This window comes from Urocampus carinirostris, chromosome 2 (assembly GCF_059441175.1).
Source record: "Urocampus carinirostris isolate Australia breed hairy pipefish chromosome 2, RoL_Ucar_1.0, whole genome shotgun sequence".
In the NCBI taxonomy this organism is placed as follows: domain Eukaryota; kingdom Metazoa; phylum Chordata; class Actinopteri; order Syngnathiformes; family Syngnathidae; genus Urocampus; species Urocampus carinirostris.
The window spans coordinates 67,584,327-67,656,415 of NC_142350.1; the positions used below are offsets into that span (position 1 = coordinate 67,584,327).

At 42.1% G+C, this 72,089-nt stretch overlaps 1 protein-coding gene and 1 long non-coding RNA gene across 2 annotated transcripts; one reads left to right on the top strand and one right to left on the bottom strand.

Annotated features, from left to right (window-relative positions):
- Window positions 1–9,109: 9,109 nt before the first annotated feature.
- LOC148373080 (PR domain zinc finger protein 1-like) lies at window positions 9,110–31,921 on the bottom strand. The gene is made up of 7 exons (XM_088328151.1): window positions 31,809–31,921; window positions 26,197–26,517; window positions 21,962–22,081; window positions 19,231–19,483; window positions 13,586–14,511; window positions 12,665–12,793; window positions 9,110–12,544 (listed from the first exon to the last, which is right to left on the bottom strand). The coding sequence occupies exons 1-7, from the start codon at window positions 31,833–31,835 to the stop codon at window positions 12,095–12,097; spliced, it is 2,226 nt and encodes a 741-aa protein (XP_088184277.1). The 5' UTR covers window positions 31,836–31,921; the 3' UTR covers window positions 9,110–12,094.
- Window positions 31,922–62,547: 30,626 nt separating this feature from the next.
- Window positions 62,548–65,570, top strand: LOC148373081 (uncharacterized). Its single transcript, XR_015849670.1, has 4 exons — window positions 62,548–62,670; window positions 62,870–62,984; window positions 64,599–64,724; window positions 65,294–65,570. It is a non-coding gene; the product is annotated as an uncharacterized LOC148373081 (long non-coding RNA).
- The last annotated feature ends 6,519 nt before the right edge of the window (window positions 65,571–72,089 follow it).

The window sequence follows — 72,089 nt, forward strand, 5'->3', positions numbered from 1 at the left end:
AGTCTTGACTTGAAAAGCGCTATAGAAATGCAGATAATTTCATTTGATTACTTGTGACTCCGAGAGCCAAGAAGTCTGCAGGCTCGAGAGCGTTCTCCATCCGGGCCCCGGTGCTATGGAATACCCTGCCTCCGGAGATAACATCTGCAACCTCAATGGAAGTTTTTAAATCGAGGCTTAGGACACATTTCTATTCCAAAGCTTATGATTGATGCCCACCTCATATTCTGTATCGTCCTGTCTTTTTCCGACTGCCTGCCTGGTGGTGATACGAAGGACGATTTGAGATGAGTCAGTGGACCAGCGTTTGACCTGAAGCATGTGAACGCCTGCATGGACCAGCTGGCAGAGATGGGAAACTGCGTCGTGGCCATCATAGACTTTCTGGACTAGTTTACAGGCTGCTGTCATGCACTTTCCGGACAAATTTTCAACATGTTACCTAGTGTTTACTATGTTTGTGTACTGTAATGCTAAATGGTCATCCTGAAAGGGGGATACCACTTGTGAGGTCCCTTCTCAAGGTTTCTCTTTTTCTTCACGCTAAGGTTTTGAGTTGTTCCTTGCCTGCATGTTGGTTTAATATCAGGTAATTGCGTCTTTGTAATCCTGTGCAGTCCTTTGAGACATTTTTGTGATTAAGGGCGTCATAAATAAATTTGACTTGACTTGACAGACGGGGTCAGAATCAAAAACGGGTCGAAGTCGGGGGTGAACGGGAACAAAAAACAGGGTCGAAAAAGGCTTGCCTAGAGTTAACTGAGGTTTGCAGACGGACTGACAAAAGGGGACGGATAGGAGTGGGTTTATAATAAGGACAGGGAGCCAATCAGAGTCCTAGACCGTTGGCGCCAAAGGAGCGGGCACAGGTGATTCATATCTTCATTCACATTCACAACGGCTGACTCCCTATTGCTGTGTGAATGTGTGTGAATGGGTGAGTGTGAAGCACGTCGTAAAGCGCTTTGGGAGGTCTTGAAATTGACTTGAAAAGCGCTATAGAAATGCAGACCATTTACCATTACGAAACCTGTGTAACAAATAACAAAATCATTGACGTGGTCAGGATCAAAAAACGGGTTGAAGCTGGGAAACATGGCCAAACGCAGAAACAGCGGAGAAATGATAAGATACGAAACACATTGGATTTTGTCGAAAACTGCAGTAAATTTAGCATTAGAGGAAATGCGGTATTACGATTTGAAGCCATTTTGTTTTTGTTCTTGAATGTGAATATATTATTTTTAGTTGAAACTGCACAATCAATTCATTTAAGAATTGGAGAGAACCACTGATTTAAAGGATTGTATTTACATTTCACCTTTTTCCTTTCTTTATTTTAGCTCCTACCTTTTTTTAATTTGACATTTTCCTCAATTTGTCAATTTTACTGTACACATACTTTTTTAGATTTTCTTTTTGGATCCTAAAACAGTTTTGGTGCCACTTTTAACATTTTTTTTTAATTTTGGTTATTTTTTTTTCTTTCCTTCGTGTTGACATATATTAAAATTTCTAAATATTTTTCATTCATTCACATTCATTTTAATTCTAATTTTGAAAAAAAAAAATTCATGTTTATACTTGAAATACCTTGAAAAACATTTTTAAAATATATTGTCATTTCTAAAAATAGTCCCCCAATAAAATTGTTGCAATGTGTTATAAAATATGAAGCACTTTTTTTTTTTTTTCTCCACACTTTGTTCAGCTAATCAGCACAGAACGTCTCGTGTTCCTCCCCACGATTATGCGGTGATGTCCATAATATTCCACGCGCCATGGATCTTAAGGAATTATTTCTCAAAGTTGACAGTTTGACCTTGTATCTGTGAATCTGTGATATTGCTGGATGACAACACGGACTCAAAACAATGGCGGATCCCGATGAAATACACGGCGATTGTTGTAATCAAAGCGCTTATTTCTGCTTAGATAAAGTGGAACTTTTCTTACGGTGTTGCTGGGGGACTTCTGACTGTTTTGTTGATCATCAAAAGGGTTAGTTTGACTGCCTTTGTGTCCAGCGTGCGTTTCTTTTTTGCCTTCGCCTCCTTTTAGGTATGTGATTGTGACTTTTCCTTTTGTGTTTTTTGCCGCTTGTCTTCCAATTGACATAGTATTGGCTAGATCAGTGTTTTTTACCCTTTTTTGAGCCGGGGCACGTTATTTTACTTTTGAAAAATTTGGCGGAACACCATTAGATAGATGGATATACAGATAGATAGATACTTTATTCATCCGTGTAGGGAAATTCACACTTCCAACAGTATCCTTGTGTTGAAAATAAAACAATAATAAAATGTTGGAAAATGACACTGAACAGTCTGTTTAATTACAATAAAATTTATAATACCCCCTGTTTTAACAGCACAAACACTTGACAATGACATAATATTTGCAGAAAATGATTCATAAATGTTTTAGAGAATCGGAAATTTTAAAAAAGGACATTGGATAATTTCTCACGGCACACCGGACAATCTCTCACAGCACACTAGTGCGCCGCGGCAGTGGTTGAAAATCACTGGTTTTCGATAGTGTGCGGGCGCCCGAGGGGCTCCAGTTTTTTTTGGTCTAGGTTAGTCTCATTAGCAGCCGGCTAGCTGATTCGTCTGCTGTGCTCATTGTTATTTCTCCCAGCTGGGTTGGTGTTTGTTGCTAGTAGTTATTGCAGTTGGCTCACGGTTATCCTGGCTGCTTACTGCATGCTTTCATTCAGCCAGCCTCCCCTTTTTCATATGTATAGCCATTTTTAGCAGCAAGCAAGCCTGCTATGTCCCAGCTGGTTTAGCCCCTGTTAGCCCTCTATGTGTTTTTTTTACCAGTTTGGCCCATTTTGGCTGCTCGCCATTTGTTGCGCAATTGCTGGACCCACCTGCGACTTAACGCCGAGGCATTCTCCAGAAAAACTACCAAAACTTTGCTCAAAACCTTTTCGACTAGTTAACAGGTAAACCAATAGGATGACTGGCTTGCTTAGGGGTGCTTCACATGACGTCACAGCTCAAGACGAGATAGACTGTCTTCAAAATGCATTATCACAGAAAGCTAGATATAATGCAAAAAAACTAATATTTTCTCACATTTTGTATGATTTTAGAATTATACCTTTAAGTGTCTCACACAGAAATCAGAATTTAAACTACTTGGAACCGGGGTTTCAAACTCAGTTTGTTCACGGGCTGCTGGAACTAGGGTCTTTGGTGAGATTGAGCCGCATCGGGTTTTCAAAGGCAGAAACTCGCCAAAAGATACATGTAAAATGCATCTAATGTTGTTTGAGCTTCAGTTCAACCGAATTGACTATCTCCGGCAACTTTTCTATTTGAATAAAATATATTGCGCTCAGTTTGCAAAAAAAACAGGTAATGGTTAAGATCATTTGTTTAAACTTTGAGTCTGTGATGTGTACGCACTGCGTGGGTCCAACCAGGAAGTAGCTAGCCAATTATATTGCAGAGTGAACCTACATCGATCTCAATCATTAATGCGGTGTTTTCAGCTATTAATAGAATAGAATAGAATAAACCTTTATTGTCATTGTTACAAATGGGTTGACATATTGTGTCAACGAAATTGGGCATGACACTCCAGGTTCACACATTCACAGTGAGGTAAAAAAGCCAAGAAGATAAAGGAACAGAGAAGATAAGGTTATTAAACAAGGAGGATAAGGTTATAGTTATAATTTACACAAAATTTACACAAGAAATGTCGGCATGTAGGATGTTACATACAGTTTGGTATCGTAAGGGTTTGTGCAATATGCATTTGGTGCAAAAATAGTCATCATAGTGCAAGAAAAAAGTTAACATTGTGCAAGAAACATAGACATGAGTACGAGTTTTTCAGTTTTTTGTGCGGTGTCTGTTTAGGGTGGTAATGGCTCTGGGGAAGAAACTGTCTGAGTCTGTTTGTTTTTGTTTTGTGTGACCTGTAGCGTCTGCCGGAAGGCAGCAGGCCCAAAGAGATGGTGAGAAAAGTCCTTGATGATGTTTTCTGCTCTGCTGAGGTAGAGAGAGCAGGCAATGTCCTCCAGACTGGGCAGAGAGCAACCGCCGATTTTCTGGGCTGTTTTGATGACCCTCTGGAGCGTTTTCCTGTCTGTTGCTGTGCACCCAGCATACCACACCATAATGCAGTACGTTAGAACGCTTTCCACTGTGGCTTTGTAAAAGGACACCTGCAGCTGCTGTTTTAAATGATTTTTCCTGAGCACTCTCAGGAAATGCAGTCGCTGTCTTACTATGTGCCTGTGCTGTCTAGCGTAAGCTATCATTCATTTGTATTTACTTTTACCGGAGATGCAACGGCACCGACTGGTGGTGATCCTTGGGATTTTTTTTAGTGAGTCAATTTTGAGTGCTGCCAATCCTGCGCGTAGATGAAGCAATTATTATGTGAGCGAAGATTCCTTTTCGCAATGCTAGCGAACGTCCGCGAAACGAGAAGCATTTGGAGTTGCGCATGTCGTTGAGAGAATGATGAAAGCGCTCGGTCGCAGCCAGCTTCGGGGGGTCCACGTTCCATTTCCTGTCGCTCTCTTGAAGCCGGACGCCGGGACGACATAAACCTTTGACGACTTTCTTCTTCCTGCCTTGTCATAAAAAGGAAATTGTGAAGACGAGCAGTCGGCGTGGTACAACGCAGACAGCTGTAGCTTATTATTGGAGCTCGGACTAGAATCTTGTCAGTAGTGGGGCCTTCTCTGCTGGCCTAAGATATATCTGAATCTTGTGTTCATTATATTTCGTTCATCAATTGATATCGAAGTATCTTGCATTGTGATCTGAACAGACAGGACACAGGAAATGCTTTCACCAGGGCAGTAGCTCAGGAGGTAGAGCGCTCGTCTTGGGATCAAGAGATCGCAGTTCGAATCCCGGCTCCTCCGTGTTACGTGTGGAAGTGTCCATGGGTAAGACACTGAACCCCTAATGCCCCCAATAAGCAGGTTAGCGCCTTACATGGCTGCACGGCCGCTATTGGGAAATGTGAAGCACATTGTAAAGCGCTTTGGGAAGTCATTGACTTGAAAATCACTATATAAATGCAGATCATTTCATTTCATTTAATTAATAATTCCAAATTCTCAGCCTCCTTTCATTGCTTTTCTCCTAGTTGTGCTGCTTCTAAATGTATTTTTTTTTCATATTTAAGCTTTCTAACCAATCACATTTCAGCCATTACTTGTTGCCATGGTCAGAAATCTACCCGAAAGCCTTCATAATCAGTTTCCGATAAAAATATTGGTTTAGCCAATCAGGTTGTGAGTTGGCAGAGGCAGAGCCTTCTAGATGGGCTAGAGAAATGTTTCACAATCTATGATTAGCTAGGGGGCGGAAAAGGAAGTATCACAACTAAATAGTTAAGAAAAATATCCCTGTGTCCACTGCTTCTGTTGAACATTTTTAACCTAAATCTGTCATGATTACCGATTGGAATCACCTGTGCCCGTTCATTTGGCGCCAGGCCCTGTGGGCTTTCTGATTGGCTCTCTGTCCCTATTTAAACCCTGTCCTGTCACTCTCCTGTTGTCAGTCCATCTGCAAACTGTTGATACAAGGCAAACCTTTTGACCCTGACTCCCGCCTGTCCTGTTTTTGCTCCCGTTTTTCCACCTGTCCGTTCCTGATCCCCCCGTCTGTCTCCGGCTACGACCTGTTTTTTTATATTAACCACGTCTGCTCTCCCGTCCCGGCTTACGACCCCTTTTTGATCCCGACTACGTCTGCTCTCCCGTCCCGCCTTACGACCCAATTCTGACCCTGACCACGTTTGCTCTCCTGTCCCGGGTACCGACCTGTTTTTCCGTCCCTGACACCGCCATCGCCTCTTACGGAAGATCCACTTCCGTATTCGAACACCGGATCGTGGGCGCAGCCCTTCCTCTCTCTTTCAATAAAACTAGTGGTAAACGTTACGCGATTGGGTCTACCATTTGTGCTGGTCGTGACAAAATCGGATAAAAAGGAATGGCAGAAATACGACAGGACAGGCTGAACTTTCAGCCATGATGGATTTTATGCACAGATAAAAAAAATATTGCAGAGTTTAATGTGGCTGTGGAGTTAATCCCTTGCTACTTGACGCTGGGATTATAGCTGGTTCTCTGCTTCGTGGATTTTGGATTGTACTGTTTTTATTGTCATTGATATCGAAGTATCGTGCATTGTGTTCTGAACAGACAGGACACAGCAAATGCTTTCACCAGGGGCAGGTTGTATGTGTGTGTCTTGGGTAAGTGTGACTGTTTGCATGTGCGACTTTGATAGGTTAGTGATTGGGAAGCATGGCGACAACTAGCATTTAGCGGTTCGTTATAATAGATTTAAAAATTAAATCGTACTCTGAGGTAAGTCAGAAGAGAGCAAAGAAATTGTGATCACCAGCAGGTGCTCCGTGGATTGCTACCGGGTCTGAGAAGGGAGTAAAACTTTATAGAGAAAGAAGACAATAGTGAGTGTTCTACGGCTCACAACCTCCTTTGCGAAGCCTGTATCCTACAAAAGCCGGATCCATTACCCATGAAACAAGCAGGGTTGGGTAGGGTTACTTTAACTTGATTACTTTCAATGACTTTTGGATGACTCCAATACCAAATATGCTAATAAAAGACAAAAGAAAATAAATATGATTCAAATAATGACTCACAACACGTGGTAAGCTTTCTCTCCTGGCTTTGATCTCTTTGATCTCCGGCAAAACGAACATAAAATGCGACAGAAACAAAATGAAAATAAATGCAAACATAATTTTTGCCGTTCCATGTATTCCGTTACTCCTCAAGCCTGCACAAAATTTAGTCATTTTATTAGCATATTTGGTATTGGAGTAATCCAAAAGTAATTGAAAGTAATCCAGTTAAAGTAACCCTACCCAACCCTGGAAACAAGTGACCTGGACCTACAACTCGTGGGAACCCGCTACATTAGGATGGTTGTATTCATCGCGGAGCCCTGGCTCAATCCAAGGAACCCCAATGCTAGTATGGAGCTAGCCAGCCGCTCTCTAAATCGCTTTCTTAAACTGAAAGGAAAAGCCCTCCAATTTCGTTATACTTTTGTATAATTATGAAACCGGCGACTGCAATAACAACACACCAGAGTTTGGATTAGAAGCAGTGAAGATTTATAGTCATTTCCATTATAATTTACACATTTGGACTTTCTTGCACATAAATAAAACAATTTGTAAACCAACCAGCATGTAAACACACACACGCACTCACTGAGTTTTTGGAGTTTAAAGCTCACGAAAGACAAGTGACGTTTTTTTTTGGTCATCGATGAAAAAAAGTGGGCGGGGCCAGTGCATCAAAAGGCGTGGTCAGAGGAGGGGCTAGGAACACAACTCCGTTAAAGTCACTTGATTTTCGTCTTCACATTCTTGCTGCTTCGGGCATCAGCAGTTCGGAAAAGCAGTCCACTTTGGTTCGGAGCGTCGCACAGAAAATAGTGGGATATTTTTTCTCATGACATAAGCGACATAAAAAAAAATTGATAAAAACGTTTTTAGAGGAAAAAAAAATGCAAAAAGTTTTAAAGGGACATTATGTATTGCTTAGTGCCCTCTAGTGGTAAAAAAACTGAAAATGAAGGACCGCATTGAAGCAGAAAATACATAAACTATCACATAAACATGCATTTTTTTTAAAGTCGAGATTTTTTTTATTTATTCTACATAACATTAGGTTTAGGATTGGAAACCCAAAATGTTCAAAGAGCCATATCGGAAAACTATGTTTAGAGCCTCAAAAATCAAAATCTTTTTATAAGCCTCATAAGGAGGGCAACGCATACTGTGAATATCTCTATCTCATCTCATTAGCCGTACCGCTTATCCTCATTAGGGTCGCGGGGGGGGGCTGGAGCCCATCCCAGCCATCTCCGGGCAGTGGGCAGGGGACACCCTGAACTGGTTGCCAGCCAATCACAGGGCACACAGGGACAGACAACTCATTCGCTCATTCACACCTAGGGACAATTTGGACCGGCCAATTCACCTGAAATGCATGTTTTTGGAACGTGGGAGGAAACCGGAGTGCCCGGAGGAAACCCACGCAAGCACGGGGAGAACATACAAACTCCGCACAGGAAGTCTGGAGCTGGATTTGAACCCACGACAGGTTCCCATGACATGAACTGTGCCGCACAAGCGCTAACCACTGCGCCGCCGTGCTGCCCCATATCTCTATTCATTCGGAAATTTGATCCTACAGAAACCTTATAATTTTCCATTATCAAACATTTTTTAAAAAGCACCTGGAATCCCCTAGGGAGCGCCAAAGAGCTGCATGTGGCTCCAAAGCTGCTTGTTGCTGACCCCCGGCCATTTTACTGCTACCCACCAAAAATCCAAAACTTATAAAAGGCTCGGCTTTAAAATATGAATCACTTTGAGTCTCCATAGTTTGTATTTTTCCTTGTGCTTTGCCGCACTTTTCAGTGATGTTTAGTGGTCAAATATTACACAGTGTCCCTTTAAATAAAAAAAAATCCAACTGATAATTTAATTAACGTAAGGAGAATAAAAGAAAAACTAACAAAACAGTTCAAATGAATTTTGAAAAAATTACAATTAAAGTGATATACAAACTATTAAACAGGGTTGGGTAGAGGTACTTTAACTGTAATACTTTCAATTACTTTTAGATTACTCCAATACCAAATATGCTAATAAAAGACAAAAGAAACTGAAAAATGATGTTGGCAAGCTGTTTGGATTGATTTTCATTTTGTTTCTGTCGCATTTTATGTTCGTTTTGCCGGAGATCATAGAGATCAAAGCCAGGAGAGAAAGCTTACCACGTGTTGTGAGTCATCATTGTATTCCTATTTAGTTTCTTTTGTCTTTTATTAGCATATTTGGTATTGGAGTCATCCAAAAGTCATTGAAAGTAATCCAGTTAAAGTAACCCTACCCAACCCTGAAATTAAATTACGATTTCTCAAAAAAATACCTGAAAAGAAACCACTTTTGAAGTTCCTTCGGCTTTGGACGGTTTAGGTCAACTTTGGTTTGGAGTGTCACACACAGTTTCATTGTTAAAAATACAATTTTAACCAAAAACAAATTGAAATTTTTTAAATAAATGGTTCCAACAATCAATGAAAATGACATAAGAGTATATAAAAGAAATGTATGCTTTCCATTCCAAAATCTGCTCAACTTTGGTTTGAAGTGTCCAGTTCACAAACGAAATGTTGGAAATAACACCCAAGAAAATACCCCAAGATTCATACGAAGAATCCAAATAAATAGAAAGCCAAGTCCCTTCTTTTACATTCTTCCTGTTTTTTTTTTTTTTTGCATGACGGAAGTTTATGCAGTCCACTTTGGTTTGCCGGGGTTTGGTTTCGCTGACAGTGTCATCGTTCTCAAAACAAAACAAAAAATGACAAAACAGGTGCTACATGTTGCCCAGATGAGCTCCACTTCTGTTTCTCCTTCTTCAAGTAGCCAAAGAGCAAATAAATAGGAAAAAAAGGTTCCTTCTTTAGCCTTTTTCTTTGACTCTCACACTCACTCACTCACGCACACACTCTGAGGTAACTGTTGTGACACACACTCGCCCTTTGTTGCTATCGTTTCAATTCGGTATTTTCCGGACTATAACACTCATTTAAATACCCCAAAATGGCCAATAATTTGAAAGTATGCCTTATAACCAGATGGACCTTATACACCATCTATACGCAGTGATTGAACAATTTAATCGCTGACCAAAATGGCAAAACATTGTATGCAATGGGAATCGAACCCAGATCGTGGCAGTGAGAGCGGCGTCACTTAACCACTAGACCAGTATTTTTCAACCACTCTGCCGCGGCACACTGGTGTGATATCGGCAGGTGTGCTGTGGCCAATAATCCAATTTGTGTGCCTGTGTGGTCTAGCGCCTGGCAGAGTGATCATGTAATACTCTTCCATAGGTGGCAGCAGCAGGTAGCCAATTGTGCTTGGAGACAAGGGAATTAGAGACCTGTGGATAGCAGGACGACGGTGAAAGTGATGGATACGTTTTGGAGAGGAGTAAATGCTGACTCTGAACTGGGCGCTGGACAAAATCCGGACCAAGATGATGGCCCTTGAAGTCAAAAGGAAGCAAAGTTTCTAGCACGCGGCAATACAACGAAAGCTATCTTTCATTTGGGTTTACTTTTACTGGAGATGCTTGGTATGTGTTAAAAAGCTCTCCAACAGTGTTATGGTCCTGAGTAAGCTTAAACGTTATCGCCGAACAAAACACTTTTCGCTTGAAAATAATAATGTGGAGTATTTCGTTCGTTGAACGCATAGAGAAAGAAGCAACTTTCAGGAGAAACACTGCGAAGGTAAACGGGAGAGTCCTTCAAGCTAGCTAGAACTGTGGCAGGAGGAACAAAGTGGATTTAGACAAGATCTTTGTCTCAAGCTAAGCTTTGCTGATCTACCTTTGGACAGTTTTTGGTTGCCAGCTGCCAAGGAGTTCTCCATACTGGCCAAAAATCTATTTTCCACAACATTCCTGTGTGAGGTGAATTTTTTAAGCTTGACTGCTGTAAAAACTAAAAAACGGAAAAAGACCGGGAGCTGTGAAGGAAGAGCTTCATGTGTGTCTTTCATCTATTGCTGCCAGGGTAGCAGCTCTGTGGTGATCCAAACAGCCCCAGGTTTCACACTGAATGAGTTTGAATTTGATTCCTGATCAAGATGTTATAATATAACGCCATTTTTCAATGTTGAAAAACGTTTCTATTGGTAATATACGCTTTGTTTTTTTTGTTTTTTAGATATTCAGCCAAAAGTTTGAAAAACGCTGCACTAGATTAGTAATACGGATACTATATGAATGTTGGAGAAAGGAAAAAAAAAGAAAGAAAGTTGTCCTGAAAGATGAAAATCACAAAAAAAGCACAAGGAGGGGAACAACTCTTTGGTCTATCTGATGAAGAATAAGACTTATGAAGCCTTTTCGTATGTTATCTGTATCACCGCTGGTCTAGTGGTTAGGAGTCGGTGCTCTCACCACTGCAACATGGCTTCAACTCTCATCGCATACAATGTTTTTCGATGTAGCAAAATCCCGAAACATTGTAGGTGACAGGAATCAAACCCAGATTGTGGTGATGAGAGCGTCGACACTTAACCACAGGACTAGTGATACAGATGACATATGGATGTTAGAGAATGAAGAAAACAGAAAGGCTTCCTGAAACATATGGGGGGGAAAAAAACACGGTGAGGGAAACGTCTTTGGTGTATCAGACTTTGAATGCCTTTTCATATGTTATCTGTGACACTGGTGGTCGAGAGGTTAAGAGTCTGTACGCTCACTGCCGCAACCCGGGTTCGATTCTCATTGCATGCAACGTTTTGTAATTATGATCAGCGATGCCTTTCTATTGACAAATTGACATTGTATGTAACGGGAATCAGACCCAGTTCGTGGCTGTGAGAGTGTCGTCGCCTAACCACTTGTGATACGGATGATATATGAATTTTAGAGAATAGAGTAAACAGGAAGTCTTCCTGAAAGCAAAGTCTGAATCATTATCATTAAGACCGTGTTTTTTTGCGTTTATTTATAGCCTTCAGAACGACTTTTCTTTTTCTCTGTTCTCGACCATTCATTTCTGGCACCATGAGGAAAAATAGTGTGATAGCGAGATACAATTGAATGCCTTTTTACATGTCATTTGTACGACTAGTGGTTTAGTGGTTAGGTTTTAATGCTCTCTCCGCCGCATTCCTGGTTTGATACTCAATGTTCTGCGATATGTACAGAGCGTAAGTGTATTGAATGGGTTAGGGTTTATACACCCTTACCATTGTTTTTGTCCAATGCGCCTTATAGTCCAGTGCGCCCTTTATATAAAAAAATATATGACCAACAGCTATTCTTGTGGGGTGCGCCTTATAATCCGGAAAATGCGGTAAGTGGTAAAGGGACACAGTCAAAATGTGGAATCATTCTTGTAAACCCTGAAGAATGTTCTCGGAAACATCAAAGTCAGACAATAAATTAAAAATAGTGTGGAAATGAAGACCTTAAGAGGATGATTGTCAAATTTGAGCCCTGAGTAAGCGAGTCCCTGAAGTGGTCCCCTCACGGGTCCGCCTCCTGCTTGACGGTCAGTCCACGCCGCACCTTGATAACAGAGGTCTGGCGCCAGGCGCTCCCCAGAACCTGTTTCTCCAGGACGGCGTCCAACTCGGGTCCGCCTCGGAGCCTCTCCAGTTGCTCGGCGTGCTCGCTCAGATCGAAGCGTTCGATCTCCTCGTTAGCCCTTTGGACCTGGTCCGTTGCGGAGAGGGGGGCGGAGGCCGGGCAGTAGCCCTTGAGGTGGAGGCGCAGGCTGCACAGGTGGATGTAGTGGCGGTGGCACTGCGGGCACTTGTGGGGGCGCTCGCGCGAGTGCAGGCGTTTGTGGAGCTTGAGGTGCACGAACTGCGTGAACTTGGCCGGGCACAGCTTGCAGTGGTAGGGTTTTTCGCCCGAGTGGAGGCGCAGGTGGGTCTTGAGGTTGCTGGTGCTGCTGAAGCGCTTGTGACACACCTGACACACAAAAGATGAAGTCAGAGAGGGTGTCATTACCAAGAATGAATGATTTTGCCACCAGGGTGCAATGTAGTACAGACATATATCATACAGAAGAGTTTCAGTACATGGTCTCACCTGGCATTCGTGTGGCTTCTCTCCTGTGTGGACCAGGTAGTGTTTCTGCAGGTGGGCCAACTGCGTGAAGCCTTTGTTGCATGTCTGACACTTGAAAGGTCGCTCGCCGCTGTGGACGCGGAGGTGGACCTGCACACCAAGAACACGTTGAGTGGGTTTGGTTATGTCAAGTCAGTTACGTTGAATGTTTTCTGGATAGCAGTCTCATGAGTTTAAACTGAAGACTGCACCAAGGTGAGGCAGGGCAATTCCGAAGATTGGAGAGTCAAATCTCAGTGGTACTAAGTGGTACTCACTCAGTTAAGTTAGTTTTAGCTAAGCTGGAGCCCGACTTCGGTAACTCGACTGTGACTCCAGACAACTGAAGTCTGCTGAATACCAAGTCAAAGTCTGATTCACAAGTTTTTGCCATGCAAATTTCTTATATTGATGCCTCAAATCGTCTGTCATGAATATCACTTCAAATCAGCATTTGCTCAGGTTTTAAGTAAAGCAGTTTTCAAACTGACCATTTAATTCGACTTGAGTCCATCATTATTTCACCTTGAGGTTGGAAAGCTGTCCCGATGATAAGTGTTACGTTTACAGGATTTTAGTGTTACAGATTTAAAGTCAAGACTCTCCCAAGATTTAGGCTTATTGGTCTTAAGATTGGTGATTTGCTCTATCTTTCGCTAAATCTCAGACACTAACTCACAGTTTAATTACTGAGTTCGCAAAACCAAGGCCAAGTTCAGCCCCTGGTCTCTGACTCCAAATGAATAACAACTCCCGAATAGCAAGTCAAAGTCAGATAAAGACTTTCTAAGATTTTAGCCTTAGGTTTTCTCATATTGAATACCACATCAGACTCAAATCAACACAGGTTTTAGTTAAGGCATTCTTAAAATTGATGACTTACAATTTCAATTCCTATCTTACCTTGAGATTGGAAAGCTGTCCAAAGGTCTTGGTGCAGACATTGCACTCATACTTGATCTTCCCATTGTGCTTTTTCAGAGGGTAAGGCAGAGCTTTGTAACCGGCAGAGCCGACACCTCGCTTCACCTTCACCAGGTTGACTGCTTCCTCATCTGAGTCACACAGCTTGGTAGAAGCCCGGTCGCTGGGTACCCCTGCGCCAGAAGATCCGGTAGAAGGCGAGTGTTGCCCAGCGTAAGGGCGGTGCGTAACCGCCTTGTCCTTGAGGGATGCAGCGGCCGAGAAGGCGCTGGTAGGCGCTGGTAGAAGAAAGTCCCTGGAAGGGTGGGAAGCCTCTGACCTTAGGAAGCACCGCCCAGGTGTATCCGAGGGCATGAGCGGGACATGGGGCGGAAGATAAAGCGGGTACATCCGGGGGTAGGCGCCACCCACGTTTGGTATTCCGCCCCCAGGGAGTGGGTAGTGATGCGGCAGGAGGTAGCGAGAGTAGGGTGCACCCGGGGTATAGAAAGGCGTCAGAGGGGCAACGGACGGTGGAGAGTAGCTGGGGTATGGCCCTAGACTACCCGGGTAAAAGGGAGCTGACGGGCTTCCCTGCGGGCTGCTCTCCGGACTGCTTCTGGCATTAGGGCTGGGTGTAGCTGACGACTGGTCCCCAGGGGAACGGGGGTACCTCAGGCCGCCTGCTTTGAGGAAGTCCTCAGGGTGTCCCCTGAGAGAAGGATAGAGGGCACGTGGGTACAAGGGACGCTCTGGGCTGTAGGTGCACCGCTGGCGAGTGGGCAGTGGCCGGCTGGGTTCACTCTTGGGGACGTCCCGCAGGATGGATAGGACGCTGTGCTCCCTTTTAGGGGGCCGGGAGTTGACGGTGGGGGTAGGTGAGGGTTCTGACGCCTGATGCTGCTTCACCTCCAGCAGCGACCGCTCTGCAAGGACAGGAAAAGTCAAATCAATAGAGGTCTTGACGGATGTTTACTTTTGGGAAGATAAACGTGCATTAGCGTTCTCAAAGTGACACACGCTTGACGGACGAGGTGCGGATCCGGACAGGAAGTCAGGTGTGTGCGCATCTGCGTGAGCATTACACATTTTCTTACAAGTGCATGAGGTCAACATACTGAGGTGTGTTCCAGACAAAAATCCTTTTTAATTCTGCTTGACTTCTGTTTACCCTGTGTTAAAGTCAAGGCCCGGGGGCCACATGCCGCCTGCGAGAAGGTTTTCTACGGCTCCTGAAATTATTTTGATACATTATTGTGTCATACACCAGGAACTGTAGAGTACGATACCGCTCCATGAAGATAGTGTTGTTTTAGGTTCAATACATTTTTGTACTTTATTGTATTCCGATCCAATTCTATTCCAAAGAATTTCAGTTAAGAGAACGATTAAAAAATTGCTATTCCTTTTTTTCTTTAAGTCAATTTAGCCCAGTTCTGGGCTACTGATGGTGGCTAAATAATAGCGGAGAGCTAGCTGGAAATAAATACACCGCAAATATAATTCCTACCTTTCCTATTTTCAGTATTGAGCACATATTAACCTTAAGCGTTTAGCTCTTAGCTATCGTATTTGTATCAATTAGCATTGCTTTAGGGGTCAACAAGCACAACGTTAGCAGCTAGCATTGCTTTAGCAGCTGACGTTTCACACACTCTCGCTAGCTTTCGGGGTCGTTAGCTGTGACTAGCACGGGGGCCGGCAAATATTAAATTACATTAAATTACTTTTATAAATAAATCACTTTTTGGTTTTAATATAAAAAATTTTTTATAGACGACTTAATTTTTTGGCGGCTCCAGACGTATTTTGGGTGCCCGACCCCAGGACTAGCACACTGTTAGAAACTAGTATTAGCATATTGTTTTATTCAATGTTTATATTATGGGGATCTTCAAATCAAATTAAGAACATTTGTCTTTTTGTTCCTGTTGAAAATATAGGATTACTTACAGATGCATAAGAAAATATTGCCTTATTTATCCAATTACGTTCAATATTTTGTTTAATTAGCTTCACTAAGCTATATTTGAAAAAAATGTTCATATCTATCGGCCCTTGGCTTGTATTCAAAACATTTATTTGACCCTCCACCCCAGAACAACTCATATTAGTTGCAATGAAGTTTATTTAAATATGCTAATACAGGATTGCATTAGCTTAGCCGACTGCCAAATTAGCAAATACTGTGCTAAACTGGCTAATGTTGCACTCTATTTGAAAACTTCAAATGAACTCCAACTCATTTTTAGCAGCTACCTGTGCTTTAATGTTTTTTATATTAATTATTTCTAGGGTTGGGTAGGGTTACTTTAACTACTTACTTTCAATGACTTTTGGATTACTCCAATACCAATAATGCTAATAAAAGACAAAAGAAACTCAATATGAATAAAATGACAAAATTTTGTGCAGGCTTGGGGAGTAACGGAACACACGGAAGGGCAAAAATGATGTTGGCAAGTTTGGATTTATTTACGTTTTGTTTCTGTCGCATTTTATGTTCGTTTTGCCGGAGATCAAAGCCAGGAGAGAAAGCTTACCACGTCTTGTGAGTCATCATTTTATTCATATTTAGTTTCTTTTGTCTTTTATTAGCATATTTGCTATCGGAGTAATCCAAAAGTAATTGGAAGTAATCCAGTTAAAGTAACCCTACCCAACCCATGGGGAAGACGATTTAAGTTGGGGGGAGATTTTCAGACCAAGGGAATCACTTTGTATCCTGAAACACCTTTGTAACGTGAGGCAAAAGTTTCCCGTTCAGGTACTTTGTCACCTGAAACCTTTGTATGGTGAGCACGGTTGGGTAGGGTTACTTTAACTTGATTATTTTCAATTACTTTTGGATTACTCTAATACCAAATTTGCTAATAAAAGACAAAATAAACTAAATATGAATAAAATTACTAAGGCTTGGGGAGTAACGGAATACATGGAACGGCAAAAAGGATGTCGACAAGCTGTTTGCATTTATTTTCATTTTGTTTCTGTCGCATTTTGTGTTCCTTTTGCCGGAGATCCAAGAGATCAAAGCCGGGAGACAAAGCTTACCACGTGTTGTGAGTCATCGTTTTATTCATATTTAGTTTCTTTTGTCTTTTATTAGCATATTTAGTATTGGAGTCATCCAAAAGTAATTGAAAGTAATCCAGTTAAAGTAACCCTACCCAACCCTGATTATTTCAACTTTGATGACCTTTCCAATATCCAAGACTGCTGTAGCGCTACTTTACTTTTGGCTAACGTCCCTTTAACGCTGTCGTATATAAGCTAGCCCTACTTTAAGTTCGTAAACTCTGTTTTTACAAACGTTTCGTTTTAGCTAACACTCGCTCGTCTCACACAACACAAGATGAAAGCGAGGATTAGCGGACCAAACTCTTAAAAGCTAAGACGCGGCGCGGCTCTGCTAAATGGCCGCCATCTATTATGCGGGATACAATGTGTGTGTTACCCCCCGCAACACTCGCACACAAGCCAGTGAATGAGTAGTAATGCGTTGGTGAGTAAACATGGAGGTTATCAGTTAGCCTTCCTCCTCATCCCCCTCTCAAACCTAAACAAACATGGCCGCCATCTCGGAGATTTCAATCTGTCAGCGGCTCAGACAGGAAGTTCAAGAGGAGGGGAATTAGGGAAGGGGCCAGAATGGGGGCAAAGGGACTCCCCTTCTGTTCTTTTTTTAAGTGATAAATCACAAACACACACTGGAGCCTGGATGCCGTGTTTAAGTGCTAACACTACAAAGACACGAAGAGGAGAAAGTGTTATCTAACAAACACACACTTGTTCATATATATGTTTAGTGGCTGTTTTGACACTTCCTTAGGGACATGTTTGGGTTCCCAACCTGCTCCTTAAACTGCTATTCTAACCTTTTAACATTGCTCTTTGATCCTTGGTTCTGCTGTATGGTAGCTAATGCTAACGGCTTAATACAGAGGCGGTAAAGTCATTTTTAACTGGAGGGGTAGAGAATACATTGTCACGGGGGCCGACCAGTGAATTCATGGCATTAATTTATTGCACCCGGGTCATCCTAGAAGGGGGTTTACCACATGTGAGGCCCCTTCTCAAGGTTTCCTATTTTCCTAATGCTAAGGTTTTGAGTTTTTCCTTGCCTGCATGTTGGTTTCAGATCAGAGGGACGGTGTCATTGTAACCTGAGCAGTCCTTTGAGCAAATTGTTGTTTTACACCAAATTATGCATGGACTTGTTCCCTCATATATTTTAGATATAATTTCTTCTCTCTGAAAACGCTGGCCTACTCGTGATCCCAAGAGCCAAGAAGAGATTCGCAGGTTCGAGAGCGTTCTCCATCCAGGCCCCGGTGCTGTGGAATGCTCTTCCCCCTGAGATTTGATCAGCAGTGGAAATGTCTAAATCTAAGCTTAAAACACACTACTATTCTATAGTATATGAATAACCTATATTTTATGTTGATAATATGTGTATTATTTGCCCTCATGTAGGTTTTAGATCAGGGGATGCTGTCATAATAACTCCTTTGCACATCTGTTCTCCTCTGCACTATCGTACTCCAGTGTTATTGTTATTGTATAGTGACTTGTTTACCTGACTGCCCATTTTGCACATCTGGTTAGCTGCTCCTCTTGCACTCTTTGCACTACTGTATAATACTATACATAGCTAAAATTATTTAGTATATTATTAGTATTTTAATACTCTAACTCAATACAACATTTTATTTATATCTGTACATTCAAGGAAACTGTGCGGGTCAGATGTATCGACATTTCGTTCTGTATACACGTGTACAAGAATGACAATAAAGTATATCTGAATCTGAATCTGAATAATAGCCTATGTTTTGCAATAGTCTTTGATCTGTGCAGCCCTTTGAGACTCTTTGTGATTAAGGGCGTCACAAATAAACATGACTTGACTACACCAACAAAAACAGCCATATGATGAAGGTGCTGTATCTGAGTCAGATCAAGAGGCTTCTTCAGAAACTGGTAAAAATAGAAACCAGTACTAGCTGTTTCATGTGGGGGACTAAACCCCTACCCAAGACGCCGACAGTTTGTACTTGTCCAAGACACACCACAGAAAGCGGTGCCCTGACGACCCAATGTCATGATTACCTGTTCCCGCTCCTTTGGCGGCAACTGCCTCGTACTCTAATTGGCTCCCTGTCCCTATTTAAACCCACTCCTGTCTGGCACCTGTGGTCAGTCCGTCTGCGAACATCAGTGAATACTAGGCAAGCCTTTTCGACCCTGACTCCCACCTGTCCCATCTTTGCTCCCGTCTGTCTCCGGCTACAACCTGTGTTGATCTTGACCAGTTCTGCTCTCCCGTCCCGATTTACGACCCGTTTTTGACCCGACCACGTTTTTGCTCTCCAGTCCCGGCTATCGACCTGTTTTTCCGTCCCCGACACCGCCATCGCTCGCCGCGGAACATCTACTTCCGCGTTCAGAGCGACCTGCTTCCCTGCGTCCAGCAATAGCCGGATCGTGGGCGCAACCCATTCTCTTCCTTCAATAAAACTCCTGTTTCCGTTCTGGTCTTGACACCCAAGTGATTAAGGTCTCCGTAAACGTGATAATAACCGGCACGAAATCCTACTGAAACTCGAAACGACGGCCGACCAATCCCGCGTGACTTCACTTACTGAGTTTCTGCATCATGAGTTCCCCAGAAGGCGGGTAGTGTAGCCTGCGTGCGTAGTCGTGGCAGTACCACACCAGAAGCTCCGCGCCCGCCGGCACCGGCCGAACAGTGTAGAAGTAAACGTTCAGGCCGTTCTGGCACGCCGCCACGTTCTGCTCGGCCGCCGAATGGGCGGGGTTGACGTAGCGCATCCAATTGGAGCGCGACTCGTCCAGACCGTCCACAAAATGGTGGAATTCGCCGTCCGCGTATATCTGGAGGTAGAAAAGAGGCAAAACTACCGTTAACTACCGGACTCCAGAGCACACCTGACTAAAAGCCGCATGCGCACATTTAAAGAAGAAACTCAATATGGTTTTTGTACAAGCTGCAGGTTTACACAGCCATAAAAATGAAATGTCAGTTTCTTACATTTTTGAAAAATATCAGCGTTGAGATGTCCATAAAAGAAAAGTAACACATCCCGCGATAAGACACTAGTTACAGAATTTGTCCGCAGCAGTCAATATTAATTAAATTGGCATTAACATGTACTCAGGACAAAAACTCTCAAAATTCGATGTACTGTCCATCCATCCATCATCTGCACCGCTTATCCTCAGTAGGGTCGCGGGGGTCCTGGAGCCTATGTCAGCTACCTTCGGGCAGTGGGCAGGGGACACCTTGAACTGGTTGCCAGCCAGTCGCAGGACACCCAGGGACAGACAATTCGCTCGCTCAATCACACCTAGGGACAATTTGAATCGGCCAATAGACTTGACATGCATGTTTTTTGGAATGTGGGAGGAAACCCACGCAGGCACAGGGAGAACATACAAACTCCACACAGGAAGGTTTGATCTCATGACCTCAGAATTGTGCCGCACACGCGCTAACCACTGCGCTGCCGTGCTGCCCCTCGATGTACTGTACTGACTAAAATTCAAAAGCTGCAAAATCACAAAAGCCTGTAGCCATGCGACTGATCTTAAGCTCTCCCATCCCTTGCGCTCATGACAAAGTGATAAAGAGGTGCTATTACTCCATAAAAAAATATCACTATGCATAAATGCTTGGAATCTTTCTAACAAGTAGTGACGGTTTATTACAATTTTTAGTGTGGCAGCAGATGACTACTTATCGGGTATACTTTTTCCACGGGACTGAAAACTGTGACGTCATATTAGCAGTGTCTGGAACTCATGACAAAAAGTTAGCGGACACCAACTCTGAAAAGTTGCCTGCCCGGCCACAAAAAAAACCCATCGTTGCAAAGTATTAAGGATTGATCATCAGAATATATAACAGAACAACACTTTAAAGTTAAGTTTATTACAAATCTACATCCGCCATAAGTATGTACCTTTATTTACTCATCTTCATTCATGCAATGTTTGCTACAAGCCACGTGAACTCCTCTTTCCACGATGCTTTTAATGTACGTTTACGTTTTGTACCGTCATCAATTTTGTCAGCTTCTTTTGAATATTTCTTCTGGGGCTGAGGTTTTGGCTCAAATCCTAATCACATCTCAATTTTTTACGTGTTCTCCGTGCGTCTACTTTGGAAAATAATATGCAAATGCGCAACCTTATAACGCTCGGGAGAGTCCGGAAGCACGAAGTTATTCAGTCTTCTGATCGGCTGCCGAGTATGCAAATTGCCAAACGAACCGAAATTCCGAAATTTCCAAACCAAACCAAGATTTCGAAATAGAAATAAAGCAAACGTTTGATTTGAAAAATAACAACAACAAAAAAACTAAGATTTTTTCTTATGTTTATTATTTTCTTGAAAAAGTTGTCGGCCACCTGGGGGCAGAAGTTTTGAAAGTTGTACGACCGACGTAAAAGGTGCACGCCACGGGCATTTGGGCAGATATTATTTCAGACACTGATACTTGGCAGGCAATCGGGGCAGCACGGTGGGGCGGTGGTTAGCGTGTGTGCGGCACAGTTCTGAGGTCATGGGTTCAAATCCAGCTACCAACCTTCCTGTGTGGAATTTGCATGTTCTCCCCGTGCTTGCGTGGGTTTCCTCCGAGCACTCCGGTTTCCTCCCACATTCCAAAAACATGCATGTCAGGTTAATTGACCGGTCCAAATTGTCCCTAGGTGTGAATGAGCAAGCGAATTGTCTGTCCCTGTGTGCCCTGCGACTGGCTGTTAACCAGTTCAGGGTGTCCCCTGCCCACTGCCCAAGGAATGCTGGGATTGGGATCCAGCACCCCCGCGACCCTACTGAGGATAAGCGGTGCAGATAATGGATGGATGGATATTAGGCAGCCTTATAATTATCTTGTACCTTGTACATGTATAACTCTGTAGAATAAGCTGCATCATATCGTACAAAAAACTAGCAGCTTGTAGTGCGAAATTTACGGTACTTGGCTTGTACTTAGATAAGGCTAATATACGCGCTAGAATATACTCTTCCCATCTATTAGCGATCACTTTTATTGCTGTTTCATGCTGTGTCTCATCCAAACAGTCCACAATATGCCGGAAATAACAACATGCTTAGCCTCATGACGCGCACGATTTAGAGAAGGGGGGGTACTTCCTGGAAGTGACAATATGGGTCAGCCCATCACTGTTGTAGACACACACAGAGCTTCCTGTGACATCACATCCTTCCCCTCTCGCTTTCTCACACGACCAAAGTTACACTTCCTGTGACAAAGGTGATGTCACAGGAAGTGGAACCCCCCACTCTTTCCCCAAAATTCTTTCATATTATACACGTGAACTCACCCTCCAGAAGTACTTGCGGTTGGCATCCTTGGGCACGCTGTCGGCCGTGTAGACCTGGCCCACCAGGGGTCCGAAACGGGTTCCCTTAGGGATGTATTCCCGGCTGCACACGCCTACAACCTGCAAACAATGTTAGTATTCAGTCTGGTTATCCTATGGAACAGGGTCGGAAACCTATGGCTTGCGAGCCATGTATGGCTCTTTTCGGGAGTACATATGTCTCAGTGATAAAATGCTACCTGCAGCGTTCCGATTCGGGTAAACTCGGTGTCAGGTTTGGTGGACGCTTAGTCGAAACTACACTAATCATGTATGCCAGGGGTGGGCAATGTTCCCTGTCATTTTCCTTACGGGTCTGAGCGTTCACACAAAGTCGGTGAGCAACGCTTGAAACAACAGTGAGCAACGGCAATCCCAAGTGTGGCAACTAAGTCATTATTAAACATGTCCAAAACTTCATCGTTACATTATGCTGAGTTTCCGGCAAGCAAAATTATTTTTCTCTTTTGAATCAATTGACTCATGTACTATTGCAAAGGTTGTACGCCTACAAACGTCGTTTGTTTTTACAATTCTTTCACAAGATATCCATTTCTTTTTATTTCCTGATATATTTTGTCGCATAATATTTTGGGGGGCTTATTGAGTCGGTTGCAAGATACAGAACTGTACTTAGTCACATTTTTTAGTGGAAGTACAATGTTGGCAACAAGATTGACTTGATATCATTGGAAATTATTTGAATGCAACACAAACTTTTTTTTCTTTTTTCCCTGTTTTTTTCTACTTTTTTGTTACTTTTTTCTTTTTGTTCTCTAATTACTTTTTTTCTACATTTCTTTCTTTTCTTTTTTTTCTGGCTTTTTTTTCTAAATGTTTCTTCTTTTTTTCGCTTCCTTTTGTTCCTTTTTTCCCAGCTTTTCACTACTTTTTCATTTTGGTTCTATTACCTCCTTCCTTTAAGTCATGTTGTGCATAATTTTACATAATATTTGATCGTGTTGGGATGAAAGAAGCAAAAACAACCTGAAGAGCCGTTTAGGACCCGAAAGAGCCGGTTCCTTTTAGTGAGCCGAGCCGAGGAAGCCAGTTCTCTGCCAACTTTAGTCAACTTCGTTCCACTTCGACTCGACTTCAAAATACCGCATTTAGGACACAACGTCAGGGGAACCCGTGTATTATTACCTTCATGCACTGTAACTTTGACTTAAGTCGCTTCTTAATTAGTAATTTCGAGCCCTCATTTTTGTGCGCTGACTAGATTTTTTTTTGTGCGCTGAGAATGTGCAGGCAGTGCGCGAAGCTTAGAGGGAACACTGGGGGTGGGGAACTTTTTTGACTCAAAGAGCCATAAAAGCAAAATATATTCATTTTATTTTGGGAAAGAGCCACACCATATATTATGAGACAAATGGACTAAATTGCTAAACCCGCGCCCCAGACAAAAGCTTAGTCTTCAGCACATTTATTTTGATGATTTGATCAAAATTCTGAAAAGAGAATAATGCCAGCGCCCGCCAAAATCAACAAACATACCACTTTGAACTTGTCTCTTTCTTGCAATGACTCAAGATCGGTTAAACTCATTTTGACCTTTTTTTCATACATATTGGTTTCAAAACCAGATGCAAGCAGTTATTTTGTAAAAATGTCACAACGTTCTGCAAACAGGGAGCCTGATGTGCTTACCCTTGGCGCAGACGGAGTAGGGCGTTTTTGCATAGCTCCACCCATCCCTCCCACTCACCCAATCACATAACTTTAAGTTCTCTTCCGGTGTTTTGGCGTATTTACAGTTTGTTCTGTGGATTCATCATAAGGTATCTGAACACTTAACACGGATTATATAGTGAGCTTTGATATAAAGGATTCTTTAGCGTTGTACAGCCAAAACTAGTTTTTTTTTTTGTTGTTTTTTGGTGTGACACCTTGACTGTAAATTGTAGTGAAAAACAAGCCAAGTACTACTTTAAAATTCAGCTTTAGTTTGGCTTTGCGTGCATCTGAACAGGATTAATGTCTCAAGTTTTGAACGAGGTGGAGAAAATGTGCATGGAATCAAATTTGTCTCTGAGCCACAGGTACTCATAGAAAGAGCCATATATGGCCCGCGAGCCATAGGTTCCCGACCCCTGATGTATACCGTTCTGTCCAAAATATGAAAAGCACATTATAACCTACATGTCCAACCAAGAGAACCCAGTTTGCGTGTACATCGCTAAAGAATCTTTGATATGGAAGAATAGAAGATCACAAGCCGAGTACAAGAGCTAACACCTTCAAAAAAACTTGTGGTAAACGTTACATGAGTGGGTCCTGTTTCCGTTCTGGTCCTGACAATTACTGTATTTTAAAGACCCATTTTTAATATAATTCGTTTTCAGTGATCGGGAGGTTGTGTTTATGGCTATTTAGGGTTACGCATTTGGGTCCTGATCCTGTCCCGTTTTCATGACACTTTTTGATATTTCATCTCGGGAAAATTCGCTCATCACACGAGCAATTCGAGATATGAGTACGATTCCGAAACAGATTAAGCTCGTATGCAGAGGCGCCTGTGTCCTGTATTCCAGGTTATTTAACGCAATCATTCCGATCCAGCGGACTTTCACTTCTTGTTTGCTATCGGTGTTCAGCTTCCTTTGGATAGCAAACAACCTGATGAAATAATCTATAGCATCACACTTTTGACCGGAAGAGGGCTGTCAAAGGGGGTAGGGGGCTGTTCATTACACAATTGAGATCCTGTTTTCGCCTCTTTGAGTCTTTCAAATTTCACAAACGTGTCAAATTTGAACTGGGTTCGTTTACTCTTATGGATAAGCAATTTGAAATGAAATGTTCTGCATTTCTATAGCGCTTTTCAAGTCAATGACTTCCCAAAGCGCTTTACAATGTGCTCCACATTTCCCAATAGCGGCCTTGCAGCCATGTAAGGCGCTAACCTGCTTATTGGGGGTATCAGGGGTTCAGTGTCTTACCCAAGGACACTTTGATATGTAACACGGACGAGCCGGGATTCAAACTGGGATCCCTTGATCCCAAGACGAGCGCTCTACCTCCTGAGCTACTGCCCCCAATTCAATAAAACAATAGTCATCCTTCACTCGATTTCGACACTATATTAATGTTCCCTCTAAGCTGCGTGTGTTCGCAATTGCGCACTACCCAAAACTTTTCCGGCCACAGGAAAATCTAGCCAGCTCACAAAATTCAGGGCTCGAAATTACTAATTAAGAAGCGAATTAAGTCAAAGTTACAGTGCATGAAGGTCAAAATACACGGGCTCCCTTGACGCTGTTTTTTAAATGCGGTATTTTGAAGTCAATGTCGAACGAAGTTGAAAAGTAAAGTCAGTAGAGTTTTTCGAGAACCGGCTTCTTCGGCTCGGCTCACTAAAGAGAACCGGTTCTTTCGGGTCCCAAACGGCTCTTCAGGTTTTTTTTGCTTCTTTAATCCCAACATCACCAAATATTATGTAAAATTATGCAAAACATGACTTAAAGGAAGGGGGGAAAATAGAACAAAAAAGAAAAAAATACCAAAATGAAAAAGTAGTGAAAAGCTGAGAAAAAAGAAACAAAAAGAAGAGAAAAAAGAAGGAAAAATTCAGAAAAAAGCCAGAAAAAAAGAAGAGAAAGAAATAAAGGAAAAAAGTAAATAGAGAACAAAAAGAAAAAAGTAACAGCTCGGGAAAAATAAAGACAATGAGATTTTTTTAAAGGAATTTAAAAAAATAGAAAAAAAATGGAAAAAGAAGAAAAAGTTTGTGTCGCATTCTAATTATTTCCAATTATACCAAGTCAATCTTGTTGCCAACATTGTACTTCCACTAAAAAAATTTGATTAAATACAGTTCTGTATCGTGCAACCGACTCAATAAGCCCCCAAAAATGTTAGTATTATGCAACAAAAGATACCAGGAAAAAAAAATGAAAATCTTGTGAAAGAATTGTTGTAAAAACAAATGACATTTGAAGGCCGTACAACCTTTGCAATAATACATGAGTCAATTCCTTCAAAAGTGAAACATTTTTTGCATTGCCGGAAACACAGCAAAATGTAACTTGATGTCAAGTTTTGGACATGTTTGATAATGATTTGGTTGCCACACTGGGGATTGCCGTTGCTCCCTGTTGTTTCAAGCGTTGCTCACCGACTTTGTGTGAACGCTCAGACCCGTAAGGAAAACGACAGGGAACATTGCACTATATTTGAGTTTTTTCGGGACTAACCTCTTTTCCATCAGCTGAGTGTTTGAACAATAGGTTCCTGGGCAGAGAAACCTGCGCCCTGACGCTAGCAGAGTTAGCATCGTCCTCAAGCCCCGCCTCCCACGTTGTATCTTTGACGATATAGGTGCATTTCTCCTCAAACTCTGCCTCGGTCCAGCGAGACATATCGGGCTCCTCTGCCGTTTCCGCCGCATCCTTGTCCGATTCCGGCCGGACGCCCTCCGAAGAGGTGGCGGCCATCTTGGCCACGTGGTGGTCTTCCTCCTGCTCCATGGTATGCGCCCCCTCACTGGTCAACATGGCCGAGCTTTGAGAGGTCGCCTGGAAAATACAGAAGGATGACGTGGTTTTATGACAAGGGTGTTGCTTTCCTGAGGTTTATGGACCAGGAGTTTAAGAAGCACCTGGGATTTCTGATTTCGTGAAACACGGTGGACGGATTCACCGAATCAAACTTAGAAGTAGTGTCGTCACTGACTTTTGGGAAAAATAATTGTGTTACAAAGACATCTCTTTTACTGGAACCTTTGAGTAGGAACTAGTTCCGAGATACATTTTGTGGTCGTCAAAGTTCAAGAAACTTCTAGAAACCATTAAAGACAGAGCCAACCATGAAACAATAGTCTAAAATCTTCTCTGTCGTCCATTATTGGGGTCCCAAGAATTTAGGAAACTTTTAACGGGAACTTATTTCTGAATTATTTCATGATGGTCTTTTCCAATGGGATTCATTTGGATCTAGAGTTGATGTACCATTTCAAAAATACCTAAAAACAAAATCGTGTCTAAACTGATGTCTGGGGTCAATTGTTGGTGCAAAAATAAGAGACAACTTAGAAACCTAGTTGAATTTGTATCATTGTCAGAATTACTTACAGTTCCTCATGTTGAGGTTTTTGAGTTTTTCTTCGCCCTCATGTTGGTTCCAGATCAGGGGATGGTGTAATAATAGTCTAAAAATAGTCTGTGCAATAACCTGTGCAGCCCTTTGAGACTCTTTGTGATTAAGGGCTATACAAATAAAAATGACTTGAAAAAATGACTTGACTATTGATGGCTTTGGATACTTTGTAGAAAGTCCAGGTTAAGTGTAGCCTAGACCAACCTTCCACATTAAACTAGAGTATAGAAGAAGAGGTTTAAAAAGAGTGAAAAAGAAGATTCTGGATGTACGGTGGATGTTGCTTTTCCAAGATACAGGAACTGAACAAATAGCACAGGGTGTCATGGTTACCAATGTGAATCACCTGTGCCCGCTCCTTTGGCGGCAATGGTCTCGGACTCTGATTGGCTCCCTCTCCCTATTCAAACCCACTTCTATCTTCCCCCTTTTGTCAGTCCGTCTACGAACCTCAGTTAACACTAGGCAAGCCTGTTTCGACCTGGACTCCCACCTGTTTTTGCTCCCCCAGCCTCGACCCATTTTGATTCTGACCACGTCTGCTCTCTCGTCCCGACTTACGACCCATTTTTGATCCCGACCACGTCTGCTCCCCCGTAGCGGCTTAAGACCCGTTTCTGACCCCGACCGGTCCCAGCTATCGACCTGTTTTCCCGTCCTTGACACCGTTATCGCTCGCCACGCAAGATCCACTTCCGTGCTCGGATTACAATTTGAGTATGAGAGCAACTTGGTTCCCGCGTCCAGCGAACACCGGATCGTGGGCGCAGCCCTTCCTCTTTCCTTTCACAAAACTTGTGAGAAACGTAAAGCAATTGGGTCCCGTTTCTGTTCTGTTCCTGACACAGGGTCAACGTTAGGTTCTTGAGGGATTGATCCAGACTACCAGAAGACTATGGACTCCCAAGATGTTGAAAGACCAGCCTTTAAATTATAACTAGAGTATATAAGTAGGACTTCAAAAAGGTTTAAGAAAGACTTAATTTGTGGATGTTAATTTTCTGAGACACAGTAATTTTTTGGAACTGGAAATTTTAGCTCAGAGTCAACATTAGGTTCTTCAGGCATTGATCCGGACAACCCTGGCAACCCAAAAAGTTGAATGACCCCCAGAGTGGCAGCTCATGTTCATTTAGTTCTGAGGGTTCATTTAAGAAGGCCCTAAGCTTGGGTGGGGTTTCTCTAGACTTTTCCTGAATAATCTTGGATTAACTTATCTGATTCAAACCTTCGATAAAACCAAGAACCAAAACTGTTGGAACTGAGCTTTAAGCCTTGGGGAAAAACCAACAGACTTAACTAATTTGTGACTAGTTTGTACATCTTAATGACAAAGCTGATCTTCTAGTGAGATTGCTGTGAGTCACACACAGGAGGAAGTCAAAGGAAGTATGGGAGCAAGGACCAAAGGAGGTTTCCTGTGACGGAAGCCGACTAAATATGGAAGTTCCAGCGTTTTGGCGGCAGAGGGATGAAATCGCCTGAGGAGGTAAGAAGGAATAACACTTTTCCAGTTGAGGTTGTGGAACAGATGCCACAAAGAACGACAAATTCACGTCCAACTATCCTGTTCCCATCTTCGTCCTTTCTTTTCCCCAGGACATTCACAAAGCTCTATTTGCATGTCAAAATAGATAACGGAAAATCAGGCAAGGTGGGACGCAAACAACCTTTTGTGACACCAAAATAGTCAATATTTCTTGGAGAGTCATTCCAAGAGTTCTTTTTTTTCTGGTGTCCGAATGGAACCTGGGTGACATCATGATGTAAAAATAAACCGCTCTATTGAAAGTCCCTTCAGCACAATGCACACTTTTGTTTTCGCGCGAAAAGGTAGGGAAATTGTGCAATGTTTTCACGAAACAACACGACTCACCGTTAGAGTTCGCTTTTTTTTTTTAGATTTTCTAATGCCTACACAAACAAAAATGTCTTTTAAGTCAAGTCCTGTTTATTTATTTGGCCCTTAATCACAAAGAGTCTCAAAGGGCTGCACAGATCAAAGATTGTTGTAAATCACAGACTAGTATGACGCCATCCCCTGATCTAAAACCTACAAGAGGGCAAGGAAAAACTCAAAAACCTTAAGTCAAGTCATGTTTATTTGTTTGGCCCTTAATCACAAAGAGTCTCAAAGGGCTCCACAGACCACATATTATTGTAAATCACAGACTATTATTACACCATCACCTGATCTAAAACCTACATGAGGGCAAATACTACACAGATATTGTCAACAAAAAGTATAGGTTATACATATGCTATAGAACAGAACAGTGTTTTAAGCCAAGATTTAAACATTTTCACTGAGGTTGCTGATCGAATCTCAGGGGGGAGAGCATTCCACAGCACCGGGGCCCGAATGGAATGGAGAACGGAAGCAATGCGCACAAAAGTCAACACCAAATATTATTATTTTTTCTTTTATGTTACTTATTTAATTTTGTTAACAAGCAAAAAGATCAATGATGAGGTAGAACATGGGAGTAGGTGTTTTTAAACTTACATTTTCTGAAATAAGGTTCTTAAAAGTCATATATTTAACCCTCACATTGTCCTCTGGTCAAATTGACCCAACCCGTCCATTATCTGCACCGCTTATCCTCAGTAGGGTCACGGGGGTGCTGGAGCCCATCCCAGCTATCTTCAGGTATTAGGCAGGGGAAACCTTCAACTGGTTGCCAGCCACTCGAAGGACACAAATAATTAACCTGACATGCAGGTTTTTGTAATGTGGGAGGAAACCCACGCAAGCACAGAGAGAACATGCAAACTCTACACAGGAGGTTCGATCTCATGACCTCAGAACTGTGCCGCACACCCGCGAACCACTGCGGCGCCGTGCTGCTGTCTTTAACCTCACAATTTCTGAAATAAGGTTCTTAAAAGTCATATATTTATCCCTCACATTGTCCTCAGGAAAAAAAATCCCCTACATTATATTTTATTTAACCTAAATTTGTTATCACTTTATGTAAAATTGGTTCTAACGGTAAAATAAATGAAATGTTGCTTTTATTCACATTTCCATGTGAGCTGTATAAACAGTTACAAAGGTACTCCTTAAAATGAGAATCAAATCTGAAGAAATAATAAGTATTTACTTTCCAGTATAGTGCATTCTACTTATATATAAAATCGCAGTTAAAAATCATAAAAAGAAACAAAACTTGTTTTTTAAACATTTTAATCTCATCTAATTGTTGACATTTTTCACATTTTCTTGTCCGCAAATTTCATTTTGAAGCAAGGAATGTGTCCAATTGAAGTATTTCGCGTTAATATTTAAACATTAAGCTGTTAATTCTTTGATTTAATCATTGAAAACTACGTGAAAAGGACCCCACTATCCTTGTATATGTTTCTCGTTTGATATTTGTTAATAAAATGGAATTTAAACAAATAAAATACAGATCTAGGTCATTTTACTGAAACAAAAAATGAGAAACACACAAGGACTACTTGTTTTACTTCCTTAATTTGTTAAAATATTGAACGACGATGAAAACGTGTAATACTGCAGTATTTCATGCGTTTTTCTTTGTAAGTGAATACATCAAAAACAACATGTAACTTCAAAGCAGGAAAGGATTCCATAAATTCGCCTTCAAACACTAAATATAGTTTTCTACTTTTTCCCAAAGTATTTAACTTAAAAGAAAAAGCGCAAATAGGAAATTCTGGGTATTTTTTATGTTTGAAAAAACAGCTTCCCGATTTTTTTTACATGATTAAAATGCGCTAAAAACGAATTATACTGCAATCTTAAATGCTCTTTTTCGTTGTAAATCATAGATCGAGTGTAACTTTAAAACAAGAAAAATAACATTAATTCGCTTCCAAAAACTGAATATACATGTTCTTCTTTTTCAGGTGAATATTTACACAGATAGTACTATTTTGTCTAAGGAATAGAACTTTCTGCATTTGTCACGTTAAAATGCAATATCGAATGTTTCTTTTTCCTTGTGAGTAAATAGATCGAATGTAAAACGGAAAAAATAACATAAACTCCCCTCCAAACACGAATTATACATGTACTTTTTCAAAAAGCACAAATAGTACAGCCAAATTATTGTTTTAATGGAAAAAAATCCAATTTAATGGACTTTTTATTTCCACATCGGCGCGCACTATCTCACGTTAAGGGTTGGGTAGGGTTATAACTTGATGACTTTCAATTACTTTTGGATTACAATACCAAATATGCTAATAAAAGACAAAAGAAACTAAATAGGAATAAAATGATGACTCACAACACGTGCTAATCTTTCTCTCCTGGCTTTGATCTCTTTGATATCCGTCAAAACGAACATAAAATGCGACAGAAACAAAATGAAAATCAATCCAAACAACATTTTTGCCGTTCCATGTATTCCGTTACTCCCCAAGCCTGCACAAAAAGGTTATTCATATTTAGTTCCTTTTATCTTTTATTAGCATATTTAGTATTGGAGTCATCCAAAAGTCATTGAAAGTAATCCAGTTAAAGTAACCCTACACAACCCTGCTCACGATCGGGTGCTTTTCTCTTCCAAATACAAACAAAAAAGATAGAAAACGAACTTTTTAAATCAGGTGAAAAGGTCTTATTCAAACACTTTAAACAGTTCGACTAATAAAAACTCATTCTAAGATAAAAGGCGCACAAACTCTCCGCAAGAAGGTGTTAAAAAAGTGCAAAAAAAAAACGGAATTAAAAGGGATTTACCGTGTAGCTTTGGTCCCATCCACACATAAGGACGTCTGGTGAGGGTCTCTGTGCGCGTGCGTGTGTGCGTGGGACAGGTGCACGCCGTCCACTCTGTGATAACTCCACGCAAGTGAGTGAGGAAGCACGTGCACGCGTGAGTGTCCTTCCGCCGGCGCGCCGCGCTGGAGTGTGCGAGGACGAGCGCGAGGTTTGCGCTATGTCCCTCGGAGGGCCGGCGGGGACACGCCCACACCGAGGAAGGACACGCCCTCTTTTTTTCTTACCAACCTGGGACACGCCCCCGGGTGACTATGCGAGCGCGCACGTCGGCACGAGCGCGCGCACGCGAAAGGGGAAGCTTTCTCTACGGGGAACAAAAACAATAGTTTGAAATGAAAAGCCGTTGGAAAAGTTGTTGTTTTTTAAAAGGGTACTTTCGAAATTCAATCGTTATTGTTTTTTTTAATTATCACTCCCTTTTTCCCCCGAGAAGCTCAGTGATTATTATTCTCAAATTGAATGCTTATTTTGGGATTATATTTATTTTCATTGTTTTAATTTGAGTTCATATTGATTCATATTCATCCAAATATAAGATTACAATGAATTCAAAACCCCAAACTTTATTCTACAATTGAGAAAAAACAGAAAAAAAAGAAAAAGGCCCGTCCGAACACTTTTCACAAAAAAATATTTATGCCTTTTTTCTTTTTAAATAATATTTCCATTTATTTGATTTGAGTGTAGCATATTTCATTAACCTTATTTATTCTTGCTTTTTTATTTGTATTTTCAGCATTTTTATTGTATTTTTTGTCGTTTTTCTAATTATTATTGACATCATTTTGGAATAAATCTATAGATAAACAGAAAGTTAGTAAAAAAGGTCAATATATATGTGAGGTTTTTGTTTTATTTGAGCTGTTTTTGCAATTTCTTTGGTAAGATTGTTATATTTATACCTGCCTACCTATCTACGTACCTATCTTTTTAAAGTAATTGTAATTATCATTGATGTGTTTTTTGTAATGAATAATCCTAATGTTTTATTTTAGCATCTTATGTTTTATTTTGACATTATTATTATGAAAAAAAGGTATTTTTTATTTGAAACACGACAGGGCTTTCATTTTAACTGGACCGTTTTGTAATACACTGTTATCATTTCATTTGTTTTTATTGTATATTTTTAGATTTAAAGTTAATTAATCATTTACAGTATGTTCTATGTCTACAATTAACTCTTGTTTTACTGCGTTGTTTGCTCTATTTTGCCATTTGTGTTCTTTTCCCCGGATATTTTTCACTGAGTTTTAACGATTGTGTTTCATTGCATTAGTCTGTGTTTTTGTTTTGAATGAATGAATGAATGAATGAATGAATGAATGTACGATCTTTATTGTTAATAGATAGATGGATAAATATAATGGATGGATAGATGGATATATAGATAGATAGATAGATGGACAGATAGATAGACAGATAGATAGATAATTTATTCATCCCCGTAGGGAAATTCCCACTTCCAGCAGTGTCCTTGTGTTGAAAAATAAAATAACAAAATAAAGGATATAGAATACAAAAATACCCAGTATCACGTGTTGATATAGACTCAGAGTATTTAAATAGTATACAAATAATATACAATATACAAATTTAACGAAATTTCACCTTTCAAAACGAATCAAAAAGGTAAAAATGCAAAAGGAACGTTTTGATGGATTTCTAATTGCATTTTAAAACTTCATTTAATTTTACATTCGGTGAACGTTAACAGTCGTCTTAAAAGCGGAAAACTAATGCGACTAATGCGCATGCGTACGCGTGTGCGTGCGCGTGCGGGGGAGAAGCGTCCCTCGCGCTTTCTGTCACAGGATGTCCCGTCGTCTCCGCCAGGAAAGGAGATAGTTCTAGCGTTCGCCTGTAGGAGGCAGCACTGGTCCTCACGGCTTTTCTCTGGCATCCGCATGAACTTTTCTTCATTTATCACGTTTTTTTATCTTTGCGTGCACGTCTTATTGTTCGTTTGCTATCTTTAACTTTTCCTTTTGCTGATAACTCTGAAACAATCTCAAACGTGTTATATTTTCTTCTTAAGTAATACTAAACTTGTGTTTATTGTTGTTGTTCCAGGGCAGTTCCGGGGTGGGGTCGGTGCCCACCCAGGGACACGCTCTAATAAAATAAAAATAAATAAATAAATAAATTTAAAAATAATATTACGAAGGGAAAAATAAGTAAAAAGCTGCGTGGGGGGGATAAAAGAAAGAAGGACTACATAAAAAAGGAGATAAAAAGCAAGAATAAGAAGAAAACAAACAAGAAAAAAAATCAAGAGGGGAAAAGAAAATGAGAAAAAACAACGTAAAAGGGATAAGTAAAGAACACAAGTAAAAGCTAGGAAAATGATATAAAAGAAATAAAAATGGAAGGGATCAAAAAAGAAGAAAAAAAGCAGGAAACAATGAGAAAAAGCAAAAAAGGCAATAGTAGTACTATAAGCCTCTGGGAGTGTGTTTAGCTAAGTTTAGTGTCAAAGCCCACCGACCGAGCCACCTAACTACCTATATGTCTCCCTACCTACTCACATACATCTTTACCTACCTACCTACCTACCTACTTACCTACCTACCTACCTACCCACCTACCTACCTACCTACCTACCTACCTACCTACCTACCTACCTACCTACCTACCTACCTACCTGCCTGCCTGACAACTACCCACCTACCCACCTACCTACTCACTTAACCATCCAAACAACCACCTACCCACCCAGCAACCTAACCACCTCTCTACCAACGTACCCATATCCCTATCTACCTACCCGTATCTTTACCCACCCACCCATATCTCTACCCACCTACCTACCCAGCTACCCATGTCTCTACCCACATACCCACCTACCTACTCACCTAACCACCCAACCAACCACCTACCCACCTACCCACCTACCCAGCTACCCATATCTGTACCCACCTACCTACTCAGCTAATCACCGAACCAACCACCTACCCACTCACCTACTTGCCCGTATCTCTACCAACCTAGACATATCTTCACCCACCTAGCTGTATTTCTACCAACCTACCCTCATCTCTAACAACCTAACCATATATCTACCTACCTACGTGTATCTTTACCTACCCACCCATATCTCTACCCTCCTACCTACCCAGCTACCCATATCTCTACCCACGTACCCACCTACCTACTCACCTAACTACCCAACCAACCACCTACCCAGCTACTCATATCTCTACCCACCTACCTACTCAGCTAACCACCCAACCAACCACCTAACCACCCACCTACCTGCCTGTATCTCTACCAACCTACCCATATCTTCACCCACCTAACCGTATCTTTACCAACCTACCCTCATCTCTACCAACCTAACCATATCTCTACTGACATCTCCAGCCACCTACCCATATCTCTACCCACCTATCCATATCTCTACCCACCTACGTACCCACCTACCCACCTACCTACCTATCTATCCACTTAACCAATCAACCCACCTACATAATGTAGCTAAACCTACCCACCAACCTACCTACCCACCCACCTACCGACCGACCGACCGACCGACCGACTGACCTACCTACCTACCTACCTACCTACCTACCTACCTACCTACCTACCTACCTACCTACCTACCTACCTACCTACCTACCTACCTACCTATCTATCAATCGCTATTATTATTATTTCAAAAATGTGCCATCTTTTGAGACGAAGGTGGTGGGAGGATCAACGTGATGTGCAATTGTTGTCTAACTTTTAAAACCAAAGAACATTTGGATTATATAACTCACTTATTTTAACACACTTATGAATATGAAGAGTTTTGAAATATCACTTAAAATACAAGATGGATAAACAGATACTTTATTCATTCCCATAGGCAAATTCACACTTCCAGCACTATCCTTGTGTTGAAAAATAAAATAATAAAATAAAGATACAGAATACAAAAATACCCAATATAACGTTTTGCTATAGAGTATTTAAATAGTGCTACACTGTAATAAAAATAGAGTAATATGCAAATGTGGTTGTGGGCTTTAATGTGGGCTTTTACTCCCCCAGGTGGAGTTAAAGAGCCTCATGGCATGAGGAAGAAGAAAAACGTGTTAGCGACGTGTCTTTCATTCCCTATTGAACTTTAACATGATTATTAAATTCGCTCATTTTTAAAAATTATTTTTCTGCATGGACTTCATAAATACACACACACATGTACATGTCCGTGTTCCTCCTTGGGACAGATGACACATGAACACGCCATCCACACGCATGGAAATACACCAATGGAAACTAGAACTTGCACCAAAAAATAGAAAGGACAGACTCGGGCAAAAGTAAAAATAAAATTGACGTAGCAGAGGAAAAAAACAACTCTAATTATAAATACTTTATAGCTGTCACGAGTGAATACGCTATGTTTCTTTAAAAATAAATGTATAAAATCTAATCAAAAATGAAATTATAACTTAATGTTTCAAATTAAAAAAGGAGTGACTGAATTTATAGGTAAAAAAACAACAACATCATGTGTCATGATTACTGACTCAGCTGTGCCCGCTTATTTGGGGCCAACTGCCGCGGGTTCTGATTGGCTCCCTGTCAGTATTTGAACCCAGTCCTGTCAATCCCATGTTGTCAGTCCGTCTGCGAACCTCAGTGTATACTAGGCAAGCCTTTTTCGACCCTGACTCCCACCTGCCCCGTTTTTTGCTCCCGTCTGTCTCTGGCTTTGACCCGTTTTATCCTGCCCATGTCTGCTCTCCCGTTCTGGCCTACGACTCGTTTCTGACCCCGACTACATCTTGCTCTCCCAGTCCTGGCTACCGACCCTTTTTTTCCATCCCTGACACCGCCATCGCTCGCTACGGAAGATCCACTTCCACGTTCGGAGTACCATTTGAGTACAAGAGCGACTTGCCTCCCGCGTCCAGCGAACACCGGATCTTGGGCCTAGCCCTTTCTCTTTCCTCTAATAAAACTTATGAGAAACATAACGCAATTGGGTCCTGTTTCCGTTCTGGTCCACCATAAAAATATATTTAAACTAACCAGTGCTATAGTTACTAAAATGGAAAACAATACAGTGTCAAAAACTATGCAAAAACAAGAACTGGATCTCAAATGCAGGACTATATAGTGATTAAGAATCTTCAAAAAACACGAAGATTAATAACCAAGTAACAACAGACCGTCAAAAACAATAGACCTTAAATAAACTGAAATAACTGGAATGTTCTCAACTTGTGTCATTAAAAACAAACAAACGGAGACGTCAGAACTTAAAGGGACGGTGTGTATTATTTAGCGCTTCAAGGTGGTATAAAACCTTATTCATTAAATAAAACAATATCGGTTCGAATAATTGGCAAAAATACATTAACTATTATATAAACATGCATTTTTTTTTAAATACTAAAATGTGTATTTATTTTACATATCATGAGGCTCACCCAATGGAACCTGATACAGCGACATCTAGAGTCAAATATTACACTGTGTCCCTGTAAAATAATCAACTAGAGTCGACATAATTGTCCGTCATCTTGCTGTTACGGGTACCTGAAAAAAAGAGTAAAGGCTGGGCAAAACAAAATGAGATGTAAAATGGTGTGTTTTGGTCACTTTGAGTCGCCGTAGTTAGTTATTGTCATCGTTGCCATGGCGCCCAATTGGCCCCGCCCATGTGGCGCCAGCTGCGGCTCGTTGAGAGATTGGCTTTCCGTCTATTTAAGCTCAGTGCTCGCACTCTTGTTTTGGCAGTCCGTCAACGAACCTCTGCCCCGCAAGACGGGGGTTCTGACTCAGTCCTGTTTCCTGTTGGTCTTTCCTGTCCGGTATTGTTCCCGTCTATTTTGTCATGTTTAATATCAATTCCCAGTTTTGTTCCCGTCTATTTCAGTCCTGTTTATTATTCTCTCCAGTTTTCGTTCCTGTCTAGTTTGTCCTGTTTAATTTTGATATCCTGTTTCAATATCCATCCTATCAAGTCAAGTCAAGTCATGTTTTTTTGTATAGCCCTCCTGTTCTGTGCGGTATCGACCCCATCAGTCCGATATCTGGTCGGACAGTTGGTATTGTTCTCGTCGGTCTCTGGCTTCCTGTCTTTCACCAGACCGCTACCTATTATGCATGACTCCCAATTTCCCGTAAAATAAAAGGCTTGTGTGAGAAACGTCACGCATTTGGGTTCTCCTCCTGTTCCAGTTCTTGACAGTTAGTATTCCACCCTGAAATATTACAAACCATCCCCTTTAAACTTTAAGATTCTATCTAGTGGGGACAAATTTATATATACATCTTGATTTGTACATGTCTGTGTGTTTGTATGTGATTTACAGGCTCCAAAGTAACTCATGAGAATTTACGCAGTAGTACTTTAGGCCTCTTTGAGTGTCTTTAACTAGGTTTCCTGTCAAGTCACCTCCACTCAAAACTATCAAATTCAATAAACATCTGCTTTTGTGTACAAGCGACTCCCCAGTGGCTCCCGCTTTTTAAACCACGGCCCCAACAACCTCGCTCAAGTACAATGCCCAGCAATGCCAAACCCAGCAATGCCTGTCCTTAATTCAAGTTAAGTCATTTTTATTTGCAATGCTCTTAATCACAAAGAGTCTCAAAGGGCTGCAGAGGTTATTGCACGGACTATTGTTTCGGACTATTATTACACCATACCCTGATCTGGAACTAACATGAGGGCAAGGAAAAACTTAAAAACCTCAACATGAGGAAAATGAAGAAACCTTGATAAAATATGATAATAATAATAATAATAATAATAAAATAATCTCATCTCATCTCATCTCATTAGCTACACTGCTTATCCTCAGTAGGGTCGCGGGGGTGCTGGAGCCCATCCCAGCAATCATCGGGCAGTGGGCAGGGGACACCCTGAACTGGTTGCCAGCCAATCGCAGGGCACACGGGGACAGACAACTCGCTCGCTCATTTCACACCTAGGGACAATTTGGACCGGCCAATTAATAAAATAATAAATTAAAAAATAATAATAATAATAAAACATTTTGACAAAAAATATATGAATACAACTTATTTCTTATCGTATTAACATAATAAAAATAATAATAACAGAAACCAGAACTTGACTCAGGCAGCACGGCGGGGCAGTGGTTAGCGCTTGTGCGGCACAGTTCATGTCATGGGAACCTGTCGTGGGTTCAAATCCAGCTCCAGACTTCCTGTGTGGAGTTTGTATGTTCTCCCCGTGCTTGCGTGAGTTTCCTCCGGGCACTCCGGTTTCCTCCCACGTTCCAAAAACATGCATTTCAGGTGAATTGGCCGGTCCAAATTGTCCCTAGGTGTCAATGAGCGAATGAGTTGTCTGTCCCTGTGTGCCCTGCGACTGGCTGGCAACCAGTTCAGGGTGTCCCCTGCCCACTGCCCGCAGATGGCTGGGATGGGCTCCAGCCCCCCCGCGACCCTAATGAGGATAAGCGGTACGGCTAATGAGATGGGATGAGAACTTGACTCCAAATCTGAACATCATCAAAAAATCCAGCAAACAACATGAATCTCATTAATTCAATAACGCAACTTCAGGACCAAAATAACTTGGTACAAACGGTTCCTGAACGGACGAAAAAGCCCGCGGACAGAAATAGAGATGACTTCCAGAGAGAGAAAATTGGGATGAAGCACATATTCTCCCCGTCATTTACAAGCATGTGTGTGTGACAAACAACCGCTACGAGAAGAAGAAAACAATTCTTAAGAAAAAGAAGAAGACTCAATCCACCTCCTCCTCTTCTTCTCTTCTACCCTGGTGACAGACCGTCTCGCCACATCAATGGCTGCCTACTACTTCCTGCACACACACATGCAAACACACACACGCTCGCAGATGTGTCCACAGCTGTCGGCCAGCCGAGAGATTCGCTAGCACGTTAGCCAACGATAGCATTGAGGAAGATGTCTTCCCCCGCTATATCGCTCTCTTATTTCTCTTATTTCGCTCCTTTGGCTCTCTGTCCCTATTTAAACCCACTCCTATCTGTCCCCTGTTGACAGTCCGTCTGCGAACCTCAGTTTAGACTAGGCAAGCCTTTTCCGACCCTGACTCCCACCTGTCCCATTTTTGCTCCCGTCTGTCTCCGGTTACGACTACGGTAAAAACAGGGGTTGGAGACTACGCGCTACAGCCGAACCATTGACACACACTGCTCACTCGATATGGAGTTTCTAGCAGTATCGTGCAGACCCTTTCTATGTACCGGGAGAGTTAACTGTGGTCTTTGTGTTTGCTGTTTACTTTCCACCGCTAACCGTTTCACCGGATGCTAACGTTAGCATAGCGCTAAATCTCCTGCCCGCTGCTATCAACAAACAGCAGCTTGCACACCCCAACGGAGCTTTATCATCGACGGCGACTTTAATCGGGCATGTTTATGGACTGTACTCCCAAATCCATTCAATTGTGGACTGAGCAATTCGGAAAAAACACTGGACTATGTGTAATGTAAGATCAAACATCAAACATTCCGGTTGTATCCAGCAACTCTGTTTGACCCTCACCCCCCTCAGCACCAGGACCCCCCCCCCTCGCTCCCGGAGGAAAACAAAGCCTACTTACAACAAAGTCAGTTAGTTCTTTGTTCCTTTATCTCTTTGTTTCCTTATCCTCACTGTAAATGTGGAACTGGAGTCGTCCAATTTCGTTGTCACAGCATATCCATGTTGAAACAATGACAATAAAGGCATATTCTATTCTATTCTATTCTATTATTGATCCTGACCACGTCCCGGCTTTCGACCTCTCTTGTCCCCGACCACGTCTACCCTCCTCTCCTGGTTTACGACTCGTTTCCCACCTACCTACCTACCTGCCTGCCTGACAACTACCCACCTCCCCACCTACCTACTCACTTAACCAACCACCTACCCACCCAGCAACCTAACCACCTCTCTACCAACTTACCCATATCTCTACCTACCTACCCGTATCTTTACCCACCCATCCATATCTCTACCCACCTACCTACCCAGCTACCCATATCTCTACCCACATACCCACCTACCTACCCACCTACCCAGCTAAGTTTTAATGAAAGAAAGAGGAAGGGCTGCGCCCACGATCCGGCGTTTGCTAGGCGCGGGAAGCAAGTCGCTCTCATACTCAAATTGTGATCCGAACACGGAGGTGGATCTTCCGTAGCGAGCGATGGCGGTGTCAGGGACGGAAAAACAGGTCGATAGCCGGGACAGGGGAGCAAAAACGTGGTCTGGGTCGGAAGCGGGTCGTAAGCCGGGACGAGAGAGCAGACGTGGTCGGGATCAAAAAGGGGTCGTAAACGGAGACGGACGGGAGCAAAAACGGTACAGGTGGGTGTCAGGGTCGGAAAAGGCTTGCCCTGTAAACACTGAGGTTCGCAGACGGACTGACGAAGGGGGACAGATCGGAGTGGGTATAAATAGGGACAGGAAGCCAATCAGAGTCTGAGGTAGTTGGCACCAGAGGAGCGGGCACAGGTGTCATGATTGCCCTATTTGGAACACCTGTGGCAGCTTAATTGGCGCAAACAGACCAAACAAGTTGATTGGTGGCCACACCCTTCTTAAGCCCCTGTCTTCTGTTCAAACTTTGTCAGATCGTTTGCGAGCTGTTGTGTTTTCACTCAGTGAGCGTTTTCGTCCGACTCCATTCCTGTTAAACCTGTTTTCTGCCTGATCCCCGTTTTCGACCCATTTCTGAACCTGACTACGCCTGTTCCGCCTGCCGCCTGCCTACGACCACTATCACGAACTCGACATCGCCTCTGATCTCCAGCCCTGGTGAAACGATGTGCCATTCCCGCCTGCCTTCTTCCGACACGGATTGCTCGATTCCGCTCTCCGCCAGTCCTCGGATCAAGCAATCAAGCAAGCCTAAAATCTCACTCTCTTTCAATAAAATCTGAGAAACGCATGCAATTGAGTCCTGTGGCCGTTCCGGTCTGAATCAAACACTTCCACTGAGATTGCAGATCAAATCTCAGAGGGCAGAGCATTCCACAGCACAGGGACCTGAACGGAGAACGCTCTTGAACCTTTGGATTTCTTCTTGGCTCTTGGGATCACCAGTAGACCAGCGTTTTCAGAGCGAAGGCTCCGAGCAGGAACTATGGGGAAAATTATCTGAAAAATATGCATAATTCTGTATACTCCCAACAGAACCTTAAAATCACATCTTAAGCTAACTGGGAGCCAATGCAGCTTAGCTAAAATCAGGGTCATGTGATCAAACTTTTTTGTCTTCGTTAAGAGCCTCGCTGCAGCATTTTGTACCAGCTGAAGGCTCTTGATCTTGGACTTCGGGAGACCAGAGAGTGGGCAGCACGGCGGCGCAGTGGTTAGCGAGTGTGCCGCACAGTTCTAAGGTCTTGGGAACCTCCTGTGTGGGTTCAAATCCAGCTACCGGACTTACTGTGCGGAGTTTGTATGTTCTCCCCGTGCTTGCGTGGGTTTCCTCCGGGCACTCCGGTTTCCTCCCACATTCCAAAGACATGCATTCCCGGTAGATTGGCCGGTCCAAATTGTCCCTAGGTGTTGAATGAGCGAGTGAGTTGTCTGTCCCGGTCTGCCCTGCCCCTGATTGGCTGGCAACCAGTTCAGGGTGTCCCCTGCCCACTGCCCAAAGAAGGCTGGGATGGGCTCCAGCACTCCTGCGACCCTACTGAGGATAAGAGGTGCTGCTAATTAGAGAGAGATGAGAGACCGGAGAGTAGCGCATTACAGTCATCGAGACAGGGGGTAACAAACGCATGAATTATAATAACAGCACCGAACTGGGACATCATGGGCTGGATTTTAGCAATGTTGCCAAGATAGAAAAAAACTGTTCTAATAATATTCTTAACGTGTATTTGAAAGGACAGATTAGGGTCAAATGTGACACCTAAATTTTTCACTTAAGATGCAAAGGCCTACCCCCTTATCCCTCCTTCAATCCCAGAATCCCCCCCACTTTCCCCCTCAGGTGAACCGATGAGTCCCAAACATGTTAATTGCAGCCCACAGGCCATTTGATGCCCGGACCCAATCGCTTGCAAAGGGTAGGCCATTGTCTGCCTTTTGTGCAGGAGTGAGGGGCGACTTCACGTGGAGCTCGGCGGACCCTCTGACTGTGTGGACACGAGGAGTTAATCCCCAAACGGGGAGGGGGGCCGGCCATTAGAGAGAATTAAGCAGGTTAGAGCGACCATGATCCCTCCCCGACTCTCCCCCTTCTCTGTCGGCCTCGTGGCAAGCGCTCCAGTTAGGGCTTCCCGAAAACTAGGGGTGGGCCATACTGGGAATTTTGGTGTCCATCCGGTCCCAGTGAATACAGAGTAGTATCGACAGTGTTCATTTGAGCTGTGAAAAGGGATGGGTCCCTGGGACGGGCATGCTCAAAAATCTATGGGTCCCAACGGTGAAAATTTTGAGTTATCGAGGTTGAAATTGTAAATCGGCGACAAATATATAATATATCTATCTATATATTCATTCAGTTTTAATCATCACAGTTTATTGGTAATACAAAGCAGTTATCACTTCAGATTTTTCAGTTCATATATTCTTCGTGGTTTGCTGTCCCGCCACAGTTGTAATACTTTCTCAAGGTCCAATCCATTATTATCCTCCTACGTGTGTTTACGTCAATTTGTAGTGTTGCCAACGTAGTAGACTGTCACAGTTGCCATGGCACCCAATTGGCCCCGCCCGTGTGGTGCCAGCTGCAGCGTGTTGACAGATTGGCTCCCTGTCAGTATTTAAAGTCTGTCCTGTCAGTCCCCTTTTGTCGGTCCGTCTGCGAAATCTCTGTTTTTACACGGCAAGCCCTTTTTCGCCACTCCCGTTTTTTGCTCCTGTTTGTCTCCCGCTACGATCTGTTTTGATCTCGACCCCGTCTGCTCTCCCGCCCCGAAATACGATCAGTTTTTGATTCAGACCCCGTCTACTCTCCTGATTGTCTCCCTGTCACTATTTAAACCCACGTCTATCTGTCACGTGTTGTCAGTCCGTCTGTGGACCTCAGTTTACTCTAGGCAAGCTTTTCGACCCTGACTCACTCCTGTTTTTGCTTCTGTCGGTTTCCCGGCTTCGACCCGTTTTTGATCTTGACCACGTCTACTCTCGTCTCCTGGCTTTCGACTCGTTGCTGATTCCGACCACGTGTTTTGCTCTCGTGTCCCGGTTAGAGACCTGTTTTTTCCGCTCCCGACAACGCCATCGCTCGTTACAGAATCAATCAAGTTTAACAAGTTCGCCGCGGTAGCCTCTATCTCGGTATGTTTTTTTTTTTTTGTTGCAAACTAAGCGAGCGGTTTGATGCTGCGCGCATGCGTCTGCCGCCTTGGGATTTCCCATCATCCCATCTCATCTCATCTCAACTCATTAGCTGCACCGCTTATCCTCAGTAGGGTCGCGGGGGTGCTGGAGCCCATCCCAGCAATCATCGGGCAGTGGGCAGGGGACACCCTCAACTAGTTGCCAGCCAATCGCAGGGCACACAGGGACAGACAATTCGCTCGCTCATTCACACCTAGGGACTATTTGGACCGGCCAATCCACCTGAAATGCATGTCTTTGGAATGTGGGAGGAAACCGGAGTGCCCGGAGGAAACCCACGCAAGCACGGGGAGAACATACAAACTCCCTACAGGAAGTCCAGTAGCTGAATTTGAACCCACACAGGAGGTTCCCAAGACCTTAGAACTGTGCCGCACACGCGCTAACCACTGGTAATGTGGTGTAAGATTAATTTGTATTTTGTAAGGGAAAATACGACAGTTTGTACCGGCATGGAGCCGTGGAGTTTGACAGGTATGGAATATTTTCACCCAAATCTGAAATAACTACGTCTGCCTAATTTGCCAAGAGACTGTGGCTGTTTTCAAAGAATATTATATCAAATGACACTGCCGGACCTAACATGCCGACAACAAAAAGCTACTCGGACATGAACGCTGTGAAAAGTGTGAAGCAACTGGAAGCTGTTTTAGCGGCATAGCAGAGGTGTTTCTCAAATGAAAATGCTACAAAGGCGAGCTAGGTCGCGCAACGCTGATCACCACGTACTACAAACCTTTGACGAAGGTTAAATTTATTAAATACTGTCGAAAAAATGTCAGGCTGAACAGTCGGCCCTCTACATTTTAAAATCTTTACCCGCTTTCTGAAAAGTCTGGAAACCCCTGACTGCGCTATTTACTTGAGAAATGCTTTGGAGAAATTCTTGTAGGAGCCAGGGACAATCCAAGGGTTTGCTTAGTATAGATACTACCGATATTTGGATGGTTCCACCCACCCTTATTGAAAACCCATTCCGAAGGGTGGGGTTAGGTAGCCAACCCTCCCTAATCTGGCCAATCCCCCCCCCCCCCCCCCCCCGCTGGGTAGACACCCATCGCGCATAGTCAACAGATGGCACAGAGGCCGAGTAAACTCCAGCAAGACACAAACAAGTAGCCTCCTTTTGTCCTCCCCCCTCACTAATTCAAGTTCCCAATTAGGTCTGGGGCTAATCGGCGTCCAGGACACGCAACCGCGCACGCACTTTGTTGAAAAGCAAGATTGGGCACATGCTTCCCGTATCACCGAATCGACCCCACTCCACAGCATCGTGCTAATAAACGTTATCTGCGTTGGGTCTATGATGCCTGTCAACGTATCCCCGTTTTTCATGTTTTTTCAAATTGCATACCACAATTTATGTTTTTTTTTTTTTTAAACTCCGATCTAGTCTTTCTCAATTGCACTTTAATCTGAAACTTATTTATGAATATTGCTAATATAGTTGCGGTATTCTGTGTAATCTGTTTTGGTGTGAGCAATGTTGGGAATAATTGGATAAGATTATATACATAATGTATAATTAGTTTTTTCGGTAACAGGGTAATCTAACAAAGAAAAGATTCAGTCGATAGTGTTACTGACGGTCAAAAGCGTTATGTACGTTTTGTGCCCGTTCACATACGTTTTGTGTGTTTTCTTACTTTTTTGTGCATCTTTAAGTATGTTTTGTCTGTTTTTGTATGTTTTTGTGCGTGTTTCCGTATGTTTTGTTTGTTTTTTCTTACGTTTTTGTGTGTTTCCCTCTGTTTTTGTGCGTGTTTACGTACGTTTTGTGTGTTTTCTTACATTCTTGTTCGTCTTTCCCTTCGTTTTGTGATTTTTCTTGCGTTTTTGTGTGTGTTTACTGTTTAGGTACGTTTTTGTGCATCTTTAAGTATGTTTTGTTTGTTTTCGTATGTTTTGTGTTTTTTCTTACGTTTTTGTGTGCGTTTCCCACTGTTTTTGTGCGTGTTTACATACGTTTTGTGTGTTTTCTTACATTCTTGTGCGTCTTTCCCTACGTTATGTGATTTTTTGTGCGTTTTTGTGTGTGTTTACGTACGTTTTGTGTGTGTTTAAGTATGTTTTGTTTGATTTCGTACGTTTTTGTGTGTGTTTCCCTGCTTTTTTTGTGCGTTTTTACGTACGTTTTGTGTGTTTTCTTTCATTCTCGTGTGATTTTCCGTATGTTTTGTGTATTTTCTTACGTTTTTGTGTGTGTTTACGTACGTATTTGTGTGTGTTTCCCTGTGTTTTTGTGCGTGTTTCAATACGTCTTGTGTACTTTCCTATGTTTTGTGTGTGTTTACGTACGTTTTTGTGTGTTTTCTGACATTCTTGTGCGTGTTTTCATACGTTTTGTTCACATTGTATACGACAATTTTGGGGGGGAAAAAATGTAAAAGTTTTGGTGGTTTTTTTTGTCAAACTCCGATCTAGTCTTTCTCAATTGGGCTCTAATCCGGAACTTCTCTGTCACTACAATTGATGTTTTTTTTTTTTTAAACTCCGATCTAGTCTTTCTCAATTGCACTTTAATCCGAAATGTATTTATAAATATTGTTAATATAGTTGCGGTATTCTATGTAATCTGTTTTGCTGTGAACAATGTTGGGAATAATTGAATAAGATTATATACATAATGTATAATTAGTTTTTTCGGTAACAGGGTAATCTAACAAAGAAAAGATTCAGTCGATATTGTTACTGACGGTCAAAAGCGTTCTGTACGTTTTGTGCCCGTTCACATACGTTTTGTGTGTTTTCTTATGTTTTTGTGTGTGTTTACTGTTTAGGTACGTTTTTGTGCATCTCTAAGTATGTTTTCTTTGTTTTCGTATGTTTTTGTGCGTGTTTCCGTCTGTTTCTGTGCGTGTTTACGTACGTTTTGTGTGTTTTCTTACATTCTTGTTCGTCTTTCCCTTCGTTTTGTGATTTTTCTTGCGTTTTTGTGTGTGTTTACGTACGTTTTTGTGTGTGTTTACTGTTTAGGTACGTTTTTGTGCATCTTCAAGTATGTTTTGTTTGTTTTCGTACATTTGTGTACGTGTTTCTGTGTTTTTGTGCATGTTTCTGTACGTGTTGTGTGTTTTTTTTCATTCTTGTGCGTGTTTCTGTATGTTTTATGTATTTTCTTACGTTTTTGTGTGTGTTTAAGTATGATTTTCTTGTTTTCGTACATTTTTGTGCGTGTTTCCCTGCGTTTTTGTGCGTGTTTCCGTACGTTTTATTTATTTACTTATGTTTTTGTGTGTGTTTACAAAGGTTTTGTGCTTATTCTTACGTTTTCGTGTGTGTTTCCCTCTGTTTTTGTGTGTGTTTACATACGTTTTGTGTGTTTTCTCACATTCTTGTGCGTCTTTCCCAACGTTTTGTGATTTTTCTTGCGTTTTTATGTGTGTTTATGTACATTTTTGTGTGTGTTTACTGTTTAGGTACGTTTTTGTGCATCTTCAAGTATGTTTTGTTTGTTTTCGTCTGTTTTTGTGCGTGTTTACGTACGTTTTGTGTGTTTTCTTACATTCTTGTTCGTCTTTCCCTTCCTTTTGTGATTTTTCTTGCGTTTTTGTGTGTGTTTACGTACGTTTTTGTGTGTGTTTACTGTTTAGGTACGTTTTTGTGCATCTTCAAGTATCTTTTGTTTGTTTTCGTACATTTGTGTGCGTGTTTCCCTGTGTTTTTGTGCATGTTTCTGTACGTTTTGTGTGTTTTTTTTCATTCTTGTGCGTGTTTCTGTATGTTTTATGTATTTTCTTACATTTTTGTGTGTGTTTAAGTATGTTTTTCTTGTTTTCGTACATTGTTGTTCGTGTTTCCCTGCGTTTTTGTGCGTGTTTACATACCTTATGTGTGTTTTTTTTCATTCTTGTGCGATTTTCCGTATGTTTTGTATATTTTCTTACGTTTTTGTGTGTGTTTCCGTATGTTTTTGTGTATGTTTAAGTATTTGTTGCTTGTTTTCGTATGTATTTGTGTGTGTTTCCCTGTGTTATTGTGCGTGTTTCGGTACGTTTTGTGTATTTTCCCATGTTTTTGTGTGTGTTTACGTACGTTTTTGTGTTTTCTGACATTCTTGTGCGTGTTTTCATACGTTTTGTTCACATTGTATACGACAATTTTGGGGGGAAAAATGGAAATGTTTTGGTGGTTCTAATCAGGAACTTCTCTGTCACTGTTGGAGACGTCATCGTCGATTGCTAATATTGTTGCGGTATTCCATGTCATCTGTTTTGCTGTGAACAATGTTGGTAATAATTGAATAAGATTATATACATAATGTATAATTAGTTTTTTCGGTAACAGGGTAATCTAACAAAGAAAAGATTCAGTCGATAGTGTTATTGACGGTCAAAAGCGTTATGTACGTTTTTGTGTGCGTTCACATACGTTTTGTGTGTTTCCTTACGTTTTTGTGTGTGTTTACTGTTTAGGTCCGTTTTTGTGCGTCTATAAGTATGTTTTGTTTGATTTTGTATGTTTTTGTGCGTGTTTCCGTATGTTTTGTGTTTTGTCTTAAGTTTTTGTGTGTGTTTCCCTGCGTTTTTGTGTGTTTTCTTACATTCTTGTGCGTCTTTCCCTACATTTTGTGATTTTTTTTTGCGTTTTTGTGTCTGTTTACGTACGTTTTTGTGTGTGTTTGAGTATGTTTAGTTTTATTTTGTATGTTTTTGTGTGTGTTTCCCTGCTTTTGTGCGTGTTTTTGTACATTTCGTGTTTTTTCTTATGTTTTATGCGTGCGTTTCCCTGTGTTTTTGTGTGTGTTTACGTACGTTTTGTGTTTTTTTTTCATTCTTGTGCATGTTTTCGTATGTTTTGTGTGTTTTCTTAAAAAAAAAAAAATAATATTGCTGAAATATTAGTTTGTATATTCATGCAGTTTTAATCACTTCAGATTTTTCAGTTCATATATTCTTGGTGGTTTGCTCTCCCGCCACAGTTGTAATGCCTTCTCAAGGTCAAATTGCAGCAACGGAATTTCCATAGCTAATTTGTGGTTTTCATTGTCGTTGTGCCGATCCAATGTGCTTTTCTGAAAGTTCGTATTGCGAACTGATTTATGCAATCCAGTTTTTTTGTCACGCTGGGTGCACGCATCATGTAGCCTCCATTATCATCCTCCTCATAGTATCACCAGGAATATAATTGAGTCCATTTTGGCAGAAAAGTCCTTTTCTTGCTGGGAGTATTCTTTTGTTTATTTTCTTTCGTCGAATGTTGGCTTCAACACACGTGTTTTCCTTGCCTCCGCGAACTTCTGAAGCATTTCTCCGCCGTTTTTTCGTGCCGGAGTTATTGCCGTTGTTACCACTTTCTGTGTTATGTTTCGACTTATTACCGACACTGAAGAAATGACACATTTTTTGTTGATTTGCCCCTAATACCAACTGTTTTTTTGGAGGTATACTTTTCTTTCACTCGACAACCTCCAAAACAATGACGTCATCTCGAAGCAACGAGATCTCGTTTGCGAGACCAAAACAACAATGGCGGATCCGCCTGACGAAAAGTTTGGAGTGCGGTAAATCTTTGTTAAAAAAAAAAGTAATCGGGGAATAATGACAATTTTGTGTCAAAAAAGTTGCGTCCCGGGGACACACGTTGATTTGACACCATGCAAAAATGATGCGTCTAGGACGCAGGGCCGCGGGCAAACCAGAACACTGGTGTGGTGGCAGGATGTCGGACAAACTTAGCGCCAATCTAAGTAAAAGAAATACAAACGTCTCGACCTAACTCAGTTACTTTTTGGAACAAGTAGTGAGTAACTGTAACTAACTACTTTTTATAGTAACATTCTCAACACTAGCTGTGAGTAAATAAGTACAGCATTCTGTTTGTAAGCTTTATTATCGCTTAATAAGTGGAATTGGAACCGTTAATAAGGGGAGCAATTGGCTGAAGTTGACACATATGAGTCAACGTACTAATAAGGATGTTAGCCATGCGCTAAAAACATGCTAATGAACTGAAATACACTGTGGAGCACTCGAATACACATTAGCGGTTGCCTGCTAAGTCATTAACTGAAACACACATGCTAATGAAATTGTTTACTGGTAAACACGCTCATCTGAGTCATTAGCTAGCACACATGCTAATGTAGTTTTCACTTACTGTACTGGGAACACACCATTAGTTCGTAAATAAGGTATACTGTGTAAACTGGCTGATTTTACCTGTTAGAGATTCAAATGACCTTTTAACTTATTAAAGGGACAATGTGCAATGTTTTACTCCCAGATGTGGACGTATTTGTCAAGACCAGAACAGAAACAGGACCCACTTGCGTAACGTTTCTCACAACTTTTATTAGGAGAAAGCGAGGGGGTTGCGCCCACGATCCGGGGATTGCTGGACGCGGGAAGCAGGTCGCTCTGAACGCGGAAGTTCGGACTTCCGTGGCGAGCGATGGCGGTGTCGGGAACGGAAAAAAACAGGTGAGTAGCTGGGACAAGAGAGCAAAAAACGTGGTCAAGATCGGAAACAAGTTGAAAGCTAGGCGAGGAGAGTAGACGTGGTCGAGATCAAAACCGGATCGTTATTTGGGACGGGAGAACAGACGTGGTCGAGATCAAAACAGGTCGTAATTCGTGACGGGAGAGCAGACGTGGTCAAGATCAAAACAGGTCGTAGCGGGAGACCAACAAGAGCAAAAACACGGGATAGGCAACAAAGGGCTTGCCGTGTAAAAACAGATATTCACAGACGGACCGACAAAAAGGGACTGACAGGACAGTTTAAATACTGACAGGGAGCCAATCCGTCAACAAGCTGCAGCTGGCGCCACACGGGCGGAGCCAATTGCCCGCCATGGCAACCGTTACAGTATTGTGTAATACAACTGAAAACAAGTGCTACGACCACAAGGAAGTTTACAATCTATGGAGCTTTAAATCGTCCAAACTGCACCATTCTTATTCATATCTTTCTCCCCAGCCTTTTACAACGTTTTTGTTTTTCGGGGGTAGCTGTAGCAGCAAGTGTCAGGACCGGAACGGAGACAGGACCCACTTGCATTGGGTTTCTCACAAGTTTTATTGGAAGAAAGAGAAAGGGTTGCGGCCACGATCCGGGGATTGCTGGACGAGGGAAGCAGGTCGCTCCGAACGTGGAATTGGATCTCCTGTGGCGAGCGATGGTGGTGTCAGGAACGGAAAAGGGTCAGTAGCCGCAACAGGCGAGCCAAAACGTGGTCGGGGTCGGAAGCGAGTCGTAAGCCAGGAAAGGAGAGTAGACGTGGTTGGGGACAAAAGAGGTCGAAAGCCAGGACAGGAGAGTCGACGTGGTCAAAAAAACGGAATTGGGTTCGAAAAAGGCTTGCCTAGTGTCACCGAATTTTCCGCACTATAAGGCGCACCTAAAAGCCTTTATTTTTTTCAAAAGCTGACCATGCGCCTTATAATACAATGCGCCTTATTTATGGATCAACATTAAGTTTTCCAACTAACTTGCAGCCGCCGACTCGATTTTCCCCCGAACGCCAAGTAGTACGCGGTGGATGGTGGGATTTATTTACCGGCGTTTCATTGGCTAACCAATGTGTCAATCATCAGTTGAATCGATCACTATTGGCTAAAGTTATTCGGAGGTCAAGAGGCGGATCCTTCTTATCATTTACAGACTGCCATTGGCTCAAACGGCAAACAAAGCCTGCAATTGGCCGAAAAAGATGTGTCAATCATCAGTTGAATCGATCACTATTGGCTAAAGTTATTCGGAGGTCAAGAGGCGGATCCTTTTTATAATGAACAGGCTGCCATTGGCTTAAACAGCGAAACAAAGCCTGCAATTGGCCGAAAAAGATGAATGCGTATAGCATGTGGCCGATGGCATAGAGAAAGCATTTTTTTCTATTCTGTATTTGTAAATATTGTATTCTCCTGGATTTACTACCCTCACGGATATAAGAGGACATTGCCTGCACATTATTATGAACAAAATGACTTCGGTGAGCTATTCCCGGTTTTATATTGTCTTGTTTCAGACTGAACTCGATGTTTCTGTGATAAGCGGTGCAGATAATGGATGGAATGGAGTGTCTATTTTTAAATTAAACTCAATTCCAAGTGTTTATTGTCATATGCACAGTAAAGTTGCGAGCGAAAAAGAAAATAGATACGAAGGAATGGTTATCATTTCTTGAATCCCAAGACTTTAACCTTCCGAATGATGGAACGATGCATTTGAGTGACATCTTACGGACACCGCATTCGCACGTGTTCTCGACACGTATTTGCGTCTTTGCAAGCTTTCGGAATGTTAAGGGGGTAATCAGTTGGACTGAACTATCTGACTGTTTTGTCCACGTTCCCATTGTAGCGCCTTATAATCCGGTGCGTCTTATATATGTCAAAAATAGGACCAAAAACTATTTTTTCGGGGTGCGCCCTATAACCCGGTGCGCCTTATAGTGCGGAAAATACGGTAATTGAGGTTCGCAGACGGACTCACAACAGGGGACAGATAGGAGTGGGTTTGAATAGGGACAAGGAGCCAATCAGAGTCCTAGGGAGTTGGCGCCAAAGGAGCGGGCACAGGTGCATCACATCGGTAATCATGACAGCAGGAGGGGCAAGTCGACAGCATCATGCTAATGAACATTATCCTCGCGCAGTCAATGTACTATTAAGGATGTTAGCTGAAAACATGCTAATGAACTGAAATACACTGCTAAGACTCAAATACACATGAGGTGTTACCTGGCGTGTCGTTGACTGAAACACTTATGCTAATATACTTGTTTACCAGTAAATACACTGATGTTAGTCATTCGTTAGCACACGTGCTAATGTGGTTATCGATGATTGAAATGGTTCACACATGGACATCAGCTAATAGATTGCACACATGGGAATTAGCTTGTAAAGCAATTTGTAAATTTGCTAACACGCTAACACATTACCTTCATGGAAGTTTTTCAGCTATTGAAATGACAATTAGACCTGGAGCATACGTTAGAAACCAGAAATTTCACTTACAGTATTTGACAACTAACTGTCACGACCAGAACGGAGACAGGACCCAATTGCGTTGCGTTTCTCACAAGTTTTATTGGAGGAAAGAGAAAGGGCTGCGCCCGCGATCCGGTGTTCGCTGGACGCGGGGAGCAAGTCGCTCCGGTACTTGGGTTGTGCTCGGACTGAAAAAGCCTGTCAGGTCACATGCGGCCCGCGGGCTGTAGTTTTCCCACCGCTTTCCTACGTCAACTCAGGCCCGTTTGAGAGTTATTTACACCCTCGTGCAGCTCAAATACTAATATCATTTTTTTCTAAGGTGATCATCACCTAAAACTGGATAGATTGCCTGTGACGACAGACACGGCACTCGTGCAATTGCCGCATGGCACGTGCACGCCGTTGCAAAGATCCCAGCAAAACACGACGCTCTTCTCTCCACACTTTTTAGCGCAGACAAAACAGACACTTCCCACACATGCACACGCAACACCAGCGCGTAAACATGTTCCAGTAAATAACCTGCCGTGACTCACCAAACACTCCCGCGCACAAACAAAAAACACAATCCTTTGTGAAAAAAAACACAAAAATACAGTTTTTCTCTCCAAAAAAGAAGTTATTTATGGTCCAGCCATGTAATATCTCAATTCATTACAGGATTTGGAGAACACATTTTTTGAATAAAATTACAAAATTTTGTACAGGCTTGGGGAGTAACGGAACACATGGAACGGCAAAAATGATGTTGGCAAGCTGTTTGGATTGATTTTCATTTTCTTTCTGTCGCATTTGATGTTTGTTTTCCCGGAGATCAAAGCCAGGAGAGAAAGCTTACCTCGTGTTGTGAGTCATAATTTTATTCATATTTAGTTTCTTTTGTCTTTTATTAGCATATTTGCTATTGGAGTCATCCAAAAGTCATTGAAAGTAATCAAGTTAAAGTCACCCTACCCAACCCTGGTCATGGGGAAGACGTTTTAAGTTGGGGGGGAGATTCCCAGACCAAGGGAATCACTTTGTATCCTGAAACGCCTTTGTAACGTGAGGCAATAGTTTCCTGTTCAGGTACTTTGTAACTTGAAACCTTCGTATGTTGAGCAGGGTTGGGTAGGGTTACTTTAACTGGATTACTTTCAATTACTTTTGGATTACTCCAATACCAAATATGCTAATAAAAGAAAAAAGAAACTAAATAGGAATAAAATGACTCCATTTTGTGCAGGCTTGGGGAGTAACGGAACATATGGAACGGCAAAAATGATGTCGGCAAGCTGTTTGGATTTATTTTCATTTTGTTTCTGTCGCATTTGATGTTCGTTTTGCCAGAGATCAAAGAGATCAAAGCCAGGAGAGAAAGCTTACCACGTGCTGTGAGTCATCATTTTATTCATATTTAGTTTCTTTTGTCTTTTATTAGCATATTTGCTATTGGAGTCATCCAAAAGTAATTGAAAGTAATCAAGTTAAAGTAACCCTACCCAACCCTGTTTATGTCACTACCAAAGTATAGACTTAATCTTTATCGTCATAGATAAGAATTTAAGAAACATTATTTACAACAAGATTTGACATGGCACTCCAGGATAGACATATAATAAAGACCTAAAAGACAAAAGAAAGTGTCAAGACCAGAACAGAGACAGGACCCACTTGCGTACGTTTTTCTCAGTTTTATTGGGAAGAAGGGAAAGGATTGCACACACGATCCGGAGGTCGCGGGGAGCAGGTCGCTCTGAACGCAGAAGTTGTGCCTCCGTGGCGCTCCCGTGGCGAGCGATGGCGGTATCGGGAGCGGAAAAAACAGGTCAGTAGCCGGGACAGGAGAGCCAAAAACGTGGTCGAGATTAGGAAATGGGTCGAAGCCAGGAAACAGACGGGAGCCTAAACAGGAGTGAGTCAAGGTCCAAAAGCTTGCCTAGCGTAAACTGAGGTTCACAGATGGACTTGTCAAAAAAAAAACACAAAAATACAGATTTTCTCTTCCAAAAAAGAAGTTATTTATGATCCTGCCAGCTAATATCTCAATTAATTACAGAGGGATGTCGGAAACCACATTTTTTCGACGGTTACCACTATGCATGTCAATACTGATATAGAGTATCGACTTAGTCTTTATTGCCATAGATAAGAATATAAGAAACAATTGTCAGGACCAGAACGGAAACAGGACCAACTCGCGTAACCTTACTCACAGTTCATTGGGAAGAAGGGAAAGGATTGTACACACGATCCATAGATCGCTAGTCGCGGGAAGCAGATTGCTCTGAACGCGGAAGTGGTATTTCCATGGCGAGCGATGGCAGTGTTGGTAACGGAAAAAAACGGGTCAGTAGCCGGGACAGGGGAGCAAAAACGTGATCGGGATCGGAAACAAGTTGAAAGCCAGGAGATTAGAGTAGACGTGGTCAAGATCAAAAACGGTTGTTATTCGGGACAGGAGAACAGACGTGGTCGAGATCAAAACAGGTCGTAATTTGGGGACGGGAGAGCAGACGTAGTCGAGATCAAACAGATCGTAGCGGGAGACGAATAGGAGCAAAAACACAGAATAGGTGAAAAAGGGCTTACCGACAAAAGGGGACTGACAGGACAGAGATTAAATACTGACAGGGAACCAATCTGTCAACAGGCTGCAGCTGGCGCCACACGGGCGGGGCCAATTGGGCGCCATGGCAACCATCACACACACGGGCGTGGCCAATTGGACGCCATGGCACCCGTGACAACATTATTCTCAGCAAGATTTGTCATGTCACTCTCGGATAGACTCATAATAAAGACCTAAAAGACAAAAGAAAGTGTCAAGACCAGAGCAGAGACAGAACCCACTTGCGTACGTTTTTCTCAGTTTTATTGGGAAGAAGGGAAAGGATTGCACACACGATCCGGTGATCGCTGCTCGCGGAGAGCAGGTCGCTCTGAACGCAGAAGTGGTACTTCCGTGGCGAGCGATGGCGGTAGCGGGAACAGAAAACAGGTCGGTAACCGGGATAGGAGAGCAAAAACGTGGTCGGAATCAGTAACGAGTCGAAAGCCAGGAGAAGAGAGTAGACGTGGTTAAGATAAAAAAAACGGGTCGAAGCCGGGGAACAGACGGGAGTAAAAACAGGAGTGAGTCTGGGTCGAAAAAGCTTGCCGAGAGTAAACTGAGGTTCAGATTCAGATTCAGATTCAGATATACTTTATTGTCATTCTTGTACACATGTATACAGAACGAAATGTCGATACATCTGACCCGCACAGTTTCCTTGAATGTACAGATATAAATATGTAGTATTGAGTTGGAGTATTGAAATACTAAATAATATACTAAATAATTATAGCTATGAGTACTATACAGTAGTGCAAAGAGTGCAAGAGGAGCAGCTGAACAGATGTGCAAAATGGGCAGTCAGGTACGCAGACGGACTGACAACAGGTGACAGGAAGAAGTGGGGTTTAAATAGTGACAGGGAGCCAATCAGAGTCCGAGGCAGTTGGCGCCAAAGGTAATCATGACGTAAAGACAAAAATATGAAAAAGCTTATAAATGAAGAACTTATATTTTCAGTGACGCATTTCGATTTTCTAAAAACGGCTACATATTAAAAGCTTGCATTTTGTCTGGTACAAACAACTAAAAATCCATCAAGGTGTGAATAATTGAGTTGTTGACAGTGTGAGCATGGCGGCCAAAAAATAAACAGGCAGTTTATGCAAATGATGAGGCGCTTGCACAGTAGCTCCATGGATTACCCCATCTTGTGCAATCGACACTTTTCCCTAGCGCGAATGAGACACGTAAATACACAAGAGTATGCAAATTACGAGGAAGGACAATTAATATTGCTGACGAACTTGATACTTGTCATCTCTCATCAACTGTGAAACACACAAACTCACGTGCTTATGCACTAAGGTATTTTCAGAGTTTTGTTCCCCCGACAGACTGAGGGGATCATTTCTTCCTCATGCCATGAGGCTCTTTAACTCCACCCGGGGGAATAAAAGCCCACATTAAACCCCACCCCCACATTTGCATATTACCCTATTTTTATTACATTGTGTATTTTCCGTAGCACTATTTAAATACTCTATATCAACACGTTACATTGGGTATTTTTGTACTATATATCTTTATTTTATTATTTTATTTTTCAACACAAGGATACTGCTGTAATTGGGAATTTCCCTATGGGGATGAATAAAGTATCTATCTATCTTTCTATGTATCTATCTTATACAAAAGTATAACGAAATTGGAGTGTCAATACCAGAACGGAGACAGGACCCACTTGCGATGCGTTTCCCACAAGTTTTATTCGAAGAAAGAGAAAGGGTTGTGCCCACGATCGACGGTGATTGGTGGACGCGGGAAGCAGATCTTCCATGCCGAGCGATGGCGGTGTTGGGAACGGAAAACAGGTCAGTAGCCGGGACAGAAGAGCAAAAAACGTGGTCAAGATCAAAAAATGGGTCGAAGCCGGGGAACAGATGGGAGCAAAAACAGATGGGAGTCAGGGTCAAAAAAAGGCTTGCCTATTGTTAACTGAGGTTCGCAGACGGACTGACAACGGGGGACAGATAGGAGTGGGTTTAAAAAGGGGCAGGGAGCCAATCAGAGTCTGAGGCAGTTGGCGCCAAAGGAGCGGGCACAGGTGAATCATGACATGGAAGGCTTCTCCTTTCAGAGTAAGAAAGCGATTTAGAGAACGGCTGGCCAGCTGCATGCTAGAATCAGGGGTTCTTGGATTGAGCCAGGTGTTAATAAAAAAAACTAGAGTCTCGGCTGTAGCTTTTTTCCTCAAGTTAACTCAATTTTAGGTAATACCATATTATCAGGGTTGGGTTACTTTAACTTGATTACTTTCAATTACTTTTGGATGACTCCAATACCAAATATGCTAATAAAAGACAAAAGAAACTAAATAGGAATAAAATGACTCAATTTTGTGCAGGCTTGGGGAGTAACGGAATACACGGAACAGCAAAAATGATGTTGGCAAGCTGTTTGGATTGATTTTCATTTTGTTTCTGTCGCATTTTATGTTAGTTTTGCCGGAGATCAAAGAGATCAAAGCCAGGAGAGAAAGCTTACCACGTGTTGTAAGTCATCATTTTATTCATATTTAGTTTCTTTTGTCTTTTATTAGCATATTTGGTATTGGAGTCATCCAAAAGTCATTGAAAGTAATCAAGTTAAAGTAACCCTACCCAACCCTGGTCATGGGGAAGACGATTTAAGTTGGGGGGGAGATTCCCAGACCAAGGGAATCACTTTGTATCCTGAAACGCCTTTGTAACGTGAGGCAATAGTTTCCCGTTCAGGTACTTTGTAACCTGAAACCTTTGTATGTTGAGCAGGGTTGGGTAGGGTTACTTTAACTGGATTACTTTCAATTACTTTTGGATGACTCCAATACCAAATATGCTAATAAAAGACAAAAGAAACTAAATAGGAATAAAATGACTCAATTTTGTGCAGGCTTGGGGAGTAACGGAACACATGGAACGGCAAAAATGATGTTGGCAAGCTGTTTTGGATTTATTTTCAATTTGTTTATGTCGCATTTTATGTTCGTTTTGCCGGAAATCAAAGAGATCAAAGCCAGGAGAGAAAGCTTACCACGTGTTGTGAGTCATCATTGTATTCATATTTCGTTTCTTTTGTCTTTCATTAGCATATTTGGTATTGGAGTCATCAAAAGTCATTGAAAGTAATCCAGTTAAAGTAACCCTACCCAACCCTGCATATTATACTGTATATGTGTAGTTATATCTTTTTAATGCAACTCGACTTGAATGAGGAATAAGCTCAAGAGTTTTTTAAAACTAAAAAGTAGTTACATTCCTAAAGCCCTTTGAGGACAGCCATTACGCTAATATAACCCTCAGTGAAGATGAGCTTGACACCCTTACTTTAGCATGTCACGACTTCATTAAATGAACGGCGCTCATATTCCATTTTCTGATCATTCTTTTACGTTGATTCGTCTTTGTCACTTTATTTACGTTGCTTGTGTTCCGCCGCGTTAAGTGCTCTTCCTGTGTGCAGATTGAGTGAGTGGTCATTAGGAGTTTAAATGGGGCCCCTTGTCCGGGCGGCTTGCTGATTAGGCTGGGATGGGGCGGGGGGCTGCCGGGCACCTGCCACAATGGACCCCAGTCTCATCCATCAGCGCTGACCCCCCGGCCACCGCCGCAAAGACCCACCCGCGCCTCTGTGGACACCATGCACACCCTCGGGCGGGGGGGGATCCTGGATGCTCCTTCAGCCACCTAAGAACTGACCAGTAAAAGCCCCCTTCCGATTCGAAGCACGCACTATCATCTTCAACGGTGTTTTTGACAGTAGCCCCCCCCCCACTCTCTCAGTTGGTGCCAGGATTAGCAAAACTGGACTGTCCTTGTTTGGTGACCCCAACAAACGACCCAAATTGGGTTAAATGTTGCTTTTTTTTGTTGGTAGGAGCCAAACGGACAACGAAGTAAAAAAAAAACGATTTTTAAAGACTAGAACAGCTTTCTCCATCTTGCAAAAGATCACCCTATGCTGTCCCAGTCAGATGCTAAGATTATAATCCATGAGTTTTGTTACCTCCAATCTCAATAATGTAATAAATGAAATGATCTGCATTTCTATAGCGCTTTTCAAGTCAATGACTTCCCAAAGCGCTTTACAATGTGCTCCACATTTCCCAATAGCGGCCTTGCAGCCATGTCAGGCGCTAACCTGCTTATTGGGGGTATTAGGGGTTCAGTGTCTTACCCAAGGACACTTCGACATGTAACACGGACGAGCCGGGATTCGAACTGGGATCCCTTGATCCCAAGACGAGCGCTCTACCTCCTGAGCTACTGCCGCCCCGGTCTCCAATAAGTCTAGCAGCAAAATCCTGCAGATGGTATAAAACGCAGCAGCGAAGCTTTTAACTAAGACAAGAAAGTTTGATCACATTTTAGCTGACCCCCCCCTTTCAGTTTAAGATCTGATTTTAAGGTTCTGTTAGTATGATACAAATCTATGCATGGTCTTGTCACCTCATATCGTTCAGGAACAGATGGCAGTGTCAGGGACGGAAAAACTGGTTAGTAGACGGGACAGAAGAGCAAAAACGTGGTCGGGATCAGAAACGGGTCGTAAGTCGGTACGGGAGAGTGGACGTCGTTGGGGACAAAAAGAGGTCGTGAGCTGGGACAGGAGAGCAGACGTGGTCAGGATCAAAACAGGTCGTAGCTGGAGACAGATGGGAGCAAAAACGGGACAGGTGGGAGTCAGGGTTGAAAAAGGCTTATACACTGAGGTTCGCAGATGGACTGAGAGGGTTCAAATAGTGAACGGGAGCCAATCAAAACCCGCGGCACATCAGTACTCATGACAATATCTTTTAGATTTAATTCTACTTATGTTCCTGCTCAGAGCCATTGCTTGGAAACTGCTGGTCTACTAGAGATCCAAAGAGCCAAAAAGAAATCCAGAGGTTTGAGGCCTCGGTGCTGGTAAATGTTCTACCCTCTGAGATTTGATCTGCTACCTCAGTGGAAGTGTTTAAATCTAGGCTTAAAACACACTTATATTCAATAGTTTATAAAGGATGTTGACTTCAGGAAGCTGTCCATCGGACAGTCTGTTACTACCTCTATTTCATGTTGATGACGTCTGTGTATTATCTGTTGACATCCATTGCACCATGGTCATCACGGAAGTGGAATGACCTCATATGTGGCCCTTTCTCAAGGTTTCTTCATTTCCTCATGCTGAGGTTTTTGAAGATTATCTTGCTATCATGTAGCTTTTAGATCAGGGGATGGTGTAAAAGTAACCTGTAGTCCTTTGAGACTTCTTGTGATTAAGGGTTATACAAATGAACATGCCTTGACTTGACTATTAAAGGTCCAGGTGTAAACCAGTGGTGGGCATTTTAGTGAAAAAAGTAATTTGTCACAGTTACTAGTTACTTCATTTAAAAAGTAAATCGTTTTTTTCTCCAAGCATGGTATATTGGAATTTTTTTTACAATTTAAAAAGACCAAAATCCAGCACTCTTTTACCGTGAATTCTGTGCACACGTTTGCCCCGTTGTGCCACATACATATAACCCGTTTAGAATAAAATAAAAGCTAAGGAGACTAAAAGTTGAATATTACCGCTTTTTCCACAGTTGAACTGCCACCAAAATCAATGGGAAATCGTCTTATTCTAACGGGGTGGAAAATTACTTCTGTGTCAAGGGACATTTGAACCAAATAGCAAGTATAAATATAAATCCAGAACATTTAATTGCATAATAAAATCAAGTTTAACTTGGGTTATCACATTATTAAAGAAAAAAATACTTTATAATTGTATGGCCCACACGTCTTAAGAAAGTTGATTACATTGCACTACAGACACAATAATATTGATCAGGTGTGTCACGAAAATACAAAATAATATCTGAAATGCGTTTAATTTAGGGCTAAATGTTTGCAAACGCTTAAAGTGAATTATTGCTTTAAGTACTTTTTATAAGCATTTTAGTTAAGAGAAAAAAGAGAAAGATGCAGATGTGAAATGTTGCTCCAAACAGAAAGTCACCCATATAGTAGCTGTTTTTAATGAAATCTCTCATCTCATTAGCTGCACCGTTCATCCTCAGTAGGGTTGCGGGGGTGCTGGAGCCCATCCCAGCAATTGGACAGTGGGCAGGGGACACCCTGAACTGGTTGCCAGCCAATTGCAGGGCACACAGGGACAGACAACTCGCTCGCTCATTCACACCTAGGGGACAATTTGGACCGGCCAATCCACCTGAAATGCATGTACTTGGAATGTGGGAGGAAACCCACGCAAGCACGGGAGAACATACAAACTCCGCACAGTAAGTCCGGTAGCTGTATTTGAACCCACACAGGAGGTTCCCAAGACCTTAGAACTGTGCCGCGCACGCGCTAACCACTGCGCCGCAGTGTTGCCCTTATTAATGAAATCGAATTATATAATACCATCTTTTGTGCAGAATCTAGTTTCTGATACCGGAATAAAAATCATGCTTTCTTTTACAGTAATCCCTCGGCTATCGCGGTTAGTGGGATACCAAAACCACCCGCGAAAAGTGAAAATACGCGAAGTAGCGATGCATGAAAATATTGCTCCAAAAATTGTTTTTTTATTTTTACTTTTTTTGGTAAATTATTTTATTTTATTATTATCATTTTTCAGACCCGGTTAATGGGGGACCAAAACCACCCGCGAAAAGTGAAAATTCGCAAAGTAGCGACGCCCCTTCAAAAATGCTTTTTTTTTTTATTATTATTATTTTATTTTATTATTATTATTTTTTAGACCCGCGAAGCTCTGAACCCGCGAACGTGGAACCGCAAAGTAGCGAGGTCCCAGTGTATTTCCTTTCTGTTTTATTGTACTACCTAAGAGTAGCCGTCAATCGCTTAACTCCTTATTGCTCATTGGCTGTTGAACCTGCCATATCCAATTAGCTCCAGGTGGGCGTTTCAATGAACACAGACTAGTTTCACTTGCTAATTTCATGTTTGCCAAATGTTGGTGAAAACGGTCTTCTAAAACCAAAATTATTTTTGGGGGTGTATCATTATGAAATGTGAGTATACATAATTCCTGCTTTATCTTTACTCTGCTCAAACGAAATGTTTATGCCGACATTATAGACGCTTGTCGCGATTAGCTAGTTAGCATGCTAACGCTAATTCGGTCATTCTTGTTGTCGTGGTTGAATTCGTATGTTAAATATTGAGGGTTTAAAATATGCTCTCCATTAAAGTAACGCTTTCAATATGCAGTGGACCATGGAATATTCATTTGGACCTATTTTTCCGAGTGGACTGAAGTTGCATTGAGCACCTGGAGCGGACATGTTTTGCCCAAAATGTCACCTCGACATCGGATGAAAAACTCGTGAGTACATTCCAACACAGTGCCATCTTTTGTCTTTAGTTTGAGACATGCTTTTAAAGTTTATATATAATTAATTTGGCATGTATCACAATAAATCCCCAATATAACCAGGTTGGTCAAACTTAACTAAAGGCTAGTGTTATCATGTCAAATAAATCACATTTATTTGTCTCATCTCTCATTAGCTGCACTGCTTATCCTCAGTAGGGTCGCAGGGGTGCTGGAGCCCATCCCAGCAATCATCGGGCAGTGGGCAGGGGACACCCTGAACTGGATGACAGCCAATCACAGGGCACACAGGGACAGACAACTCGCTCGCTCATTCACACCTAGGGACAATTTGGACCGGCCAATCCACCTGAAATGCATGTCTTTGGAATGTGGGAGGAAACCGGAGTGCCCGGAGGAAACCCACGCTAGCACGTGGAGAACATACAAACTCCGCACAGGAAGTTCGGTAGCTGGATTTGAACCCACACAGGAGGTTCCCAAGACCTTAGAACTGTGTCGCACACGTGCTAACCACTGCGCCGCCGTGCTGCCTGCTGCTGTTATCATGTCAAGTAAATCACATTTATTTGTATAGTCAAGTCATTTTAAGCCAAGTCATTTTTATTTGTATAGCCCTTAATCGCAGAGAGTCTCAAAGGGCTGCACAGGTTATCACAGAGACTATTTTTCAGACTACTATTACACCATCCCCTGATCTGAAAGCAACGAGAGGGCAAGGAAAAACTCAAAAACCTCAACATGAGGAAAATGAAGAAACCATGAGAAGGGACCGCACATGTGGCATCCCCCTTTCAGGATTACCAGACAGCAAAGGATGTTGCAATCACAAATAATACAGAGATATTGTCCACGAAAAGTATAGGTTATTCATATGCTATAGAGTAGAAGTGTGTTTTAAGCTTAGATTGAAACATTTCAACTGAGGTTGCAGATCGGATCTCAGGGGGGAGAGCATTCCACAGCACCGGGGCCCGGATGGAGAACACTCTCGAACCAGCGGAACACTTCTTGTCTCCTCGGATCACCAAAAGACCGCCGCTCTCAGAACGAAGGCTTCAGAACGGAACATAGGGGGAAATCAGAGAACATAGGGGGAAATCAGATCTGAAAGATATGAGGGAGCAAGTCCATGTATGATTTTGTGTAATACTAAGAGAACCTTGAAATCACATCTTGGGCTAACAGGGAGCCAATGCAGGTTAGCCAAAATCGGCGTGATGTGATCAGACTTTTTTGTCCTAGTTAAAAGCCTCGCTGCAGCATTTTGTATCAGCTGAAGACTCTTGATTTTGGACTTGGGGAGACCGGAGAGTAGTGCATTACAGTCATCGAGACGGGAGGTAACAAACGCGTGAAGTATGATCTCCCCATCCGACTGAGACAGTATAGGGCGAATTTTAGCAATGTTGCGAAGATGGAAGAAAGCGGTTCTAGTAATTTTCTTCACATGTGTTTGAAAGGACAGATCGGGGTCAAATATGACACCTACATTTTTAACTGAGTCACTCTGTGTGATTTGACATTTGTCAATGTTCACAGCAGTTTTGGAGAATAAGTCACGGCATTTAGATGGACCAATAACTAACATTTCGGTCTTTTCAGAGTAAAGACGCAAGAAATTGAGTTACATCCACTCTTTTATCTCAGTGAGACAGGCCTCCAAATTTCCACAATTTCAAAGATTCTCCAAGAACTGCTTGGGTGCCCTGATCTCATACCTACATGACGGTAAGTGGCAAAAAATCAACAACATGAAAATAAAAATATAAACCCTTATGAAGGGACCACACATGAGAGGTAATCCCTCCTCCAGGACAACCAGGCTACAATGGATGTTGAGTGGGCACCAGTAGAAAAAAATATAATCAACCATAAACATAGGCATTCATTTATAATTAAGCAAAAGTAGAAGACAACATTGACAGTTTCCAAAACGATCCAAGTGATGCATGCATCAGGTCCAGATTCAATATTATGTGTATCTGCCTGTCTTCTCAAATACTGTAAAATGCATCCCTCGGGCGTATCTTGGAGTGCAGGATGAAAAAAAACAAGCATGGAAGCTGTTTTATAATTCTTATGTAATTTTCTTGTTTTAATAGTAAACAATTAAAGTGTGATAGTCCCAGACAATGTAATGACTCAAAATTGGACCATCTGAGTCTGATTTTCCAATTCCTTCACAAAAAAAAACCCCAACCAAAATGAAGAACTTACCAAGCGATTACCCTTCCTTTCGGTACTTTGCTTCTTTTGTGGTTCAAGCAACGGTCCTCACCCTGGTCTCAACCCTACAGGTTCAGATCCACTATGACCTAGCGACCTGTAGGGCAAGCTGCCCCTTGGCGCCGCTTAGCAAGAGAAGAACAATAAAGAACCAAAACGCTTAGCATGACCGTCTCCTTGGGGACCTTTTACATCAAAAATGTTTTTAGAAAAGTCAGTTCTAGGAGGAGGACAATCTCATCTACTGTACACATTTTTCACGTAATAAGTAAAAGTTATTAGGTTTGCCCATGGAACTATCTTGCTTGCTTATTAGTTGGCTGCCTTGCTAGTTTTTGCATTCGTCTATTTTTTTAGCTGGTTCAAAATAAAATGGGGAGGATTTATATTGTTTTTTGAATATGGTTTCTGAAGGAGGACCAACATCACACAAACACTTTTAATGTTTTATGATGCTGTGAATAAATATTTAATTTGAACTAGGCCTGGGCGATAAAACGACAACGATAATTATCGTCCTGCTATGATAAATAATAAAAATGTTTGCTATGTCGATAATTTCAAGTATAATTACCACCCAACCACCAGAGCAAACGAGGGTGATAATGCAGTGAAATGTCAAGTCAAGTCAAGTCAAGTCATTTTTATTTGTATAGCCCTAAATCACGAAGAGTCTCAAAGGGCTTCACAGATTGTTACACTATATTACACAAACTATTTTCAACCGACAAGAGGAGTAGGTTATTCGTATGCAATGGAGTAGAAGTGAGTTTTAAGTTTAGATTTAAACATTTCCACTGAGGTTGCAGATCGAATCTCAGGGGGAAGAGCATTCCACAGCACCGGTGCCCGGATGGAGAACGCTCTCGAACCAGCAGAAGACTTTTTTGCTCTCGGGATCATCAGACCAAAATTTAGGGGCTGTGGACCAGCCAATCATTTTGCAGATATAGCCGAAGAGCGGCCCACACATAGTCAAAGTGAAAGGACCACAAGATGGTCGAAATGATTAAGGGATAAAGAGACTAAGGATAACACTCAGCAGACCAACTCATCCATCAATCTTCTGCGTCGCTTATCGTCACTACGGTGCTGGAGCCCGAACCAGGTACCTTCAGTCACTGGGTATGGGACACCCTGAACCGGTTGCCAGCCAGTTGCAGGGCACACAGAGACGGACAATCCATACATCCAACAGCGCTTGTACAGTGCTATTTGTCAAAATTCTTCGACGATGTGTCTGGGGCACTTGTAATGTAGATCAGGGGTAGCCAGAACGATTGGTAGGGGGGGAGGTTTGGTCATTTTCCTCAGCCAAAACCCAATTTGGAGAAATGTTTTCGATGGCTAAAGGAATGCGGGCGGCCTCGGGATCAATTTAACGTGCAGAAGATTGATGGGAACCGGAACAAAGTCTTTGTTCTACAGTTAAGGTTTTAGTTGTGTTACATTGAAGTTTATGCTGCTGTTGGGTCACTTAGTTGCCAGTGAGAGAATATGGTACCGTGAGCTTCTGGCCATAGACTTTGTCTTATGTGACGTCGGTCACTTAGTAGTTGAAAATTGGCGTCTGCAGTGGATCCCAGTATTTAATGTTTAAAATGTATAAATTATATCAAATTTGTTTAAAATTGATAACTTTATGGTATGTGTTTGCACTAATTAGATAAATATCCACGTTAACCGATGCGGTCTACATTTACTGGCATGAAGTTTGTAACACTAGGACAGCAACTTTTAGGATGATAATTTCAGATTCAGATTCAGATTTACTTTATTGTCATTCGTGTACACGTGTATACAGAAAGAAATGTCGATACATCTGACCCGCAGAGTTTCTTTGAACGTCAGCCGGGATAGATAAGATTAACCATGTCTTCGTCAGAATTTTAGGGCAGCAGTTCATCATCTCGCGGTTCGATGCCACTTCCAGTTGTTAAATGGTCCAGTTTATTGTCCAGAGAGCGAACGTTGGAGAGGAAAATGGATGGGAGAGGCGTTTTGCAGGGTTTAGCCTTTAGCCTAGCTGTTAGCCCGGCCCGACAACCTTGCTTCCTCATCCGGCGGTCACGCCGCTGTCCTGCCACTCTGCTTCGCTGCTTTGTAGGCCGCTGGGTCTTGTTGACATAGCAGTCTGTGGCTAATAAACACTCCCGAGTGGTCGTAGCACCGAGTGCTTGATGTCTGGATGATCGCATATCCAGCAAAAAAAACTGCGATCGTATCTTAATCTGCAGTTCGAGCCATAGCAGTCCGTGGCTAATAAACACTCCCGAGTGGTCGTAGCACCGAGCGCTTGATGTCTGGATGATCGCATATCCAGCAAAAAAAACTGCGATCGTATCTTAATCTGCAGTTCGAGCCGACTTTGTGCGCCGTCAAAACTGAGTCGAAGACTGGGTCTTATGGCCGACGTGTAAAAAACTGTTGCGAGCCGATGCAGCCGAACAGGGGCGCCGCCATATATTTGTCATATGAATTGCAATTTTTTTTCCCCACTATCAAGCATCATGTCTCGTTCCAAACATGTCGTTGGCATCAAGTCGTGCGTTCCAGACAAAACACTCATGCGGGAAAAATCAATAGAAATCTAATCAGACCCCCTAAATCCTCACAACCCCAAGCTGTCAGCCACAAGCCAGATTAATAAATGCATTAATAACAATACGTACAAATTAAACACTCAATGACACAGTCGGGACAAAAGACAGTGGGGGGCCCTGTTTGGACTCGGGAGGAGCAACCTCAATAACTAGCAGAGTGGTCAGACCTTTGAATATATATTTATATATGTGTGTGTATGTGTGTCTGTAGAACAAAGAGTTCACAAAGGCATAGAATAACGCGCATGCATTGGCTAACTGTAACCCAGTGACCTGCTAGCCTTGAAAAGTGAAATGGATTTACTACTCTTTCACCTTTCTACCCTCGGATTGCTTCATTGTAGCCGCTTCGTCTTTATCGCAGCGCTTTGTGCGACTGCGCGTGTAGCCCATTACACAACAAGGTTAGCGGAGACTCTCCTTTCCCCAAGGCCGACTTGCGCTTATTTTTAGTGACACATACACCCACGTGAACAAGTGTGTACAACCACCCGCTTTGCAACAAAACTGTAGATAACGCTCAACAACATAGGAAAGAGCGCGTGAACGTGCATGAACTGAAGGGGGACGACTTGCGATGAAAAAGACATTCAACTTGTGCGTCCATTAATATACACTCACAAAGAACACACTTGCAACGGTTTATCTCCCAAGTAAAAAGCAGCTGATCAAAAAACATTATGACTTTGCCATTATTTTTCTCCAAATCAGGATTAGAAGAAAGCAAAAAAACAAAAGAAAATAATTGTAAACTGAGCGTGAGTCGGCCATTTTGGTTTGGAACCGTTTTGAGCAAATTTAAGGGCTTGTATTTTTATAAACTCAGACTTAGAATATGCATTTTTTTTCAATTGGTTTTCTCTTTCTTGATCTTTCTGAATCTTATACTCTTGGGTGACTTATACTTGGAAAAAATTAAGTCGTGGTTCATTGTGCTAACAAAAAAAAAGGCTCAAACTGAACGGGGAGTTGGCCATTTTAAGTAGTTTCATCCAAATTTCAGGGTTTATATTTTGAAGTCCCACTTCCAGCAATATGTTCTTCCTGATATATTTTAGGGTTTTTTTGTGTTTTTTTTTCCCCATAGGTTGGATTATTTGTTGTCTTGGTCCAACTTATATGTACAGTGTATGAATGTCTGTATATATAATATATATGACCATTCAAAAACTATCTGAGACTAATGAAAGGCAAACATAAAGAAGTAGTCCAAAACATTCGGGTTAACATTCAAACAAGTATCAAACCTGATGCAGCCATGGCAATGACCCGACAACCTCTGCTTTCAGTACCAGTCAATACAAGGAGCCTAAATAATGAGGTGCAGACGTGGACACTGATGATCAGGCACAGTTGGGCGCTATCCAGCCTCTCCCCCTTGGCTGGTGCCCTCTTGGGGGTAAATGGGGTGCCAGATCCTGACACCGGGTATTGTAAAACCAAATGCAACCAAATCATGTTTGCCTTTAGTAGCAAATTGAGATTTGAGAAAGAAAAACTAAAATTGATGAAAAATTGCAAATAAATTATAATTCTTACCGTTACATATTTATTTTGTGAATGTCTTAAAGGAGCTGTACGGAATCAGGAACATTTTTGCTCGCGGCCGCCCTCTCTGGCTTGTCTCATCATTGCGGCCTCTGTCGAGTGGGTTCATGACGCTCATGAAAAAGCACGTGCATATTAACAGGCTCCAGACTGATGGAAAATTAAAACAAAAACAGGAATGTTGTACGTGTATTCAAGAGCACAAAAATTATGAGTAATTTGTATTGCAACAAATGCAACGTGTAGAACGGATTGCCCAACTAAACGTTCCATGATCTGGTAGATTAGATAAAAGCTAAAATAAATTTGGGATAATTGTAGATCTGTTCAGGTAGCTAGCAGGATTGATACCAAGTTACAATTCCAGTTGGAATTAAGCACCGGCATTTAATGGGCATCTCCTCTCGAAAATATAAAATACTTCCAATTTTTTATTATTTTTATTTTATAAAATCACATTATTTCTTTCGTCATTTTATCCCTGTGCCGTTGATGCGTGCACCAATAGTAATAATGCACGTGTAACTAGTGCTAGCATATGTCTTGTTTTCGGTAGTTCACGTTCACGTATCCCTAAACCAGCAGGGTCGTAGAGGCATCACTTCCTGTGGTGTGTCTTCAGCAAGTACAGCCTGGTGGTGCCCATTCCTCTCCAGGCTGTAGTGCTTATAACAATTAACTATCAGCTTGGTGTGGTACTTTATGTTCTAGTGCGTAATGTTTTAAAATACCTTGCCTCTCATTAAATGGACTGAAAATTTTGAATCATCATTATACACTAACAAGTAGAAACCTCCTCCTCCCTAATGCGTTTCGCACAAATCAGTTTTGCTCAAAGTAAGATAATAGCAGGGAGTCGCGGTGAAAAGCATAAGGGCTCTTTGAACTCAGTTGGGCATTGTTATAGAAAAAAAGTATCTAAATATCAACTATTTAAGGATACCTCAAACAATGCCCCCAATTCTAAAATATTATTTCATAAGGGCGTGTTTTTTTAAAATTTAGATGGTCCCCGAATTGCCTTTGATCTGAGACCCAACAAAAATAAGAAATTACTGAATCTGGTAAATTTTGCCCGTCTTTGACCAAAATAATCCTCCAACAGGAGGCAGGAGGTTAACACTAAGTATTTTTTTGTGTTTATTGTTTAAAAAAAAAATATATATTTGCTACTGTAGGGTTTCTTAAGGACTGCCACCCCTGTTGTCACCTGTACAACCACTTCTTCACTCGTGAACCAAACTAGCTTAGACATCCGCACTTATCCAAACCTGATTTTTTTTTTTTCACCGTCCGGATTCAGACCGGTTGGTTAAGTCCACTTCTGAGTATGACAATGCATTTGTGATGATACAAAAAACAAAAGCAAAATTCCTTTAATAAAACTCAATGTCAACAAACATTTTTAGTGATGTCATCAAATGTATTGTGTTTATTCATATCGTCCTTCACGTGTGCCTTGGTTGGGCAGGGATGGGCAGCAGTCACAAGTGCGGTGGCTAAGATGCTGGTAACACACACAAACTGTGTGTACATTTACTGGTTAAAAATAAAATAGAAATTGTCTTTATTGTCATTGATATCTTTGTATGCAACGAGATTAGACATGGCACTCCCGGTTAAAACGTGCAGACATTAAATCCATAACATCATCAGCCTTTTACCATCTCAAAAACATTGCCAGAATCAAAGGTTTACTTTCTAAACAGACTTAGAGAAACTTATCCATGCATTCATCTCTAGCAGGTTAGACTACTGTAACGGCCTTCTGACTGGACTTTCTAAACGAGCTGTAAGACAGCTGCAAAACATCCAGAACGCTGCTGCTCGGGTCCTGACTAGAACCAGGAAGTACGACGTATTAGTCCTGTGCTCAAGTCTTTGCACTGGCTTCCTGTCGCTCAGAGAATAGACTTTAAAACAGCTCTGCTGGTGTATAAGTCTCTTCATGGTCTAGCACCAAAGTACATCTGTGATATGTTGGTCCCATATGAACCATCTCGGACCCTGAGAACCTCAGGGACAGGCCTTCTGCTGGTGCTCAGAGCCGGGACTAAACGGGATGAAGCTGCGTTTCAGTTTTATGCAGCTGAACTCAATAGCAATAGTCTTCCTGATGACGTCAGACAGGCGTCTACTCTGACAATGTTTAAGTCCAGGCTGAAAACAGCTCTGTTCAACTGTGCATACAACCGAAAGGGTTCTATCTGCACTCTTCACTTTTACCTTATTTTAATTCATTGATTTTATTATGTTTTATCTGTGGTTTTAATGCATTTTAAAAACCACATTTTAAATTTTCAATGTCTTTTATTGTGTGTTATTAACCTGTCTGCCATTCCTGTAAAGCACTTTGAATTGCCTTTTGTATGAATTGTGCTATACAAATAAACTTGCCTTGCCTTAAAGGAGAAAAAAAGATAAGGCTATCAGGATACGTAGGCAAAACAATATAATAATAATTACAATGTAGTGCTTAAAAAAACTCGCCTAAGTTATGGAAATAATGCAATGAAAAGGAATTGTTCAGCGTGCTTTGGCGCGTGCCGGCTGCAACAGGAAGAACATTGGCTTCTGTTCGATTCTTTTGGCGGCCTGCCAAGTAACACACACACACATGCATGCACACTCACGCGACCATTCACAGTTTAGCGCTGTGCAGGGATAAGGACTTCCCTCAATCCGTCTGGGTGGTTTTCGCATGTGCATGGTCAGA

Coding starts and splice junctions, on each gene's coding strand:
- LOC148373080 (XM_088328151.1), bottom strand. CDS start 31,835: ATGTGTGGATGGGACCAAAGCTACACG. Junction 26,518..31,808: donor GATGGGACCAAAGCTACACG/GTAAATCCCTTT, acceptor TGTATTTTCCAG/GCGACCTCTCAAAGCTCGGC. Junction 19,484..21,961: donor ACCGCAAGTACTTCTGGAGG/GTGAGTTCACGT, acceptor TTCTACCTCCAG/ATATACGCGGACGGCGAATT.